Genomic DNA, 69,436 nt, shown 5'->3' on the forward strand with positions numbered 1-69,436 from the left:
ACACCACTGCACCCCTCTGAGCCTCAGTTTCTCCATCTGTAAAATGGGAGCGATCTACCCCCCGCGCCCACAGGTCAGTTGTAGGGATGAACCATGAAAATACTAGAGTCTCTGTTTTTTGACAGGAACTAAAAAACCAGATCTTAAATGTACATTTAAAGGGGGTGTGAGGAGGCAAGCAGTCAGCACAGGACTCCAGAAGGTGGCATTTTCGGGAGCTGGAGACAGCAGGGTCTGGGGTTGCTAAGTTCCTGATGTTACCCACCAGCCTCTTGCTCTGAGCAGCGCTGCCTCCCAGCTTTCTGGAACCTTCTGGAACGCCTGGGGTGCATCAAGTCCCAAGGGCACAGGGAGCAGAAGGGGGGGCTCTGGAAGGAGCAAAATCACACCCAGAGGCTGTAGCTTCTCAGATTTCCTTAAGGGGTGTGTGTGTGTGTGTCTGTGTGTGTGTGTGTGTGTGTCTGTCTGTGTGTGTGTGTCTGTTTTCTCTAAAAGTCTATGGCCAGACTTTGTTTCCCCAGGGTCATATGACTGCTCCTCTCCAACCCACACTGGCCCGGGGCGGGCTGGGCGCGGGCCCCTGCGGGTGTTGCAACGCCCGGCCAGAAAGTGGGCCTCAGCTGTTCCGCCTGGCCCACGTGACCCGCCGAGCATAAATGTGACCGGTCGCGGCTCCGGCACAGTCAGCGCCTGCCTGTTCTCCAGCGTCCTCAGAGCAGCCGCCGCCCCCGCGGAGCCAGCACGAACGAGCCCAGCACCAGCCGGATGGAGCGTCCGCAACCCGACAGGCAAGCGCGGGGCGCGGGGCGCAGGACGGGCGCCTTTCCCTCCCCTCCCAGCTGGCGTCCCAGTTCCACCCGGGACACTGCCACGCAGCGACAGAGCCCGGGAGCCAGAAACTTGGGCTCTGGAGTCAGGAGGCGCGGGGTTCTGATCCTGCCTGTGCCCGTAGGGTAGTTGGAGGGAGGAACGGTGATTTACATGCCTGGCACCTTGGTATGCGGTTGGTGACCAAGATGGCAGTGTCCCTAGAGTATCCAGCCTTTGAGGTAGCCAATTTTTGTTAAATCCAACTTTCGAGGTGTGTTTGGAGTTGCTCTCTGCTGAATCTAGATCTCTGGGGCTTCCCTGTGAGGGAGTCAATTTTGTTTTAATCCAACTTTTGAGGTGTGCTTGGAGCTGCTGTCTGCTGAATCTAGATGCCTGGGGCTCCGCTAGCCTGGGGGAGCATGCTTGGTTCTCTTGGTGGCATCTGTCCCTCACTAGCTATGGAGGACCTGAGCCAGACATCACCCTGGCTACGGTGTTCCGCGTCTGACAGATAAGGATTGCCCAGTTCAGGGAGGCGACATGCCCTAGAGTATTCAGTCAGCAGGTGTTAGAACTGGGTCTTGAACCTTGGTCTGCCCACCTCCAGGTCTCGCTCGTTCCCTTCTTTCAAGAATTTGTTAGTATTTTTTGTTTGTTTGTTTTTTAACTCCTGGGCTCAAGCATCCTCCCACCCCAGCCTCCAGAGTTAGCTGGGACTTAACAGGTGTGAGCCGCTTCGCCCAAGAATTTGACCAGCTGTGTTGTAGAACAGGGGATGATGTTCCGGGAAGCAGGGCAGGAGAAAAGGGAAAAATGACAGTTCTATGGGGAGGCAGGGATATGGACCCATGACAGAAATACTCCCGGAGAGACTTTTTCTTTAACTAAAGCAGAATTTTTCAGGCTTTTTAACCCTGACGTCTTCATGATGAGCATAACATGATGGGGGTGGTGGCGGTCATGAGATTTGCATCTGAAACGTTAACACAATAACTGAATTAAATATTGGGTCTAAAAGCCAATCAAAGCAATTACAAACTTGGAGATGCACGTTCATGGAGCTTCTGCTTTTTCCTGGGTTATGCTGTACCTCCTCCTCCTCTCTACTGTGCTGGGATTACAGGCTTGAGCCACCGCGCCCGGCCTAATTAGTGTTTTAATGACTGAAGAGTGTTTATAAGGCTGCAAGAGTCACTATGCCCAGCCTGAATTTGTTTTTTTGTTGTTGTTGATTCTGGGTTTTTTTTTTTTTTTTTTTTTGCTTTTTTTTTTGAGATGGAGTCTTCCTCTGTTGCCCAGGCTGGAGTGCAGTGGCGCGATCTCGTCTCACTGCAACCTCCACCTCCTGGGTTCAAGCAATTCTCCTGCCTCAGCCTCCCAAGTAATTGGGATTACAGGCACCCACCACCACACCCGGCTAATTTTTTTTTTTTTTTTTGTATTTTTAGTAGAGATAGGGTTTCACCAATGTTGGCCAGGCTGGGCTCAAACTCCTGACCTCAGGTGATCTGCCCGCCTTGGCCTCCCAAAGTGCTAGGATTACAGGTGTGAGCCACCACGCTTGGCCCTTTTTTTTTTTCTTTTTCTTTTTTTTTGAGATGGAGTTTCTCTGTCACCAAGGCTGGAGTGCAGTGGTGTGATCTCAGCTCACTGCAACATTTGCCTCCGGGGTTCAAGCAGTTATAGGCATAATCGCTGGGATTACAGGCACCCGCCACCATGCCCGGCTAATTTTGTATTTTTAGTAGAGATGGGGTTTCACCATGTTTGCCAGGCTGGTCTCGAACTCCTGACCTCAGGTGATCCACCCACCTTGGCCTCCCAAAGTGCTGGGATTACAGGCGTGAGCCACTGCACCCAGCCACAAGGCTGCATCTTAAAGCGATTGGGGATGTGGCCTGAATAAGAATGGGAATCCTTGGAGGCCTGCTTATAGGTGGGTGGCTCCCCGAGCTCAGCAGTTGGGAAGGACCCCACCCCCAGCCAGCTTTGTGTTCACCCATCCCATTTCCTCCTCAGCATGCCCCAGGATTTGTCAGAGGCCCTGAAGGAGGCCACCAAGGAGGTGCACACTCAGGCAGAGAATGCTGAGTTCATGAGGAACTTTCAGAAGGGCCAGGTGACCCGAGAGGGCTTCAAGGTATGTGGCTTGGTGGGACTAGCCCTGGTGGAGGGTTTGGCAGGTGTGGGTGGGCCCAAGGCTCAGGCCAGTGGTTTAAGTGGGGATGCTGAGGGACCAGATGGGCATGTCCAGTGGAATCATCTTACAAATGATGACACTGAGGCTCACAGGAGGGAAGGTGAGTTACCCAAGGTCACACAGCAAATTCAGCCTGCTCTGTAGTGTTGTGGAGGGACTGGGGCAGCAGTGCCATTGACTGAGCACTGGTTCCATGTTGGGCATTTTGTACACTTGGTTTGTAATCTGTGTTTCAACCCTGACGAGAAAGATGAGGACTGGAAGGCTCAGAGAGGTTAAGTGACTAACAGGAAGTCACACAGCCAGTAAATGGAAAAGGCTGAAATCAACCACGACCGATGTTATTTCAGAGCTTATATTCCCGACCTAACTCTAATTTGCCTCTGAAGATGAGGAGTAATACAGGTTGGAGCCTTAACAGAACCCTTTTCTAACAGTGAGACTGAGGGTGCCTCATCTAATCTCCCTAAGCCACCTTTTCCCCATCTGTAAAAGAGGATTTCAACAGCAGGGTTTTCATAAGCACCCACTATATTGCCAGGTACTGATTTTGCTATTTCCCAGCACTGTTGTGAAATTCATGCAAATAGAAGGAAGCACTTGACAAAGAACCGGGAAGATACTAGGTGTTAAAACTTCAGTGTGGGGAACGGCTTGTTCAGGTTGAACAGAGGGTGTGGGAGTGGGGAGTGGGGAGCTATATCCCACCACCTTCACCCCAGTCCCTTTTGCAATCTGTACCCTCTGCCACCCCCTACTTCCAACATGAGACATGCTTTATATTTATTTTATTTTATTTTATTTGAGACAGAGTCTCACTCTGTTGCCCAGGCTGGAGTGCAATGGCAAGATCTCGGTGCCCTGAAACCTCCACCTCCTGGGTGCAAGCGATTCTCCTGCTTCAGCCTCCAGAGTAGCTGGGACAACAGGTGCCCGCCACCACGCCTGGCTAATTTTTGTATTTTTTTTAGTAGAGATGGGGTTTCACCATGTTGGCCAGGCTGGTCTTGTACTCCTGACCTCAGATGATCCATCCGCCCTGGCCTCCCAAAGTGCTGGGATTACAGGTGTGAACCACCGCCCGACTGAGACATACTTTAATTAGGAGAGATTTAACCTGTGGTTCCAGGCTGGGTGGGGCCCTTGGGCCTGTAATAGGTCTTCCTCATCCTCCTCCCCTCTGCCTTAAAAAGATGAGGTACACCCAGTTGCGGCAGTGTGGCTGGAGGCAGTGGGTGCAGGGAGGTGAATGCTGGAATATCCTATCCCCAGCCAGCTTAGACTTTGGATTTTGCCTCTAAGTCACAGGGTTCCAAGGAGGCACCAAGATCCGTGACAGAATCCAGTGCTCGCTTACATTAAGCTAGTGGACGTGGCAGTTTATCACAGCCTTTCTCATGGGAGCGCTAAGTGCCAGGCTGCCCTCTGTGCTGGCCCAGATCCTCTCACTTAATCTTCACACCAGCCCCATCTAGTATGTGGCAGGTGAGGGAGCGGACTAGCACAGTTGGCTAGCACAGTCACACAGACCTCAGACCATCTGCTTTAGGATAGGATAGGAAGCTGGGACCAGAGAGAGCAAGCGGGTCACCCATGGTCACACAGCTAAGGACTGGCAGAGTTGGGTGAGAACCAGGTTGGTCACACTTAAAAACCCAGTCTCTTTTGTACCAGGCTACCTCGCTTTCTGTCCCCTCATGGAATAGAGCTGCTTTGAATGTTTACAGAAATAACTTGGAAACTCCAACCTGAATGTCTTAACTTTGCCCTCCTTCAAATTCAAACGGGCGTATTAATGTGTAACGGGAGTTAGTGCCCCAATCCAAGGTACACTCAGGACCTGTTGCCCAAGCCCAGCATCCAGAGGTGGTGGGGTTCAGAACAGTCCTCTAGGAAGGAGAATTGTGCCCTGTAGTTGGTCACGCAGAGGTCAAAAGCCAGAAGCACATGGCCAATCTCCTTTAACCACTTCCATTTCAGCTATTCCCCTCTCCTGAGACATGGTGGGTCCATAGCAACGCCTGGTCTTCAATCCAGTTTCATTTCTTACTAGCTGTGCAACCTCCACGTGTCATACCCTCTCTGAACCTTAGTTTCCTTTTCTATAAAATGGGCATAGCAATTCCTTTGTTGGATTTTTTTTTTTTTTTTTTTTTGAGACAGGGTCTTACTCACTCTGTTCCCCAAGCTGACGTACAGTGATATGATCACAGCTCACTGCAACCTTGAAATCCTGGGCTCAAGTGATGCCCCTGCCTTGGCCTCTGGAGTAGCTGGGACTACAGGCGCCCGCCACCACACCTGGCTAAGTTTTTTTTTTTTTTTTTTTTTTGAGTCAGAGTCTCGCTCTGTCGCCCAGGCTGGAGTGCAATGGCACGATCTTGACTCACTGCAACCTCTGCCTCCTGGGTTCAAGCCATTCTCCTGACTCAGCCTCCCGAGTAGCTGGGATTATAGGCGTCCACCACCATGCCCGACTAATTTTTGTGTTTTTAGTAGAGATGGGGTTTCACCATATTGCCCAGGCTGGTCTCTTGGCTATGTTGGTCTTGAATTCCTGACCTCGTGATCCCCCAGCCTCAGCCTTCCAAAGTGCTGGGATTATAGGTGTGAGCCACCACACCCAGCTGGCTAGCTTTTTAAATTTTTATATATTTATTTATTTTTATTTTATTTATTTATTTATTTTTTCTGAGACGAGTCTCGCTCTGTCACCCAGGCTGGAGTGCAGTGGCGTGATCTCGGCTCACTGCAAGCTCCGCCTCCCGGGTTCACACCATTCTCCTGCCTCAGCCTCTCAAGTAGTAGCTGGGATTCTAGGCGCCAGCCATCAAGCCCAGCTAATTTTTTTTGTATTTTTAGTAGAGACAGGGCTTCACCGTGTTAGCCAGGATGGTCTCGATCTCCTGACCTCGTGATCCGCCCGCCTTGGCCTCCCAAAGTGCTGGGATTACAGGCGTGAGCCACTGTGCCCGGTTTATTTTTTTATTTTTTTGAGAGGAGTCTCGTTCTGTTGCCCAGGTTGGAATGCAGTAGTGCTATCTCGGCTCACTGCAACCTTCACCTCCCGAGTTCATGCCATTCTCCTGCCTCAGCCTCCCAAGTAGCCGGGACTACAGGCGCCCACCACCATGCCCGGCTAATTTTTTTGTACTTTTAGTGGAGACGTGGTGTCACCAAGTTAACCAGGATGGTCTTGATCTCCTGACCTTGTGATACGCCCGCCTCGGCCTCCCAAAGTGCTGGGATTACAGGCGTGAGCCACCGCGCCCGGCCCCAGCCAGCTAGTTTTTTAAAAGAATTTTTTGTAGAGGTGGGTTTTGGGCTATGTTGCCCAGGCTGGTCTCAGACTTCTGGCTTTAAGCAATCCTCCCACGTTAGCCTCCCAAAGTGCAGGGATTACAGGGGTTTGAGCCACCACGCCAGGCCAGTTTGTTGGATCTTTATATAAGGATTCAGTTAGGTTGCTTGTTTTGCCCAGTGGGGTAAAAGGGTTTTAGGCTGAGAAAGTACATGATCATCTTTTTCTCTTATAAAAATCCCTCTGGCTGCTGCGTGAAGAGGAGTGTAGTGAGGGGTGGCAGAAGGAGTCAGAGCCCAGCTGAGAAGTGATGAGGGCCTTTCCAAAGGCAGTAGTGGAGGGGACGGACAGAGGTGGGGGCCTTCCATGTGGCTGGCGGCCTGACCTGCTCACTCTGCTTTCAGCTGGTGATGGCCTCCCTGCACCACATCTATGTGGCCCTGGAGGAGGAGATTGAGCGCAACAAGGAGAGCCCAGTCTTCGCCCCTGTCTACTTCCCAGAAGAGCTGCACCGCAAGGCCGTCCTGGAGCAGGACCTGGCCTTCTGGTACGGGCCCCGCTGGCAGGAAGTCATCCCCTACACACCAGCAATGCAGCGCTATGTGAAGCGGCTCCACGAGGTGGGGCGCACAGAGCCCGAGCTGCTGGTGGCCCATGCCTACACCCGCTACCTGGGTGACCTGTCTGGGGGCCAGATGCTCAAGAAGATTGCTCAGAAAGCCCTGGACCTGCCCAGCTCTGGCGAGGGCCTGGCCTTCTTCACCTTCCCCAACATTGCCAGTGCCACCAAGTTCAAGCAGCTCTACCGCTCCCGCATGAACTCCCTGGAGATGACTCCCGCGGTCAGGCAGAGGGTGATAGAAGAGGCCAAGATCGCGTTCCTGCTCAACATCCAGGTGAGGGTTGGGCAGCCTGGGGCAGTCTCTGCTTCCCCCTGCTGTTCCTCCAAGGGATCCTTCTCATTGTAGGGAAGGGTGGTATGGGTCATGGTTAACACAGGGAACCAGGGTTCCAGCACTGCCACTTACTAGCTGGGTGATCTTGGGCAAATGCCTTAATCTCTCTGTACCTCAGTTTCCCTATCTGTAAAATAGGGATAATAATGGTACCTACATGTTAGACTTTTAAGGCTTGAGTGAGTTTACAGCAGTAAAGTCCCCACATCAGTGTCTGGCACAAGAGGAAGCCCTCACATTTTCACTACTGTCAAAATGGGACATGAGAATCAGTTGTAGCTCTGCGTGACAACGGTCTGTGGCAACGTATAAGTTGTGTGTGCACTAGTGTGTAGCCAGGTTGGCACTCCCAGGGTTACAGGTGGCCCCTGCCTTCCAGGGACTCTCAGCCTAGCCAAAGAGGTTTACCTCTTTCTACAAGTGTCTCAAATACAGGGGGAAGGTGGGGTCTGGGCAAAGCCTGGAAGGATGAATTCTTGGGCAGAGGTGGAGGGGATCCTTCTAACCAGATGTCATAGAGCCTTCTCTCTCTGCCAGCCCCTGGAGGTGCCATGGGGCCTGGGGCTAGGGCTCATGCCCTCCTGGCTCCCTAATCCCAGCCATGGATTGCAGAAGATTCTGGTCCTGGCCCCTGTTACGGAACAAGGCCTTTCCCGTCCCCCTCACCCCCTCAGAAAATCCAGTCAGTCTTAGAAGAAGAAAATCTGTGTCTTTCAGAGAAGTGTAGTTGAAAGAAAAGGGAGGCCAGGTGCAGTGGCTCACGCCTGTAATCCCAGCTCTTTGGGAAGCCAAGGTGGGTGGACTGCTTGAACTCAGGAGTTTCAGACCAGCCTGAGCAACATGGCAAAACCCTGTCTCTATCAAAAAAAAAAAAAAAATTAAAAAAAATTTTTTTAAAGAAAAGGGATTTGGGGTCAGAACTGGCTCTCAGGCTCGCACCTATAATACCAACATTTTGGGAGGCCAAAGCAGGAAAGTAGCTTGAGCCCAGGAGTTTGAGGCCAGCCCTGGTAACACAGTGAGACCCCATCTCTACACAAAAATGAAAAAAAAATAAAAAGCCAGACATAGTAGTGTGCACCTGTAGTCCCAGCTACTTGGGAGGCTGAGGTGGGAGGATTGCTTGAGCCCTGGAGGTCAAGGCTACAGTAAGCCATGATAGTGCTATTGCACTCCAGCTGGGTAACGGCAGCAAAGCAAGACTCTGTCTCAAAAATAAAAACAAACAAAAAAACGGCTCTTGGTGCCTGACCTCTGGGTCAGTCCTTGGGCAAAGCACTTAACCTGTAGGAGCTATAGTTTCCTCATCTGCAAGGCTAACAAATACCATTCAGCACACCTCACCAAGGCTGAATTTAGCAAATCTAAATTCAAGGGAAGAAAGCAGCCGCAGAAGAGTGCATGTACAAGGATACCACTTAATATTATTTCAAAACAAGCAACACAGCCTTTTGCACGGAGACACAGGCTAAGGACATGGGTGGCCACAGTGATCCAGGATCATTGTTATCAGTTGGGAGGGCAAGAGCAGGCAGGGGAGTCAATTTGGCTTGGAACATCTTATCTCTTAAGGTGGATAAAAGGGACATGAATATTATTTATTTATTTATTTATTTATTTGAGACAGAGTCTCACCTTGTCACCCAGGCTGGAGTACAATGGCGCAATCTCGGCTCACTGCAACCTCTGCCTACCAGGTTCAAGCAATTTTCCTGCCTCAGCCTCCCAAGTAACTGGGATTACAGGCATGCGCCACCACACCCAGCTAATTTTTTGTATCTTTAGTAGAGATGGGGTTTCACTACGTTGGCTAGGCTGGTCTCGAACTCCTGACCTCGTGATGTGCCCGCCTTGGCCTCCCAAAGTGCTGGGATTACAGGCATGAGCCACTGCGCCCGGCCAATATTTTTCTTACCATCTTGTTATTTCCAAAATATTTCCTAACACAACTTAAGGTCTTAAGGTCCTACCTTCAGCTGGGACCTGGCAGCAGCTCTCAGTGAGATAGGCATGTGTGTCTTTTGTCTTTTAGCTCTTTGAGGAGTTGCAGGAGCTGCTGACACATGACACCAAGGACCAGAGCCCCTCACAGGCACCAGGGCTTCGCCAGCGGGCCAGCAACAAATGGCAAGGTGAGAGCATCCAGGGAGGGGCATTTCCTCTGGGCTGCAGATGGAGAGGGACCTGACTGTCTGACTCTAGTATCTCTACTCTTTTTTTTTTTTAATTATTTTTTTATTTTTTTTTGAGATGGAGTCTCGCTCTGTCACCCAGGCTGGAGTGCAGTGGTGTGATCTCGGCTCACTGCAAGCTCCGCCTCCCAGGTTCACGCCATTCTCCTGCCTCAGCCTCCTGAGTAGCTGGCACTACAGGCGCCTGCCACCATACCCGGCTACTTTTTTTTTGTATTTTTAGTAGAGATGGGGTTTCACAGTGTTGCCAGGATGGTCTCCATCTCCTGACCTCGGGATCCACACACCTCGGCCTCCCAGTGTTGGGATTACAGGCGTGAGCCACTGCACCCGGCCTTAGTATACTCTACTCTTCTGTTTTCTGAATGTTTGCTGGTGGTGGCTGTTGTTTCCTGCTGCCTCACCCCACTGCCCCTGTAAGGACGGGTTCCCCCTATGCTGCCCAGGCCAGTCTTGAACACCTGACTTCAAGCGATCCTCCTGCCTCTGCCTCCCCAAGTGCTGCAATTACAGGCGAGAGCCACCATGCCAGCTGGAATGTTTTTTTGGGTGGTGGTGGTTGTTTTTTGAGATAGAGTCTCGCCCAGGCTGGAGTGCAGTGGTGCTATCTCAGCTCACTGCAACCTTCGCCTCCCGGGTTCAAGCAATTCTGCCTCAGCCTCCCGGGTAGCTGGGATTACAGGCACCCACTACCATGCCCAGCTAATTTTTTTCATATGTTTAGCAGAGATGGGGTTGCACCATGTTGGCCAGGCTGGTCTCAAACTCCTGACCTCAGGTGATCCGCCCACCTCGGCCTCCCAAAGTGCTGAGATTACAGACGTGAGCCACTGCGCCCGGCCGCCTGCATGTTTTTGTATGAGAAGTGGAGGGCAGGCAAAAGGACCTGGGGTCAACCTTCAGTGTGTGGCTCTGGGCAAGCCATGAGACTTCTCCCTGCCTTAGTTTCCCCACCTGGAAAATCCAGTGAGGTTCAGCTACTTCTCGTTCACTGGCTCAGAACTGCACAAGAACCCCTCAGAAACCATGGGAAACTCCCGCCCCCTTAATTTAGACTCCTTTTTAGGCCTTTGGTACCCTGATGTGGGCCAGGGAGGTGGGGACCTGTATCCAGCTGTGAACCCACCACAGGGAGATGTCCCTTCCGAGTCTTGTTGTGTGTGAGCCCCTCCCTCATGTGCCTAAGAACGATCGAGGCTGGCTACAGTGAGAACATCTTGGAAACTTCCAAAAAGACCAAAGTGCTCCACAAAATGTACCCTCACTAAGCCTAAAACACTGAGGCAGGGAGTGTGGCTTTGGGATGGGTAGCAATAAAGAGGTAAGGCTTAGCTACCTCCTGGCAGGTTATATTAGGCCTCCCCTCCTGTGCCACCCTCACCTGGCTTGTGGCTTTCTCACTTGTGCCAGACCACACGGACCCCTCTACTGGGGGATTATAACCCCAGAGGGCTTGGCTATCTGGTGGGGTAGGGAGATGTCACCCTAATGCAGCAGTTCTCAAAGTGTGGTGTCCTGCCTGTGGGGGGTGGTAGTCCTAGTATCCCCTCAAGGGGGTCTGTGAGGACAAAGCTATTTTTATAACACTACTATTTTTTTGCTTTTTTTTTTTTTTTAAGACAAGGTCTCGCTCTGTCACCCAGGCTGGAGTGTAGTGGCACAAACACAGCTCACTGCAGCTTCAACTCCCAGGTTCAAGCGATTCTCCCACCTCAGTCTCCTGAGTAACTGGGACTATAGGCACGTGCCACCACACCCAGATTTTTTTTTGTTTTTTTTTTTTTGGCTTTTTAAAAAAACTCTCATTTTCTCATGAGTATGTGTTGGCATTTTCCAAAGGTTATGAGACATGTGATGCTCTCTCATGGATTTGATGGCTCATGGAATGTGTGCCTGTTATGTTCTTTGTTGTTTTTTTTTTTTTTTTTTTGAGACGGAGTCTGGCTCTGTCACCCAGGCTGGAGTGCAGTGGCCGGATCTCAGCTCACTGCAAGCTCCGCCTCCTCGGTTTACACCATTCTCCTGCCTCAGCCTCCGGAGTAGCTGGGACTGCAGGCGCCCGCCACCTCGCCCGGCTAGTTTTTTGTATTTTTAGTAGAGACGGGGTTTCACCGTGTTAGCCAGGAGGGTCTCGATCTCCTGACCTCGTGATCCGCCCGTCTCGGCCTCCCAAAGTGCTGGAATTACAGGCTTGAGCCACCGCGCCCGGCCTGTTATGTTCTTATATGTTAAGATTTCGGCCGGGCGCGGTGGCTCAAGCCTGTAATCCCAGCACTTTGGGAGGCCGAGACGGGCGGATCACGAGGTCAGGAGATCGAGACCATCCTGGCTAACAGGGTGAACCCCGTCTCTACTAAAAATACAAAAACTAGCCGGGCGAGGTGGCGGGCGCCTGTAGTCCCAGCTACTCCGGAGGCTGAGGCAGGAGAATGGCGTAAAACCCGGGAGGCGGAGCTTGCAGTGAGCTGAGATCCGGCCACTGCACTCCAGCCCGGGCGAAAGAGCAAGACTCCGTCTCAAAAAAAAAAAAAAAAAAAAAAAAGAATTTCTCAGTTTTGGCCGGGCACAGTGGCTCATGCCTGTAATCCCAGCACTTTGGGAGACTGAGGCACGGGGATCACTTGAGGTCAGGAGTTTGAGACCAGCTTGGCCAATGTGGTGAGACCCCATCTCTACTAAAATATAAAAATCAGCTGGGCATGATGGTGCACACCTGTAATCCCAGCTACTCGGGAGGCTGAGGCAGGAGACTCTCTTGAGTCTGGGAGGCAGAGGTTGCAGTGAGCTGAGATTGCACCACTGTACTCTAGCTTGGGCAACAGAGCAAGACTCCATCTCAAAAAAAAAAAAAAGAAAAAAAGAAAAAAAATAATTTCTCAGTTTTAATTTCTAATTTTGTAAATAGTGATAGCTATACTCACACAAACAAAAGCTCTTCTGGATCCTTCGTTGCATTTGAGTATAAAGGGGTTTTAGAACCAAAACATTTGAGAACTATACCCCTAATACATCAGAAGGAGCAGGAGCCTTTAATATGAACAACACACATGTAAATGTCACAGTGTACCTGCTTGCTTGTACTTCTGTGACCGCAGCCCTGGGCCACCAGACCTACAGCCCTGTTTTCTCTGGGAAAGCCCCTCTCATAGCCCAGGGCGGGGCTAGGATTCAAACCCAGCTGTTCTGGCTCCAGAGACCTGCCCTGGACTCTGTCCTCCTTCTAAAGACCTAGGAGCACCCTCTCTGTGCCTGAGGAGGAGGCAGGTGGCACATCTACCCAGGTTGCATGGCTGGCTCTGGCCTATCATATTTTAATAACCAGGGATGGGACTGAACTTTGACCTCAGAGCTCCTGTTTTCTAGCTCCTGCTCCTTCATCACCATACTTAGCAAATGTGTGAATCTGAGAGGAAGATTTACAGCTCAGACCTAATCGCTGGCAAAGTTTAAGGAGAGGAAAGGGAGCAGGCAGAAGTCTGAAAACCATGCCTGGGCCCAAGAATGTTTTCACAATGTGGCCTGGCTGCACAGGGAATAACAGACAGCTTGGAAAAGTAGTGAGCTGCCTGTCTTTGAAGGTATCCAAGTAGTGGCTAGAGGGACACCTGTTTGTGGTCTTGCAGAATCCTGGCGCTGAGCAGGGACTGTACCACAGACCCTGAGGCCACTCTGCTTTGCTTTTCTATGACATCAGACACCCTCATGCATGCCCACCTGTTATTGACCTTGCCCCATTTTCTCTTTCAGACTCTGCCCCCGTGGAGACTCCCAGAGGGAAGCCCCTGCTCAACACCCGCTCCCAGGCTCCGCTTCTCCGATGGGTCCTTACGCTCAGCTTTCTGGTGGCGACAGTTGCCGTAGGGCTTTATGCCATGTGAATGCAGGCATGCTGGCTCCCAGGGCCATGAACTTTGTCCAGTGGAAGGCCTTCTTTCTAGAGAGGGAAATCTCTTAGCTGGCTTCCTTATCGTGGGCACTGGAGGCTTTCAGGGCCTCCATCCCTCTCACTGTGTCCCTCTCTCTGGAAAGGAGGAAGGAGCCTATGACATCTTCCCCAATGAAAAGCACATCCAGCCAATGCCTAAACTTCAGAGTGGCCCAAAGGATCCAGCCCTGCCCTTTAGCATCCTCAGTTCCTGCAGCAGAGCCTAGAAGACACCCTAGATGTGGCAGCTATCTCAAACCTCCAGAAGTCCTGAGTTTGAAGTATCCTTGTTGACACGGCCATGACCACTTTCCCCGTGGGCCATGGCAATTTTTACATAAAACTGAAAAGATGTTGTGTCTTGTGTTTTTGTCTTATTTTTGTTGGAGCCACTCTGTTCCTGGCTCAGCCTCAAATGCAGTATTTTTGTTGTGTTCTATTGTTTTTATAGCAGGGTTGGGGTGGTTTTTGAGCCATGCGTGGGTGGGGAGGGAGGTGTTTAACGGCACTGTGGCCTTGGTCTAACTTTTGTGTGAAATAATAAACAACATTGTCTGATAGTAACTTGAAGTATTGTTCATGGGTTTTGTTATTCTTGGGGAGCTGACCTTTTCCTCCCTGGCTTCTTGCGTGCTCGGTAGGAGAGGTAGTGATGGGGGGTTGGCAGGAGCTGGTCTGTTTGAGAATACAGAAGGTGAGCTTTTCTTTTTTTTTTTTTTTTTTTTTTTGAGACGGAGTCTCGCTCTGTCGCCCGGGCTGGAGTACAGTGGCCGGATCTCAGCTCACTGCAAGCTCCGCCTCCCGGGTTTACGCCATTCTCCTGCCTCAGCCTCCCGAGTAGCTGGGACTACAGGCGCCCACCACTTCGCCCGGCTAGTTTTTTGTATTTTTTAGTAGAGACGGGGTTTCACCGTGTTAGCCAGGATGGTCTCGATCTCCTGACCTCGTGATCCGCCCATCTCGGCCTCCCAAAGTGCTGGGATTACAGGCTTGAGCCACCGTGCCCGGCAAGCTTTTCTTTTTATCTTTTCTTTTTCTTTTTTTTTTTTTTTAGAGACGGAGTCTCGCTCTGTTGCCCAGGCTGGAGTACAATGGCGCAATCTTGGTCCACTGCAACCTCTGCCTCCCGGGTTCAATCGATTCTCCTGCCTCAGCCTCCTGAGTAGCTGGGATTACAGCTGTTCCTCACCATGCCCAGCTAATTTTTGTATTTTTAGTAGAGATGGGGTTTCACCATGTTGACCAGGCTAGTCTCGAACTCCCGACCTCAGGTAGTCCACCTGCCTCAGCCTCCCAAGGTGCTGAGATTACAGGCGTGAGCCACTGTGCCTGGCCCAGGACGTGAGCTTTGAGCAGCTGGTGGGCGAATATTTATGTTGAACTCTGCTTGATGCAAGATTTGCCTTCACAGGGGATGGGGTTGCCCGGTTTGGGTGAAATGAGCAGATTCTGGGGCAAAATTTGTATTTTCTGTCCAGTGACTATTAGGGACTGGAGTGAAATTCTTAGGTTCAAATTCCTGCTACACCACTTTGAGGTTAGTCACTTAGCCTCTCTGGGGCTCCATTTTATCAGTGGTGACATGAATACAGTGATACCTAACTCACCTATCTTGTCCTGAGAAGCAAATGAGATGCATGTGAAATGCCAATGCCATACACAGTTAGCTATTATTATGCAAAGAAGGAGACCAGTGTTTTATGATTCTTGTACTGCAGAGTCATCTCATCTATGGCATGCCTATGTTCAGGGGGTGTTACCACTGTCTGACGGTCAGGATGGATTTCACTGAGTTCTGTCCAGCTCTAAAACCTAAGCCCTTCCTATGGCCCTAAATCAAGAAAATACTGAATATGTGGCCTCCCAATCTGGGAAAGCGAAAAACCTTTTGCTGAAGGTGTTCTGGGCAGAGCATGGGACAATTTTTTTTTTTTTTTTTGAGACAGGGTCTGGCTTTGTCATCCACATTGGAGTGCAGTGGTGCGATCTCGGCTCACTGCAACCTCCGCCTCTTGGGCTTAAGCCATCCTCTGGTCTCAGCCTCCTGAGTAGCTGGGACTACAAGTGCACACCACCATGCCCAGCTAATTTTTGTATCTTTTTGTAGAGATGGGGTTTCGCTATGTTGCCCAGGCTGGTCTCAAACTCCTGAACTAAGGTGATCCTCCCACTTTGGCTTCACAAAATGCTGGGATTACAGGTGTGAGTCACTGTGCCTGGCCAAGGTGTTTTTTTCTTCTTTTTTGAGACGGAGTTTCATTCTGGTTTTTTTTTGAGACAGTCTCATTCTGTTGCCCAGGCTGGAGTGCAGTGGCGCGATCTCAGTTCACTGCAACCTCTACCGCCCAGGTTCAAGCAATTCTCCTGCCTCAGCCTCCCAAGTAGCTGGGATTACAGGCGCCTGCCACCGTGCCTGGCCAATTTTTTTAGTTTTAGTAGAGACAAGCTTTCACCATGTTGGCCATGCTGGTCTTGAACTCCCGACCACGTGATCCACCCGCCTCAGCCTCCCAAAGTGCTGGGATTACAGGTGTGAGCCACTGTGCCCAGCCAAGGTGTTTCTTTATAGGACTAGTACCTGAGGACTGGGAGTCAGGAGACCTTTGTCCCTAGTCTGACTATTCCACTTCAAGGCTCCTTTTGTTCACTGGTAAAATGAGAACAATACACATACCTTTCACAGCTGGTGGGAGGATCCTGTGGTGTCCAAACACCAGTCTGCATGGTGGCATCAGAATTACTTGGAGATACTTAACCATGGAATCCAGGGCTCCACACTGAGACATCCTAACTCTGGAGACCTGGGATGGGGCTCTAGAATTGTTTTTTTTTTTTTTTTGAGACAGAGTCTCGTTCTGTTGCCCAGGCTGGAGTGCAGTGGTGCGATCTCGGCTCACTGCAAGCTCCGCCTCCCGGGTTCACGTCATTCTCCTGCCTCAGCCTCCCGAATAGCTGGGACTACAGGCGCCTGCTACCACATCTGGCTAATTTTTTGTATATATGTATGTATGTATGTATGTATGTATTTATTTATTAAAAAAAACTTTTTTTTTGAGACGGAGTCTTGCTCTGTTGCCCAGGCTGGAGTGCAGTGGTGTGATCTTGGCTTACTGCAACCTCCACCTCCTGGGTTGAAGCAATTCTCCTGCCTCAGCCTCCTGAGTAGCTGGGATTACAGGCGCCCGCCACCAGGCCCAGCTGATTTTTGTATTTTTAGTAGAGACGGGGTTTCACCATGTTGTTCAGGCTGGTCTCAAACCCCTGACCTCGTGAACCACCCACATCTACCTCCCAAAGTGCTGGGAATACAGGCATGAGCCACTGCTCCCGGCCCAATTTTTTGTATTTTTAGTGGAGACGGGGTTTCACCGTGTTAGCCAGGATGGTTTCGATCTTCTGACCTCCTGATCTGCCTGCCTTGGCCTCCCAAAGTGCTGGGATTACAGGCATGAGCCACTGTGCCACTGTGCCCGGCCTAGAATCGGTATTTATGAAAAGTACCTTAGGAGATTCCAACGCACACCCAGGTCCAGGAGCACATATGGTCACGTATGCAAAGCATAGGCATTCAAATAGCAGCTGGAGTTGGATGCAGTGGCCCACAACTGTAATCCCAACAATTTTGGGAGGCTGAGACAGGTGGATTCCTTGAGGCCAGGAGTTCGAGACCAGCCTGGCTAACGTGAAAACCTGTCTCTACTAAAACCACAAAATTAGCTGGGAGTGGTGGCGCATGCCTGTAACCCCAGCTACTCGGGAGGCTGAGGCAGGAGAACCACTTGAATCTGGGAGGCTGAAGTTGCAGTGAGCCAAGATCGCAACATTGCACTCCAGCCTTGGCAAGAGAGCAAGACTCGTCTCAAAAAAACAAAACAAAAACCAAATAGCAGCTGTGACTCTCCTGCCCTGGGCCCAGTTTCCTCATCTGTGATAGCGACATAGATATTCATTGTACTGACAAAGAAAGGAAGGGAGAGGGGAGGGGGAGAGAGAGAAACTATCTTGAATTCTACCAATAGGAGAATGGCTGAATATTTTTTTCCTATCAATTGTCGAACAAAGCCAGACAACAGTTAAAGTGGTAAGCACAGATTTTAATCAGTAATGATCTTTTCCTTATTGCAATAGGGAAAAGAGTCCAGTATGAACTGAACTCAGCTTTAATTTGTACAGAGGTATTTTAAAGGGAGGTTGAGGCCGGGCGCAGTGGCTCAAGCCTGTAATCCCAGCACTTTGGGAGGCCGAGACGGGCGGATCACAAGGTCAGGAGATCGAGCCCATCCTGGCTAACACGGTGAAACCCCGTCTCTACTAAAAATACAAAAAACTAGCCAGGCGAGGTGGCGGTGTCTGTAGTCCCAGCTACTCGGGAGGCTGAGGCAGGAGAATGGCGTGAACCCGGGAGGCGGAGCTTGCAGTGAGCTGAGATCTGGCCACTGCACACCAGCCTGGGTGACACAGCGAGACTCTGTCTCAAAAAAAAAAAAAAAAAAAAAAAAGGGAGGTTGACCAGCCTGGGCAATATGGTAAAACCCCATCTCTACAAATGAATAAATAAATTCGCTGGGTGTGGTGGTGAGGTTGAGGTAGGAGGATCACATGAGCCTGGGAGGTCAAGGCTGCAGTGAGCTGTGATCGCACCACTGCACTCTAGCATTGGCAACAGAGACCCTGTCTCCAAAAAAAAAAAAAAAGGAAGATTGAGGGAGGAAGGGGTGGGCAAGTGATTAGCAGAGTCAGTGAAGTGAAAAATTACAAAAGGTTAAGTCAGTGTAAATGCATTGAGGCTAGCTGTGTCTGCCAGTTGGCAATGATTAAAGTTAGAATTTTTGCCTCCCACAGAGACTGGGAGACAGAGGTCACATTCTCAGTTGTTGCCTGGAATAAACGGTAAACATTTATCAGAAGCCCTGAGTTTTCTCAGGCAGGCAGAACTTAGCGGGGGCTGGCTAGAGTCATTTCAGAGGTGTTAGCAGCTGTTAGAAACTGTTAGTGTTTGGCCGGGCGTGGTGGCTCAAGCCTGTAATCCCAGGACTTTGGGAGGCCAAGACGGGCGGATCACGAGGTCAGGAGATTGTAGACCATCCTGGCTAACACGGTGAAACCCCGTCTCTACTAAAAACTACAAAAAAAAAAAAAACTAGCCGGGCGAGGTGGCGGGCGCCTGTAGTCCCAGCTACTCGGGAGGCTGAGGCAGGAGAATGGCATAAACCCGGGAGGCAGAGCTTGCAGTGAGCTGAGATCCGGCCACTGCACTCCAGCCTGGGTGACAGAGTGAGACTCCGTTTCCAAAAAAAAAAAAAAAAAAAAAAAAAAAAAAAAAAAAAAAGAAACTGTTAGTGTTTAAGTCTTTTTTCCTTTTCTTTTTTTTTGAGACTAAGTCTCACTCTTGTCACCCAGACTAGAGTGCAGTGGCATAATCTCGGCTCACTGCAACCTTCGCCTCCCAGATTTAAGCAATTCTCCTGCCTCGGCCTCCCAAGTAGCTGGGATTACAGGCGCCTGCCACCACGCCTGGCTGTTTCGTATTTTTAGTAGAGACGGGGTTTCACCATGTTGGCCAGGCTGGTCTCGAACTCCCACCTCAGCCTCCCAAAATGCTAGGATTACAGGCATGAGCCACCATGCCTGGCCTGTCTTTTTTTCTTTTTAGAGATGAGTCTTGCTCTGTCGCTCCGGCTGAAGTGCAGTGGTGCAATCAAAACTCACTGCGGTCTCAAACTCCTGGGCTCAAGCCATCTTCTCACCTTGGCCTCTTGAGTAGCTAGGACAATAGGTGTGCTCCACCATGCCCAGTTAATTAAAAAAAAATTTCAGGCTGAGCACGGTGGCTCATGCCTGTAATTCCAGCACCTTGGGAGGCCGAGGCGGGTGGATCACCTGAGGTCAGGAGTTTGAGGCTGGCCAACATGGTGAAACCCCGTCTCTACTAAAAATACAAAAAAAAAAAAATTAGCCAGGCGTGGTGGCACACACCTGTAAGCCCAGCTACTTGGGAAGCTGAGGCAGGAGAATTGCTTGAACCAGAGAGGCGGAGGTTGCTGTGAGCCGAGATCGTGCCATTGCACTCCAGTCTGGGCAACAGACTGAGACTCTGTCTCAAACAAAACAAAACAAAACAATAACAAAAAAAGGCCCGGTGTGGCGGCTCACACCTGTAATCCCAGCACTTTAGTATGCCAAGGTGGGTGGATCATGAGGTTAGGAGTTCGAGATCAGCCTGACCAACATGGTAGAACCCCGCATCTAATAAAAATACAAAAATTAGCCGGGCGCGGTAGCTCAAGCCTGTAATCCCAGCACTTTGGGAGGCCGAGATGGGCGGATCACGAGGTCAGGAGATCGAGACCATCCTGACTAATACGGTGAAACCCCGTCTCTACTAAAAAAAAAAAATACAAAAAACTAGCCGGGCGAGGTGGCGGGCGCCTGTAGTCCCAGCTACTCGGGAGGCTGAGGCAGGAGAATGGCGTAAACCCGGGAGGCGGAGCTTGCAGTGAGCTGAGATCCAGCCACTGCACTCCAGCCTGGGCGACAGAGCGAGACTCCGTCTCAAAAAAAAAAAAAAATTAGCCAGGCGTGCTGGTGCCCACCTGTAGTCCCAGCTGCTCCGGAGGCTGAGGCAGGAGAACTGCTTGAACCTGGGAGGTGGAGGTTGCAGTGAGCGGAGATCATGCCACACTGCACTACAGCCTGGGTGACAGAGTGAGGCTCTGTCTCAAAAAAAAAGAAAAAAAAAAAAAATCAACAAATTTCTAGAGAGGCAGGATCTTGCTATGTTGCCCAGGCTGGTCTCAACTCCTGGACTCAAGGGATCCTCTCATCTTGGCCTCCTGAAGTGTTAGGATTACAGGCACGAGCCACAGTGCCTGTAGATCAAGGTTCAGGCTTAGGAGTGAAGGGAGCCCAGAGGAACCTGGCTAGAGTTTGGTTAAGGAGAGTCTTTGTCACTATACTACAAAAAATTAAGCATCTGTTAAACAGAATGAGGTCGGGCTGGGCGCGGTGGCTCACGCCTGTAACTCCAGCACTTTGAGAGGTCAGGGGGAGTGGATCACTTGAGGTCAGGAGTTCGAGACCAGTGTGGACAACATGGTGAAACCCTGTCTCTACTAAAAATACCAAAATCAGCTGGCCGTGGTGCTGGCGTTCGCCTGTAGTCCCAGCTACTTAGGAGGCTGAGGCAGGAGAATCGCTTGAACCGGGGAGGTAGATGATGCAGTGAGCTGAGATTGTGCCACTGCACTCCATCCTGGGCGACAGAGCGAGACTCCGTCTCAATACATAAAGAAACAAATAAAAGCAGTGTGTCAGGCTGCGAGAATCCGGGTCAGGGACGCAGGTGAGTCGCGCGGTAATTGCCGTGTCCCACTACCAGCTAGAGGACAGGGGTTCCTCTGAGCCTCAGGCCCAGAGAACCGTCCTCAAGACGGGCAAGCGAATACTCCTCAGGGCACAGTCTCCCATCGCAAAATGGGCCCCTGTGATTTGTTTTATGCGACCACCAGAGCCGGCGCCAGAGAAAAAGGCAAGTAAGCAAGATACCCTGGACCCAATTATTTCTGAGCTTCTAGTTTATTCTCCCTATGGCTATGAAAGGGGTCATTTTTTTTTCCACAAGATTTTAAAAGAAGGCTTAAGAAAAGCACGCAAGCCCGGCCCGGTAGTTCAGGCCAGTAATCCCAGTGCTTTGGGACGCCAAGGCGGGCAGGTCACTTGAGAGCAGGTGTTCGAGACCTGGGCAAGATGGTGAGTCTCCGTCTTTATGAAATATTTTAAGAAAATCACGTGCGCCTGTGGTCCCAGCTACACAGGAGGCTGAGGCGGAAGAATCGCTTGAGCCCAAAGGTTCAGGCTACAGTGAGCCGTGATCGCGCCATCCTCGGCGATACTCCATCCTCGGCGACAGAGCGACACCATGCCTTAGGAAAAAAAGCTAAGAAAATAAAAAAGAAAGCACATAAAGTTACCCTCCGTGAGCCGGCCCCTCCGCCATCTTTGCGTCCGCCCAGTCCAGCGCCGCTGCTTCCTCCCAGCGAGAAGTTTCGCGCCAAATTGTTCCGCACACAAAATGGAGTCCGGAAGGAGGCGAGGTCAGGCACCTTGCAGCCAATCATCTTCGGCAGCCAGTCCGGGAGGCGGGGCTGGAGGGCTCAGAACCCTCCAATCGCTGGCCGCGGGCCTCCGGCGAACCAATGGGAGCGCAGCGGCTGTGGCTTCCGAACGTTAGCCGCCTCTAGTTTTTCCCGCGAAACTCGGCGGCTGAGCGTGGAGTTTCTTCTCTGCCCTGGTTTGTGAAGTGCAGAAAACCAGAGGTGAGGCCAGTGGGACTGGGACTGGGGGCCAGCAGGCATCAGGGTTTCGGGGCGTAATTGGAGTGGGACAGGGGTTTCTCGGGAACTGTGGTTGGAGTCCGGGAGCGCAGCCGGGGTCCCCCCGGCGCCGGACTCCGGGCAGGGACCCAGGCGTCGGAGGGGAGGAGGTGCCAGGCGTTGTCCCCAGCTTGTTCTGGCCGTTTGTTCCCACGCCAGGCGCAGTGATGTCGGGATTCGACGATCCTGGCATTTTCTACAGCGACAGTTTTGGGGGCGACGCCGCGGCCGACGAGGGGCAGGCCCGCAAATCGCAGCTGCAGAGGCGCTTCAAGGAGTTCCTGCGGCAGTACCGAGTGGGCACCGACCGCACGGGCTTCACCTTCAAATACAGGTGCGGCTCCTGCGGGGTCGGGGCTCGCAGTTGCAGTGTGGCCACACACACGCCTCCACCAGCCTGCTAGAGTCCTGGACAGTCCGAGCACAGATGGATGGGCCCAGACGGGGGGAAGAGCCGGTCCTGGGTCACAGGGCTCATCCCGGCAGCCTCACCCCTTGGTATAAGGCTTTGTGTATTTTACTTTATTATTTATTTATTTATTTACATTTATTTATTTATTTACTTAGAGACAGAGCCTGGTTTTTTCGCCAGGCTAGAGTGCAGTGGCGCGATACCGGCTCACTGCTCCCGGTTCACTGCAACCTCTGCTTCCCGGGTTCAAGCACTTCTCGTGTCTCAGCCTCCGGAGTAGCTGGGACTACAGGCGCCCGCCACCACCACGCTCGGATAATTTTTTGTAATTTTAGTAGAGACGGAGTTTAGCTATGTTGGCCATTCTGGTCTCGAACTCCTGACCTCAAGTGAGCCATCCGCCTTTGTCTCCCAAAGTGCTGGGATTACAGGCGTGAGCCAGCGTACCGGGCCTGCTTTGTGTATTTTTTTTTTTTTTTTTTGAGACGGAGTCTTGCTCTGCCGCCCAGGCTGGAGTGCAGTGGCCGGCTCTCAGCTCACTGCAAGCTCCGCCTCCTGGGTTCAGGCCATTCTCCTGTCTCAGCCTCCCGAGTAGCTGGGACTACAGGCGCCCGCCTCGTCGCCCGGCTAGTTTTTTGTATTTTTTAGTAGAGACGGGGTTTCACCGTATTAGCCAGGATGGTCTCGATCTCCTGACCTCGTGATCCGCCCGTCTCGGCCTCCCAAAGTGCTGGGATTACAGGCTTGAGCCACCGCGCCTGGCCTGCTTTGTGTATTTTATCTATACCTGGAGTTAACTTCTGGGTGAGTCGCCTGTTGAGTGGGCCACCAGCAACTAGCTAGTGCCACTTGGACCATGTGGTTCTTTATCCAGATCTTGTTCCTGTTCATCTGCTTCCTATCATCCTTCCATGTCACGTCTGAGACTTTACAAACTCAAGTTCCCTGTAGGTGTCAAAGGTAAAGATGGCAGTTAGGATTCACTTCACTTCACTCATTCATTTATTTATACCAGTCTTGCACCTTCATTGTTCGAGACCCTACTTCCTGCCAGATACTGTTCTGGGTGCTGGGCTGCAGCACTGAAACTGGACCTGGCTCCTGCTTCTAGTTGATTGTACGACCTGTGACATTATGAGAATCCTCACAGGCCCAACCTCTATCCCTGAGACATTAAAATGCAGAGAACATGCGGTTGCAGGCTCAGCATTGGGCCGTTATTAGCTGAGTGACTTCCAGGTGTCAGTGTCTCTAGGCCTTACCAGGCCAGAAATGGGCAAAGCCATTCCTGCCTTCACTTATTCATGCAGCAGCTGATACCGCCCACCTGTGTGTCAGGCACTGAAATACAAAGATGAAAAGACATGCTTCTTGTCCTAGAGAAGCTCGTAAGTCAGGGGAGTGAGTCGTGAAGACCATCAGATGAATTCCACGGTGGTCATTTCCTCCACAGAGGAAGGTGAAAGGACTTAGGGAAGTTTTCCGGGGGCGCTGAAGTTTGAGGTGACCTGTGAGCTAAGAGCAGAGTTGCAGGTGTAGAAAGCATTCTGTCTAGGTAGGAGCAATTGCTTATATAGAGGTCTGGGGTGTCCTCACAGCAAGCGGCTTTCAGTGCCAGTGTGGCTATTTTACTGGCTCCTGGACATAAGGGAGACGGGGCTCAGGCCTGTGATACTGCGAGGCTGGGGAGCAGCCTGTGCGTTGGTCGGTGGTCCCCAAATGTGTTCTTGCAACAGTAGTCTTATGGGATGCTCTGCTAAGCATCTGGGTCGGACACAGTGGCTCTTGCTTGTAATCACAACACTTTGGGAGGCCGAGGCCAGTGGATCATTTGAGCCCAGGAGTTCAAGATCTGGCTAGGTAACATAGTGAAACCCAGTCTCTGTTTAAAAAAAACCAAAAAACAGAGTCTGACTAGACGTTGATAAGGCAGATGTGTTTTCTGCTGAGTTGGCGCCTCCAGTTTTTTTTATTGTTTTGGGTTTTTTTTTTTGAGATAGAGTCCCGCTCTGTCACCCAGGCTTGAGTGCAGTGACATGATCTTGGCTCACTGCAACCTTTGCCCTCCTGGGTTCAAGTGATTCTCCTGCCTAAGTCCCTTGAGTAGCTGGGATTTCAGGCTCCCACCACCACACCCAGCTAGTTTTTTAAAAGTATTTTTACGGTGGCTCAAGCCCGTAATCTCAGCACTTTGGGAGGCTGATACGGGCGGATCACGAGGTCAGGAGATCGAGACCATCCTGGCTAACATGGTGAAACCCCGGCTCAACTAAAAAAAATACAAAAAAACTAGCCAGGTGAGGTGGCGGGCACCTGTAGTCCCAGCTACTTGGGAGGCTGAGGCAGGAGAATGGCATGAACCCGGGAGGCGGAGCCTGCAGTGAGCTGAGATCACACCACTGCACTCCAGCCTGGGCAACAAAGCGAGACTCCGTCTCAAAAAGAAAAAAAAAAAGTATTTTTAGTGGACTTGGGGTTTCTCCATGTTGGCGAGGCTGGCGCCTTTTTGATTTTTTTTTTTTTTTTTTTTTTTTTTTGAGTCAGAGTCTCAGTCTGTCACCCAGGCTGGAGTGCCCTGGCAAGATCTCTGGTCACTGCAGCCTCCACCTCGGGTTCAGGCGATTCTCATGTGTCAGTAACTGGGACTACAGGCTTACGCTACCATGCCCGGCTAATCTTTGTATTTTTAGTAGAGACTGGGTTTTGCCATGTTGCCCAGTCTGGTGTTGAATTCCTGGCCTCAAGTAATCCACCCTCCTCAGCCTCCCAAAGTGTTGGGATTACAGGCGTGAGCCACTGCCCCGGGCCTCAAGTTTGAGGTGTGTGCATTGTCAGTCTCCAAGAGTAAGTTAAAAGCTCCGCGGAGTCCTTCAGTGACAGAACTGGTTTGTTTTGTGCATGCTGGCCTGAGTGTTGAAACATCCTTTGACTATCTTGTGGACCCCTTCCATGGAGCTTTCTTTAGGGCATGCCTGTGCCAGCAGTCAGTAGCCTCTGCAGGGTTAAATAATGGATCTGGAATTAGATGTGTGTTTGGGAAGAGGAATGGTGAGGTCATGCTGGCTGTGGTGTGGGCAGATTCAGGAGTGCAGGCACACCTCAACCAGTGTTGGTTTCCTCTTCTTTGCACCCTTCCTGCCCCACCCTGCTACGTGCCCACTCCAGGGATGAACTCAAGCGGCATTACAATCTGGGGGAGTACTGGATTGAGGTGGAGATGGAGGATCTGGCCAGCTTTGATGAGGACCTGGCCGACTACTTGTACAAGCAGCCAGCCGAGCACCTGCAGCTGGTGAGTGGGAACCCATCCCTGAGCTCCCCAGGGCTGCTCTGCCCCAGTTACTAACAACCTGTGCTCTTCCCTTTCTCCAGCTTGAGGAAGCTGCCAAGGAGGTAGCTGATGAGGTGACCCGGCCCCGGCCTTCAGGGGAGGAGGTGCTCCAGGACATCCAGGTCATGCTCAAGTCGGATGCCAGCCCTTCCAGCATTCGTAGCCTGAAGGTGGGTCGGGGGGCAGTGGCTGCTGCGTGGTGCAGAGGGCTTTGGATGCAGGCAGACCAGAGTGCTAGCTGTGTGACCTTTTGCGAGGCACTTGACCTTTCTGAACCTGTCTCCTCCTGGAGACAAAAGGAACTTTTCTTGTTTTTTTTGTGTGTGTTTTTCATTATGAAAAATTACACACCCAAAAGCAGAGAGTAGTATAATGAACCCCATATAGCTTCACCTAGATTTAATAATTAATATTTTGCGTTGTTTCCTATTTTGTCCTTTTTATTTTTTGCTAAAGAATTTTAAAGTAAAGTCATGCACGGTGGCTCATGCCTCTAATCTTAGCACTTTGGGAGGCCGAGGGAGGAAGATTGCTTGATACCAGGAGTTTGAGACCCTGGCTCTCCAAAAAAAACCAAAAAGCAACAAAGCTAGGTATGGAGGCATATGCCTATAGTCCAAGCCACTTGGGAGGCTGAAGTGGGAGGATCAAGGGGCCCAGGAGTTTGAGGTTACAGTGAGCTCTGATTGTGCCTCTCGGCACTTCAGCCTGCGTGACAGAGCAAGACCCTGTCTCTAAAAATAAAAAATAAATTACAGACATGATGCTTTATCCTGAAAAAAAAAAAAGCTTTCATACTCTCAATACCATCATCAGCACCTCAGCTGAAACATCAAAGATCACTTAGTATCATTGAATATGCGGTCTAGGTTCAGATTGATCTAATTACCTCACATACCTCTTACAGCTCGTGTGTCTCAGCCAGGACCAGGCATTGTATTGGATTGTTGTTTAAGTCTCTTTTAATCCAGAACAGCTTCCTTTACTCTGGGTGTAAGTTCTTTCACAGATACATTATTGATTTGCTGAAGAAGCAGGGGCCATTATCCTGTAGAATGTGCTGCCTTTTGGATTTATCTGAAAGCCTCCTTGGGGTGGTTAAAACATGCCCCTTCCCCCTCTATGATTTTTGGAACCTGGAAGTTAGATGCAAAGGCCTAACTGTTTTGATTTCACATACTGGGCAAGAATGCTTGTGGGTGATACTGGATCCCTCATTGCATCCCACCATCCACTATGCTGAGACTGACAAGGTGCTAGGTTGAGGTGGTGATGGCCACTTCACTGTAATGATGCCTGGCACTGGGTGGATGCTCTGGGAGCAGTTTTTGAGCTGAACAGAAAAGCTGTGGCCCTCCCTGCAGCTCTGTGCCCACCTCCTTCAGGCCCCTGCCCAGGACATTTACCGGCATATCTCAGGTGTGTCCTGGCTCCCCTTAACCAACAAGCCTCCTGATGGCTTTGTTACAGTCGGACATGATGTCACACCTGGTGAAGATCCCCGGCATCGTCATCGCGGCGTCTGCAGTCCGTGCCAAGGCCACCCACATCTCTATCCAGTGCCGCAGCTGCCGCAACACCCTCACCAACATTGCCATGCGTCCTGGCCTGGAGGGCTATGCCCTGCCCAGGAAGTGCAACACGTGAGTGTGTGGCCGAAAAGGACTGTGGGAGGTGACCTGAGTGAAGATCAGAAAGGATGAGAACACATAGCAAGCACTACCTGTAGCTGCTTCTAGAGACCCACTGGGATGGGCTGGGCAGGGGTGTGCCCTTGGGATTGGCACAGATCTGATGCCCTGCAGCTCTGAGACACTCTGAACAGTGTCCCTCTACATTGATGAGTTCTGTCTCACCGGGATACCCAGACAGCCTTGTAGGGCGCCCAGGGTTGGGAGGGAAAAGCAGCCCAGGGGAATGAGTCTACTTGGAATCTTCTGAAGCAAACTATGGTTTGCTCACTAGGCCAGGTCTAGTCTGCTAGTCTCTGTTCCTATGGCCCAGGAACATGATCGTTCATTCAAGTATTGCCCACAGCTCTTCGCACTACAAAGGCAGAGTGTGTGGCCTCTTGGCTTGCAGAACCTGGAATACACACCTGCGTATTCCTGTCCACCTGCGGCAGAGCTGCCTCAATCCATGCTGTTGGCATCTCTCACCTGGAGTGGCACGGCACCTCCTCCCGGATTCCCTGCATCCACCCTCTGCCCCCTCAGTCTGTTTTCCACCCAGCAGCCAGGTATTCCTTAACACTGTGGGTGGTCCAGTCATGTACTTTTTTTTTTTTTTTGAGACGGAGTCTCGCTCTGTCACCCAGGCTGGAGTGCTGTGGCCAGATCTCAGCTCACTGCAAGCTCCGCCTCCCGGGTTCACGCCATTCTCCTGTCTCAGCCTCCCGGGTAGCTGGGACTACAGGCGCCGCCACGTCGCCCGGCTAGTTTTTTGTATTTTTTTTTTTAGTAGAGACGGGGTTTCACCGTGTTAGCCAGGATGGTCTCGATCTCCTGACCTTGTGATCCGCCCATCTCGGCCTCCCAAAGTGCTGGGATTACAGGCTTGAGCCACCGCGCCCGGCCTCAGTCATGTACTTTTTAGTCAAGTCCTCCATGGCCCCCCACGGTCTGCTCCCAGCTCCCCCAGGCCTCACTGCCCCCCTCTCTCCAGACCCGGCTGCACTGCCTCCTTCCTGTTCCCGGAATACACTGACCACCCCCAGTCTCACTGCCTTTGACCTTGCTGTTTCTTCCACTGGGACTGCTGTTCCCTCCACTGGGAGTGCTCTTCTTCAGGCCGCCATAGTCTGGGTCCTCACTTCTTCAGGCTCCTCTTCACATGTCCCCTCACCAGGGGCATCTTGCCCGACCCTTTGTTGTCAGTTTGGTGCACATGCACCTGGTCTCTCCCATACCTGCCTCCTTTTTTTTACTTTTCTTCACAGCATGTAGCTGTCACTCTGTTAGGTGGTTATTTGCTTGTATGTCTTTTCAGCCTCCCTTGATAGGAACTTAGGCTTCATAGGAGCAGGGACGTTTTGTTCACTGCTGTGCCCCCTGCACCTGGAATAGTGCCAGACACATAGTAGGTTTTGCTGTGATGTTTGCTTCTTTATATTGCTGTAATATTTATTGAATAATGACATAATTACCTAGGGATACATAGAGGCTTAAACCCTCAGAATGGTCTAGAAGTGCCTGGAATCTCACTGGAAAAGATCTTGGGATTTGAGTGGGGCTTTAGTAAGAAATTGATGAACTAGCTCTTCTTCACCCATGAGGACACCAAGACCCTGCAAGAAGACTGAGCATGACGTGTCTGCCTCCTCAGCAAGTTAATGGAAGAACCCTGCCTCAGGCAGTTCCCTTGACTCTTAGTCCAGTGCTGAGTCCGCCAGCGTTGCCTTCCTTTAGGGCTTTTCTCCAGCTTATCCTGGAGACCCCATAAATTGCTGCTGGCAACATCTGGCTGGCTCCTGGGATGAATGAGCCCTGCCTTTGGATTCTGTGGGTAGCTCTGATGACTCTTTTCCCTTCCCCTGTACAGAGATCAGGCTGGGCGCCCCAAGTGCCCACTGGACCCGTACTTCATCATGCCTGACAAATGCAAATGCGTGGACTTCCAGACCCTGAAGCTGCAGGAGCTGCCTGATGCAGTCCCCCACGGGGAGATGCCCAGACACATGCAGCTCTACTGCGACAGGTGAGGCAGACAGGGGCTGGGAGGTGGGCATCTACGAGGGTGGATATCCCAGCCGTGGCCCTAACCCGAGTGTTGGGAGTGGGTCATCTGGAGCAGGGTGAGTGGGGTGGAAGAAGGTGGCCAGTTGCAGAGCACGTGCTCTATGCCTAATGCTTCCATAAGTTCCTCTCATCTCGTCTTTCCATAATCTGCAGGGGCATGTCAACCCCATTTTGCAGATGAGGAAATGTAACTTGGAGAGGTTAAATGACTTCCTGTGTGGAGGAGAGCCAGGATTTCAGCCTGTGTCTATTGCTTTCCAAAGTCTGTGTTCTTCCTAGGATGACAGGCCCAGGATTCACAGCTAGATAACCAATAGCTGGGAAAGCCCCTTCCCAGCCTGACACCCCACCTCCTACCCCAGGCTTTCTGTTAAGATTCTGCTGAACAGCCATGGTGGCTCATGCCTGTAATCCCAGCACTTGGAGAGGTTGAGACAGGAGGATTGCTTGAAGCCAGGAGTTCAAGACCAGCCTGGGCAACATAGTGAGACCCTGTATCTTAAAAAAAAATGTTATTAGTTGGGTATTGGGGCAGACACCTATAATCCCAGCTCTTTGGGAGGCTGAGGTGGGAGAATCACTTGAGCCCAGGAGGTTGAGGTTGTGTGAGCTGTGATTACACCACTCCAGTCTAGCCTGGGCAACAGAATGAGACTCTGTCTCAAAAAGGAAACAAAAAAAGATTCTACTGAGGAGGAGAGGATGCTGAGCCTGGGCCCCCCATAGTAACCTGGGTGGAAGGTTTTGAGATCTTTGATTAGGGCTCTAACCTGGGCTTGCATATCCTGAAATTGCAGGCAGATGTTCTGAGGAGAGCGGAGCCATAGCTTCTATTAACTTCATTAGTGGCAACAGAGTGTGTAGGAGTCAGGCTCTTGCTCTCTTGGGCATTATGTGACTTTGTCAAGCTTCAGTTGCCTCATCAGTAAAATGGGGATAAGGACAGTCCTTAATCTCTCAGAGGGCTGCTTGAAAATGCATGTCGGCCGAGCGCGGTGGCTCAGGCCTGTAATCCCAGCACTTTGGGAGGCCGAGACGGGCGGATCACGAGGTCAGGAGATCGAGACCATCCTGGCTAACATGGTGAAACCCCATCTCTACTAAAAAATGCAAAAAACTAGCCGGGCGCGGTGGCGACGTCTGTAGTCCCAGCTACTCGGGAGGCTGAGGCAGGAGAATGGCGGGAACCCGGGAGGCGGAGCTTGCAGTGGGCTGAGATCCGGCCACTGCACTCCAGCCTGGGAGACAGAGCGAGACTCCGTCTCAAAAAAAAGAAAAAAAAAAAAGAAAATGCATGTCAAGTGTTTAGCACAATTCCTTCATGCAGATTACGTCCTCAGGATGTGTGATTTTCCAAGCAGTTCATGAATCCTGAAAACTTACGAAGTGGGTATGGGAAGAGGGGAGTTGAGGCTCATGGAATGACGGTGTCTTTTCTGGAGCTGTGACGCCTGATGATATAAAACACTTCTATGTCTGCTGCCTCACCTGACTCTACAACATCAGAGGCAGGTCACTTGATCACCCCCCTAGGCTCAGAGAGGTACAGTAACTTCTTTGAGGTCACACAGCTACTAAGGGTCCCTCCACACCACACTGGCTCTGACTAGGGGCCTTCGAGACTTCCCTGTTTCAACATCTCACTTTTGAAAGAGGAAATGAAAACCCAGAGGCAAAATGAGTTCACAGAGCCGTGAAGAGGCAAAAAGGGCAAGTGGCTCCTCAAGGAGGCTGGAGGGCATGAAGAGGAAGTCTTGCCCTGAGGCTAAAGGGCGCCACACAGCTAGCTGACAGCAGACACGTGGAGATAGGGCTTTTGGAGGGCCCTGTGGGCTGGCACTAAGCCTCCTAAACCAGCGTACAAATGAGTTAGCAAGTTCAGCGAGAGTCAGGCCACCACCTGCCTTTCTGTTTGACTGTCACCGTTGGCAACACCATCCTCCAAGCAGCTGAGCATGGGCTGGGGAGTGATGAGGGGAGAGAGGCCATTCTCTGGGCTCCGTGGGGATGGAGCCAGCTCAGCGTGTGCCTGTGGCGTAAACACTGAGGTGGACCCTGAGTGTCCTGGGGATGGGTGGAGTCAGAGACTTGCTCTCCAAGTCAGAATCTCACCTTTTCTCCTTTCTCCTCTCCCCTCCTCTCAGATACCTGTGTGACAAGGTCGTTCCTGGGAACAGGGTTACCATCATGGGCATCTACTCCATCAAGAAGTTTGGCCTGACCTCCAGCAGGGGCCGTGACAGGGTGGGTGTGGGTATCCGAAGCTCCTACATCCGTGTCCTGGGCATCCAGGTGGACACAGATGGCTCTGGTGAGTTGGCTTTGGGGTCCTGGCTTAGCCCTGCCAAAAGGCTGTGCTTGCATACTTCTGGTGACAGGCAGCCCGCTACTTCATGAGGTAGCCCAGGATATCCTTGTGTTGCTCATATTATTAGAACGTTCATTTTTATATTGAGTGATCCCCGGAACTTCCACATGTTGGTCCTACCTGTGGCTCCTGGGCTGAGGGTGTTTGCCTACTTGCAGGATTAAGGCAGAAGGACTCAGGTCAAATCACTGGGGAATTACTGAATGCCCCGTCTTCACTTCTGTGACAGGAGATGCAAGAGAAGTGAAATGTAGGGTTCCAGGCGGGCAGGCACTTAGCGTCTAGTTGGAGAAATAAGAAAACAGTGAGACCCCTGGGGACATGTGGGTAAAGTGGCAGCAGATGTGGATCATGCGGTTCCAAGGAGGTGCTAAAGGAGAAGGAGGAGGTGGGGGCTGAGCCTTGGGGAACGTTTTCTGGAAGGAGGTTAATCTGAGCTGGGCTTTGAAGAGTGGTGGGTGTGGAAGAACTTCCAGGCGGGAGGGGATGGCAGGAGCAGGTGAAGACCCCAGCCTGGGCAAGGTATTGAGTAGCTGGAGGGCGGAGTGGGAGTCCAGGGGATGAGGGGCCAGGCGGTATAAGAGGCCTTGAGTGCCCAGATAGGGACCTCCTGCTTACATCCAAGGGCAGCAGGGGCCACTTTGCGGGTTTTCAGGTTTGTTTCAGTCCTCTGGCTGCAGTGAGTTGATTTGGAGGAGTGGCTTCCCCAGGGCTCAGTCCATGGCCCACCCCACATTTACACAAACTACCTAGATTATTACCGCTTTAAAACCACTGATAGGCAAGTAGCTCTCACATTTCCATTTCTAGCCTGGCCTTCTCCCCATGTCCCAGACTAATAACCAACTGCTGATTTGACATGTTCACTTAGCTATCTGAAAGGCGTCTTGAACTTTCCGTGGCTGAAGCTAAGCTGCCCTTTCCCCACCCTCAGACTGGCTCCTCTCAGTCTTCCCATCTCCACCCTTTCAGTTGCTCAGACAAAAATCCCCAAGACAGCCTTGGTGCTCTTTTCTCTCATGCCCAACACACATCTAATCACTCAGGAACTCTGGCCGGCTCCACCTTTAAAACATGTCCAGGATCTGACCACTTCACCACCTGCTCTGAGCCTTTGTCAGTCCTCCCTGGATCACCGTTAATCCTCCCCAGTGTCCATCTCCACCTTGCCCCTACCTTCTGTGTTCTGCAGCAGCCAGTGAGCGATGCTGTCATGACCAAGACACTATATCACTCCTCAGCTGAAAGGGGAGACTTTCCAGTGGTTTCCAAGGTCCTATGCCATCTGGCCCTCTGTTTCCTCAGAACCCCCTGCCCACTTGCCCTCACCTTTTGGACCCTGGAACACACCAGGCCCACTCTTGAGGGCTTGAGAGCTGGGATCTCTATTTACTCAGACAGGTTGTGCTGTCCTGGCCCTAAGGGCTCTGCCCTCTGGGAGGTCCCTGAGCTGGTGCCAGGATGGGCAGGGGGCTGGAAGCTCCCTTGTACTCACTCAAGCGCCTGCTTTGCCTACCCAGGCCGCAGCTTTGCTGGGGCCGTGAGCCCACAGGAGGAGGAGGAGTTCCGTCGCCTGGCCGCCCTCCCCAATGTCTATGAGGTCATCTCCAAGAGCATCGCCCCCTCCATCTTTGGGGGCACGGACATGAAGAAGGCCATTGCCTGCCTGCTCTTCGGGGGCTCCCGAAAGAGGTAGGGGGCTTGAGTTCCCTTGGGTTTGGGGAGGCAGCTGGTGACGGGGCTCAGGGTAGGATCATTACTGGAAAATCAGGACTGGACACTCTTGTGTTTCCTGGGCCCCTCAGTCTGCCAGGCACCTTTGCCAGCCCCCAAGCTTGCCATCAGCTGGCTAGTGGTTGATCTGCGCACCTGTCTCTGCGATGCCCTGACCCTGGCAAGGGGGAGGACTGGGGACCTGGCAAATGTAGTGGGAGAGCACTGAGCTTGGGGTCATGCAGGTACCAGGTCTTAAATCTCACCACTGAGCTTGGGGTCATGCAGGTACCAGAACTTAAATCTCAGCACTGAACTTGAGGTCATGCAGGTACCAGGACTTAAATCTCAGCAGTGAGCTTGAGGTCATATAGGTACCAGGTCTTAAATCTCAACCCTGAGCTTGGGGTCATGCAGGTGCCAGGTCTTAAATCTCAACCCTGAACTTGGGGTCATGCAGGTACCAGGTCTTAAATCTCAACCCTGAGCTTGGGGTCGTGCAGGTACCAGGTCTTAAATCTCAGCATCAAGCTTGGGGTCATGCAGGTACCTGGAGTGAGAGTCACTTTTTTTTGAACCCAGGTTTCCAATGAATGGAACAGGTGAGAAAACTGACTCTTTTTTTTTTTTTTTTTTGAGACGGAGTCTCGTTCTGTCACCCAGGCTGGAGTGCAGTGGCCGGATCTCAGCTCACTGCAAGCTCCGCCTCCCGGGTTCCCGCCATTCTCCTGCCTCAGCCTCCCGAGTAGCTGGGACTACAGGCGCCCACCACCTCACCCGGCTCATTTTTTGTATTTTTAGTAGAGATGGGGTTTCACCGTGTTAGCCAGGATTGTCTCGATCTCCTGACCTCGTGATCCGCCCATCTCGGCCTCCCAAAGTGCTGGGATTACAGGCTTGAGCCACCGCGCCCGGCGAGAAAACTGACTCTTAAAGAACATTATGTATCCTTTGGAAACTATAAAATCAGAGTTATGGACAGTAGCAGGGATAGTATTAGCAGCTGCCATTTACTGTATTCCTCCTATGCACAGGCATTCTTCTACATGCTTTATGGGTCTGCAGCCCAGTCGGTCCTCACAGTAACCTGTTGAGAATGCAGCTGTTGTGCCCATTTTGTGGATGAGGGAACTGAGGCATAGAGAGCTAAAGGGACTTGCTTCTCAGCACATGCAGGGGAACCAGGAGCCTGCTGTCATGGTGCTTGTTCTGCCGTACCGTGCACAGCCCACACGCAGCTCCCTGTCCTTTTCTTTCCAGCTGGGAGGAACGTTACTCAGATGCTGGGTGTATCCAACCACAGCCTTAAGAGCCATTTCCTTTAACCCTCCTATTCTGGGAGGTAAGCTCTGTCCTCATTGCTAGGCAAGACCTAGCATGGTTTGGGAGCTACAGAGCTGGATAGGAACATGGATCTCAGGCCACAGCCCCTACCTTGCTGCCAACTCTGAGGCCCATGATAGTTGGGGTGACACTGCCAGCCCACCAGTCTGGTGACTGCATGTCACATGCGATGCCCTCATGGATTCTCACCTTGTCCATCTACCCTTCCTCCCCCAGGCTCCCTGATGGACTTACTCGCCGAGGAGACATCAACCTGCTGATGCTAGGGGACCCTGGGACAGCCAAGTCCCAGCTTCTGAAGTTTGTGGAGAAGTGTTCTCCCATTGGGGTGAGTGGTCTGGGATACCTTCTCCACCTTGGTTTGCAGGGAGGAAGGCTGCAGGGCAGGGCCTCTGGGCCCCCAGGACACCTATGGTGGGCTGCTTACCCAGAATCTCTTCCTCATTTCTCTTGGCTGTGGTCAGGATGGCTGAGGAGATGGGAGGAAGAAAGGAGCCAACAGGTGTGTGTAGGTTTGGGGCAGAGGGTGAGTACACTGGGCTGAGAGTCAGGATGGGGTTTGGGTCTCACCCTGGCCAGTGATTGGCTGTGGGCTTTGAGTAAGTCACCCAGTCTCCCTGAGCGCCAGTTCATCCATTTGCTAAATAATGATATTGTTACCAGTAATAGCTAAAATCTGGCTGCACATGGTGGTTCATGCCTGTAATACCAGCACTTTGGGAGGCTAAGGTAGGCAGATTGCTTGAGCTCAGGAGTTTGAAACCAGCCTGGACAACATGGTGAAACTCCGTTTCTTCCAAAAATACAAAATAACTAGCCAGGCATGGTATGCACCTGCGGTCCCAGCTGCTTGGGAGGCTGAGGTGGGAGGATCACTTAAGTCCAGGATGGGGAGATTGCAGTGAGCCAAGATTGTGCCACTGCACTCCAATCTGGGTGATAGAGTGAGACCATGTTTCAAAAATAATAATAATAATAGCTAAAATGAAGAGCCAGGCACTGCTAGCTAAAATGAAGGGCCAGGCACTGCTTGAAATACTTTGCATATATTTACTTAGTCTTCATGTCAGCTGTGGTAGGTACTATTACCCCTGTCTTATGGGTGAGAAAACTCAGGTGCAGAATGGGTAAGTGTCTTGCCCCAGGTCTCACTGCTGGTAGCACTAGCACAGGATGTGATTGAACCCGTGTCTGATGAGCTGGGTCCTCAGCTGTACTGTTGAATGGGACTGTGGGGATCAGAGCCAGAGAGGGTCTGACGGTCATGATCTGAGTGGCGGGGTTGTATAGGGCAAGATGGTGGTCTTTGGATAGAGAGGAAGTGTGCCAGATTGGCCACACTGGCACTGTCCAGTAGAAATACGTGAACTGCAAATGCGGCCCATGTATGTCTTCTCAAATTGTCTAGTAGCCACATTAAAAAGTAGCTGGGTGCAGTGGTGTGCATGCCTGCAGTTCCAGCTACTTGGGAGGCTGAGGTGGGAGGATCACTTGAGCCCAGGAGTTTGAGACTAGCTTGGGCAACATAGCAAGACCCCTTTTCAATTTAAAAGGAAGAAGGGGAAAGAGGAAAGGAAAAACAGGTGAAGTTACTCTGTTTAACTTGCTGTATCTAAAATCTCATTTCAACATGTTTGATATGTAGATTATTGAGATACTTTACATTCTTAAGAGCTCTGAGTCTTAAACCGTGAGTATTTTGCACTTAAGGACAACTCAGGACTTTCCCAATTTCAGGGGCTCTATGGCAGTATGTGGCATGTAGGTCTCTATAGAGACGACAAGGGACTCATGATGGGGGCAGCCTTTTCCTGGGAGTCAGGAGTCCTCATCCTAGCCCTGAGGCTAACCCCTCTTCTCTGGGCCTCAGTTTGCTCATCTGTGAGCCGGGCCCCACAAGACTGTGTCACAGGGCTGTGGTGAGGCTCAGGTGAACCATGGATGTGATGCCCTCAGCGGGGAGAACATCTGGGCACACCGAGGCCCAGGGCAGCCTCCCCTTCCAGAGGGAGACGCACTGAGTTGGAGCCTTGAGTCCTATTCTGTACTCTGCAGCCAGCTTTGATGTGTGACCTTAGGCAAATAACAACCTCAGTGGGTCTTTTTGACTTACTGGGGTCAAAGCATGGAGTTGTTATTGGGCCCTGACACCTCCCCCCTGCCCCAGGTATACACGTCTGGGAAAGGCAGCAGTGCAGCCGGACTGACAGCCTCAGTGATGAGGGACCCTTCGTCTCGGAATTTCATCATGGAGGGTGGAGCCATGGTCCTGGCTGATGGTGGGGTCGTCTGTATTGACGAGTTTGACAAGGTGAGTCTAATGAGATGGGTAGTAGCCAAATGGTGGGTGGCACAGGGTATGTGACCTCCTGTGCTCAGCCAGCAGAAATCACCTCTGACTTGAGAGACATGTTTTCAATCCCTGGGCCTCTCACTCTAGGGTAACTGTGGGAAGTTGCTTAACCTCTCCAAGCCTCAATTCCCATATCTGGAGAGTGGGGAGAAGAAAGGCAAGCCCATACAGTTGTTCCTGTGATCAGAGGTGACCTGGTTGCTGCCATTGGCCTTGCATGGAGCTGGCATTCAGGAGTAGGGGCTGCCTTTAGTTTTCCTGTTGCCACTGCTCCCTGCTCCCTCACTTGAGTAGGTCTGATGACATTTCTCTCTTCCACTTAGATGCGAGAAGATGACCGTGTGGCAATCCACGAAGCCATGGAGCAGCAGACCATCTCTATCGCCAAGGTAAGTGGCCCTCCATGGAGAGCCCAGCCTGCAGCAGCCCAGCCTGGCCCAACTGTCCTCAGGCTGCGCTGATTGGCTGGGACCAAGTTCTCTTTGCCCAGGCCTGGAATTGTGTGTGTGTGTGTGTGTGTGTGTGTGTGTGTGTGTGTAAGCATGTATGTAAGAAGGCATCTTTGCCATCTCCTCCCCCTTCTCGTCGTCTATTACCTCTCAGGCCGGGATCACCACCACCCTGAACTCGCGCTGCTCCGTCCTGGCTGCTGCCAACTCAGTGTTCGGCCGCTGGGATGAGACGAAGGGGGAGGACAACATTGACTTCATGCCCACCATCTTGTCGCGTTTCGATATGATCTTCATTGTCAAGGATGAGCACAATGAGGAGAGGGATGTGGTGCGTCCAGGGGCAGGGCTGGTGGCCATGGGGCCTGCCTCCAAGCAGGCTTGTGATTGTGTGGGAAGGAGAATGGAGAACAAGGGCCTTGGTTGGTGAAGTCCTGACTGTCAGGCTGTGAAATTGGGGAGCACATGAGAGGGCGGTTTTTGTGGACTGCAGAGGATTGAAGTAGGGGTCTGGAGTCCTGTGGCCTGGCTCTGCCTCTGTTGTGAGTGGTAAGCTGTGTGATTTGGGCTAAATCAGTTTCTCCCTGGGCCTCAGTCCCTTATATGTGAAACAGAGGAGTTGACATTGGGTTATGAGTAATAGAACCTCAGTTCTGGTTAGTAAATTTTTCAAAGAAAAGGACATAGTGGTTTATAGAATTGATAAGTCCAGCGGCTTAAGGCCCAGGTAGATCTGGATTCTCAAACAACTGTCTCTGCCTTTCTGCTCTGCTTCCCTTGGTGGAATCTTTGTACTTGGGCAGCTGTTCCTCTTGTGGTGGCAAAGACAAAATAAGATTTTGTCCTATTAGCTTATAACTTAACAGCCCCCAGGAAAGAGGAGGCCCCCTCTTTTCCAGTACTTCTAGCAAAAGTCCCAGGGTAGACTCCCATTGGTATGGGTAGATCAAGTATCCATCCTTGAAGCAGATACATGCCCCAGGTTGGAGTGGACAAGCTGTACCCACCCCTTTATGGACCAGGACACAGAAGGAAGGAGTATTAACTTCTCTCTAAAGGAGAATCCAGATGCGCCCATCAGAATTCTGGCTCCTTGATGCCAGGGCCCCATCAACTCTTTCTGGCTGTTCCACCTCAGTGTTGGGACTCAGGCTTGGGAGGGCCTGTGGGATGGTTCAGTATCCCCTTTGCTCCCCAGATGCTGGCCAAGCATGTCATCACTCTGCACGTGAGCGCACTGACACAGACACAGGCTGTGGAGGGCGAGATCGACCTGGCCAAGCTGAAGAAGTTTATTGCCTACTGCCGAGCGTGAGTCCTGGACGCGGGCCCACGGGGCTGAGGTTGCCCAGCTTCCCTGGGTGGGAGAACCCATTCCCCTGTCCAGCTCCTCCTCATGAACAGCCCAGATGTTGCTGTTCTGAGGTCCTCAGCTCTACTGAATCTGCTCTGCTCCCTTCTCACCTTGCACAGCTCACTGGCTCTTGGCTTCAGTTTTCCCATCTCCACACCAAGCAGGTGGGATGTAGATGGTCTCGAAGACCTCCTCGAGTCTGACCTGCAGGGAGGCAGTGAAGTGTAGACATGGTAGACATGGGCTCCGGGTCATACCCGCCTTCACTGTGTGACTTTGGGCAAGTTGGTTGGCCTCTCTGAGCCTTGATTTCCTCAGGCCGATGTTTGCTAATAAGTGCTTGGCATAGTCCTGCCCTGGGTAAATACTCAGTGAGTGGCAGCTGCAACTTGATTGTTCTCACAGATTTTCAATAATAATAATTATATACATAGTACCGGCCAGTTGCAGTGACTCATGCTGTACTCCCAGCACTTTGGGAGGCCAAGGCAGGTGGATCACTTGAGGTCAGGAGTGCGAGACCAGCCTGGCCAACATGGCGAAACCCCGTGTCTACTAAACATAGAAAAATTAGCCGGGTGTGGTGGTATACACCTATAGTCCTAACTACTCGGGAGGCTGAGGCAAGAGAACTGCTTGAACCCAGGAGGCAGAGGTTGCAGTGAGCTGAGATCATGCCATTGCGTTTCAGCCTGGGCACAGAGTGAGATTCTGTCTCAAAAATATATATATATATATGTGTGTGTGTACACACACACACACACACACACTACTTTCTTTGTGCCAGGCATTCTGAACTATTATTCATTACTTTCTATATGAATAAATTATAACCCTCCCCCAAAACCTACCTGGTTAGGTGTGCTATTATTCCCTTCCCTTTGTGGATGGGGAAGCTGAGGCAAAGGAAGTTAAGTAACTTGTCCAAGGTCACATGCCAGAGGTCGTGGAGCCAGGATGTGAACCCAGGATGTGAACCCAGCTGCTGGCCTCCAGAGGCTGTGCTCTTGACCACAGTGCTTAGATTCTTGGCGTACAGCGCTTTGGTGATCTTTTGAAGAAGCTAAAACCCAGGGGTCGAGGGCTCTTTGAGTGCACTGCCAGTGGGAGCCTGGTGGGTCCCTGATTCAGCACCTCTGACACAGTGAGTGGACAGTTCCTGGGTCTTCATCCAAGTCTGAGCTCTGTGTGGCCCAGTCTTGAGAGGCTTGTGCCCACAGCTGTGAGTCAGGGAGCCCTGGATGCTAATCTTCCCTCTGCACTAAGTCCCCAGGTAGCCTTGGGGAGTTCCCTGCTTCCCTCTGGGCCTCAAGTCTCCACGTCCTTAGGATGGTCAAGCTAAGGCTTTCCCTGTATCAGTGATTGTCATTTGGCCTGGGGGCTAGAGGGGAGGGGATGGGGTAGGGTAGAAGCTGATCAGACTTCCCCACACCTACCCTCCCAGGAAAGTCCGAGGTGCTCCCAGCCCCTGGACTGCAGTCACTGCCAAGCCTCCTGTGGGTGTCATCAGGTGTGGTCGTGTCTTCAGATGTGTTGGGTGGAGGAGTTTGAGACTGCTGCAAAGCCCACCACTTAGTGGGCCTCCATGCCGCTGTGATTGTGCCATTGTTAATTACATGTATGGGGGACCTTGTGGCAAGACACCACACAACGTCTAACAATGGGGAAGAGGTGGTTTTCACCCTGCACACGTGCCTGGCTTTTCTTCACCTGTTTTCTGAGAGAGGCACCCATATTTCTCCTCAGTGTTGATCTTTGTGGCAGCTGCCCACAGCCAGATTTCACTTAGATCTCTTCCAATTGTTGTCCCCCAGCCCATGTGAGTGGGCAGTTGTGGTGTGGTGGGAAGGTGCATGTCTGGAAGCCGGCAGAGGGCTGGGGGAAAGGGTAGGTGCCCTAAGAGTCCCTGCTGGCCTCAGAGCAGCCTCTCCCCTCCGTCCTGCAGGAGGTGTGGCCCCCGGCTGTCAGCAGAGGCTGCAGAGAAACTAAAGAACCGCTACATCGTCATGCGCAGTGGGGCCCGTCAGCATGAGAGGGACAGTGACCGCCGCTCCAGCATCCCCATCACTGTGCGGTGAGCAGGCGGGCAGGGCGGGGCCGGGGCAGATGGGGCTTGCTTTACACAGCAGGGTGTGCCTGGCAACCAGGGGCAGTGGTCCAGGCTTTTCACTTGGCATAGGCCCACAGTAGCTCTGGGCAGGAAGAGTCCCTTTGGAGCATAAGCTATGGCCTCCTTGATCTCATTGATGATCTTGATTTAAGGCTGGGCAAACCTGGATCCCTCTTGTCTGAATGTGGCCTGGCTTTTCTCCCATTGTAGGAGGCCTGAAGGGAGGGAAGGACCCAGGCCTAGGAGTCAAGAGTCTTGGGTCGCAGCCTCTAGCCCACTGTGTGACTGTAGGGAAATCACATTGCTTCTCTGACCCTCAGTGCTTTTAGCTCCTAACTCTGTTCATTCTTGTGACTTTGTAGACAGTACAGTGGGTAAGAGTTGGGATTTACCTGGTTTGAATCCTGTCTCCAGCACTGACTGGTTGGAAATGGATTTGGCTATAAGTAATGGTAAATCCAAATAAAGTAGCTTAAAGAAATAGGAAGGTGATTTCTCTCTTCTGTAGCACTGTCTGGAGGAAGATGGTATGGGACTAGTGTGAGGACTCCTCAAGTTCCCCCTTACTGTTAGTCCAAGTTGGCTGCTGGAACTTTAGCCATCACTTCCAGGCAGCAGGAGAGGAAGGAAAGAGAGGTTCCCTTTTTAAGGGCACTTCATGAATTCGCACACAATGCTTGGGCTTACAACTTATTGGCCATAGTATGGTCACACGAATACAACCTGGTACAAAAGATGTCTAGATGTGTCTTAGTGGATTTCTGTGTGCCAGTCTAAAAACTGGGTTCCAAGCTAGGTGCAATGGCCTACATTGTGATCCTAGCACTTTGGGAGGCTGAGGCAGGAGGATTGCTTGAGGCCAGGAGTTTGAGACCAGCCTGGGCAACATAGCAAGATTCCCGTTTCTACAACAAATAAAAAATTAGCCAGGCATTGTGGTGTGTGCCTGTAGACCCAGCTACTCAGGTGGCTGAGGCAGAAGGATCACTGGATCCTAGGAGTTCAAGGCTGCAGTGAGCTATGATCATGCCACTACACTCCAGCCTAGACAACAGAGCGAGACCCTGTCTCAAAAAAAAAATTGCAGTGCTATGACTAAGATCAAAAGGGAGATGGATTATAGGGACACCTACCAGTCTCCACCACAGTCTTAACACTTTGGGCAAGCACCTCCCTGGTAACAGGGTGGCTGGGGAGGAAGGGAATAGCGGACCAAGGCTACCCTGAACACACTGTTGCCCCCACAGGCAGCTGGAGGCCATTGTGCGCATCGCGGAATCCCTCAGCAAGATGAAGCTGCAGCCCTTCACCACGGAGGCAGATGTGGAGGAGGCCCTGCGTCTCTTCCAAGTGTCCACGTTGGATGCTGCCTTGTCCGGTACCCTGTCAGGTGAGCAGATGCAGGGGACATGGTCTCAGTTGATCTGGGTTCCCTGGCTCGGAGCTCTGTGGGCAGAGCTCTGGCATGCTGGAGGCCTCCAGTGTGTGTCTTGCTTCTCTGAGTTTCTTTTTGCGATAAGACCCCTCTCTTTTCTCCCCACTGCTGTTTCCCCCAAGATGGGAAGAAGCAGCTTCTCTCCAGATCCTTGAACACAATCCTCTTGACCCAGGTCGTTGATGATAATGACCCTTCTCCCTGGCTAAGAACAACAGTTGACGCTCTGCTTCCTTGGGCTTGTCAGCATTTTCAGTGCTTCCAGAGCTATTTCTTGCATTTTTCCTTACAGCTGCCTCCTGGAAGTGAGGTGAACAGTCAGTCCTTCCCATGTTAGAAATGAGACAGCTGACACTGAAAGGGGCCTTTACCTGGTGCCCAAGATCACAGTCGCTTGGCTAGAATGCAAGTCTCCTGACCCCTAGGCCAGCGCTTTCCACACCATAAGCCATACTGTCTGGTTTAGGTCAGCCTTTCCACAGACTGCCCCAGGCACCAATGATGAGCCAGGCCATGCTGGGGAAAATCTGTTCCTTCACCCAGCAGAGACTTCATTAGCGTTACTGTTTGCCAGACACTGTTGTAGGTGTTAGGAGTATAAGAGCAGTCAATCACAAGGTCCCCACCCTCCTGGGCTCTCATTCTCATTCTAGCTGGGGAGAGATAGTAGGGAAACCAGTGCCAGTGTAGGTAGTGAAAAGGGCAGTGAGGGAGATGATGGCAGGGCCAGGTGTGTTGGAAAAGGAGGGCGTCCTCTCCTTTCCCACGGAGTGAGTGGGCATGGCCTCTGCAAGGAGGTGATGCCAGGCAGGGAGCTGCATGAAGTGGACAGGGTGGCTCCTTGTGGGAAGAGCTGCTCAGGTGGAGGCAGCGCTAAGTGTCAGTTTCCTGAGGAGGGAGCAGGTTTGGTGCATTTGAGTGGGGAGGCACTGAGTGAAGAATGGGGTGGGTGGGGTCTGTTCCTCCTGTCCCCCTTGGTGAAGACTCAGCCTCTGCCCTGGAGACACTTCCTGTCACGAGACATTTGCTCATGGAGGCCTCTGGGATGCTGCAGGCACAGAGGGCAGGAGTGATATGGAGTGGTGATCATTTGAGTTGGGTCTTGCGGGCTATGTAGGAGTTTGCCTCACAGACTCCGCTGTCAATGACTTCTTGACCATGAGCCCACCATCTCCTTAGCTGAAATACCAAGGCCTCTGCAGCAGTAATTGGAAGTCACGAGCCTCCTGGTTGCTGAGGGCTCCTCAGAGCACCTCGTAGGTGTGTCCAGGGCAGCCTGGCTTCCCTCCTGGGTCACTGATGGGCCCCTTCCAACTCTCTCTCTAACCTGCTCCAGCAACAAAAGGAGTCCTGTTGTGACCTCCAAGGGCCCGCAAGACTTGGTCCCTAGTGACACTCTGGCCATGTCTCTGCTGCACTGGGCCCCAGGCTGCTTTTTTTTTTTTTTGAGACGGAGTCTGGCTCTGTCGCCCGGGCTGGAGTGCAGTGGTGCATCTCTGCTCACTGCAAGCTCCGCCTCCCGGGTTCACGCCATTCTCCTGCCTCAGCCTCCTGCGTAGCTGGGACTATAGGTGCCCGCCACCATGCCCAGCTAATTTTTTGTATTTTTTTAGTAGAGATGGGGTTTCACCGTGTTAGCCAGGATGGTCTTGATCTCCTGACCTCGTGATCCACCCGCCTTAGCCTCCCAAAGTGCTGGGATTACAGGTGTGAGCCACCGCGCCTGGCCACTGGGCTGTTTTTTGAATGAGACAGGTGTGTTCCTGCCTCTGTGCCTTTGTGCTCGGCAGGAGTGTCCCCACATGTGTGCCGTGTCCTGTCAGTCAGGCCTGCACCACCCTGGCACACTTGGTGCCCTTTTCTGATACATTCTTCGAGGCCTGGCTCAGGCTATTCTTCCTTGGGCTAGAGGTTGTCTCTCTCCAAGAACTCCCACTGTCCCAGCCCCTCTGACCCCGGCTGCTTCACTTCTCAACGCCTGCAGGGGTGGAGGGCTTCACCAGCCAGGAGGACCAGGAGATGCTGAGCCGCATCGAGAAGCAGCTCAAGCGCCGCTTTGCCATTGGCTCCCAGGTGTCTGAGCACAGCATCATCAAGGACTTCACCAAGCAGGTGAGCCTACCTTGGAGTGGGGGTGTAGGGCTTCTGCTGGTTCCCACCCACTCAGCACTGGTGTCTTACTCAGCATACAGGCCCTGAATGGGGGTAGGATGGACAACTGTCCCTTTCTCAGATCTTTTCTAGTCATCATTCCTTCCCTAGGAACATCTTCATCAGGAGCAGGAGTAGGGGTATTTTTTCTATCCCATGAAGGGGAGGGGAGAGGAGAGAGGGTTGGATTCTGGTGAAACCCCATACAAGTTCCCCGCAGCCCTTCCTGTCTGTTCCTTTCCCTGTTGGCTGGCGTTTCATGGAGTGGGAAGGGGCAGAGCCATGAGGGTGAGCTTTCTAGCCCACCGAGGAGGGTGCTGTTGGCCCCATAGAGAGAAGATGGGATTTTCCAGATGCTCTGGAGAAGCTGTCACCTTTAAAATCCCAGGAGCAATCCTAGTTTCCGGTCTCTGCTCCTTGACATCATCTGACTTTGATTGAGGGCAGTTACATGTAATGGGTGGTACTGGGCTTTTCTATAGGTGAGCAGACTGAGGCTTAGAGAAAGGCTTAGAGCTTCAGTTCTAGAGTCAGATGGACTTAAGTCCCAGCTCTACCACTTAATTGCTGTAACCTTGAGCAAGTAGCTTAGCGTCTGTGGGCCTCAGTGTCTGGTATACAGTAGGCACTCAGGAAGTGGGGGCCCTTCTTTAGTTCAAAGGAGCCTGAGTACAAAGTTCCCAGTGAGCCTGGGGATGTCTGGACTCTGATGGGGTCCCCTCGGGCAGCACGCGCCTTCAGCCAGCCATGTGCTCCCACAGAAATACCCGGAGCACGCCATCCACAAGGTGCTGCAGCTCATGCTGCGGCGCGGCGAGATCCAGCATCGCATGCAGCGCAAGGTTCTCTACCGCCTCAAGTGAGTCGTGCCGCCTCCCTGGACTCATGGACTCGCCCACGCCTCTCACCTCTCCTGCCGCTGCCTGCCATTGAGAATGTTGCTGGGACCTCTACCTCCCCACTGCAGTCCTCGAACTTCCCAGGCACCCTCCTTTCTGCCCCAGAGGAAGGAGCTGTAGTGTCCTGCTGCCTCTGGGCGACCACCTTTAGCGCAGTTCTGGCAAGTGTGCTTTTGGCATCTGTTAATAATAAAGCCACGGTGTGTTCGGGTATCTGTGGGTTTGTGCACTCGGTGACCTGTCACCTCCATCGGGCCCTCATGGCAGGGTAAATATGGGGGAACAGAGCCAGACAGACCTGGGTGTCTGACTTGGATCTGCCACTCAGACTTCCGGGCAAGTCACGTGACTTTAGTGCTCCGGTTTCTTCATCTGTTTAAGGGGGCTCCTAAAGCCACTCCCTTGATGCTGGGATTCCAGTGAGACCAGGGAGTGGGGATGTGCTTCTCAAAGCATGTGAGTCTGATCCGCCTTACCTGTTCCCTTTGCAACTTACTGGGGGACTGTGAGCCGTGGTGCTGCGGTCAGACTGCTTGGATTCATTGACTCTCTCCGTGCCTTAGTTTCCTCATCTGTAAGCAGGCTGACACTAGAACTGGCCTAGAGAAGGTGCAGAGCTTCAGTTCTAGAGTCAGATGGGCTTAAGTCTGTGTGCTGCCCAAAGGGACCCCAGCAGAGCCCAGACATCCCCAGGCTCACTGGGAACTTTGTACTCAGGGTTGTGCTTAGGGTCAGTGAGCAGCTGTTAGTGAGGGGAGTGTAGTGGCCCACCAGGCAGGAACTAGGACTCCAGCCAGTTCTTTCCTGGTGGGCCACGTGTAACTGTATGGCCTTGGGTGAGACATTTCACTTTTCTGTGCCTGAATTTCTCAGTGAACTGGAGATAGGGGGATTCCTCACCCTGAGTTGTGAGGATTGAATGACAGAAAGCACTAGTGACAGCGATGTTGGAGGAAGGAGTGTTGCCAAGTGCCTTGGTCGCTTTGCCTAATTTCAGAAAGTCACTCTGACTTAGTATGTTTTGTTTTTTTTAAAAAAGCTAGGATTCATAAAATTAAATAGAAATCAGTGAAGTAAAATATTTGATATTTAAAATACATTTAGAAATATAAAGTGTCAAGCAAAACATGAATTCGGAAATCTGTGAAACTTTCTAATTACTAGATAAGGTATTTAAAAGTAATTGGCATGTAAAAATGACACGAACTTGAAGAAAGATTATTTGATTTTTCTAAAAATACAAGAAAGCTTGGTGCATCCGCATGGTCATTGTTGAATCACAAGTGTATTTTTGTGCAGAAGATTCCTGCAGCTCAAAGCCCTTTCTGACTCCATAGTGTTCTGGGAAATGGAGAGATGAGAGCAACTAAATCAGCTTTCCTCTGACTCACTCGTGTTCAAAGCCCGTTTCTTTTTGGATAATGTTTAGAGTGTCTGGAACAGCTTTTGTTTTCTTGGCGGGGTGGCAACCTTACTGGATGCGCTGTAGGTTTTGCGTCCAAGGCTGCATCTCCGGTTCCTGCCAGCCTTTCATCTTGCTCAGGTGGGAACTTGTGTGCATCTCAGGCCCAAGGTCCTCCTGTCCTGGTTGTTCGTGGAGTGTGGGACTCGCATGAGATACACCCTGCAGCGGCAACTTTGCTGATGGCCTTTTCTCCCCCCCTGTGGTGGGTGGTGCTGCTGTGGTCACCTCTGTTTTACAGGTGGAGAAACTGAGGCTCAGAGAGGCAGGTGTCACAGTGAGGGAGTGTAGCGTCAGGCTTCACACCTGGTGGCTCTGAGCCCCACTCATGTCATCTTTTCTGCCACATTCTCTGGGCAGTCCCTGACCCCGGTCTGAGTGGGACGCTGGGCAGAGACAGTCCTGGCCTGGGGGAGGCAGGTGCCTGTTAGGTGGGGGAGGCTGACCCTGGGGTAGGTTCCCAGGGGTAGGTGGCCTGACTGGCAGGCACAGGACTGAGAGGCCAAAGGGGACCCGACTGGCTTTGCCGTGGTGGGTGGGGGGTTCCTAGGAGGAGCAGTTGTGCTCAGAACATGCCAGTCTCCTTCCAGATTGGGGCAGCAGCATGAAGAGAGGTCTGGGGCCAGGGAAAGTCCTGCTCATTCGGGGAAGCAAAGGCTGAGGGGAGAGCCTGAAGGGAGACCAGCAGAGCCAGCCTCTTGCAAGGGTTGGGAGGCCCGGAGAGGGGAGCACTCAGGCTGTGAGTAGTAGTGGGGGCTGGACTTAGTGGACTCTCCAGGCAGGCCTCAGTGACATCTCGGGAGGCGGGGAGTGCCAGGGGAACTGGATTCCCGAGCTGCTGCTGCCACTCAGGGTGGCTGAGCTCTTCCCTCGCCTGTGACCTGGCTCCCCTAGGCCTCTCTTCTCAGATCTGTCCCTACCCTCATCAGCTACAGGCTGCAGCCCAGCGGACATTTCTGTCTGCCGGGCACAGCACTTCACCCCTCAGCCTCCTGTCATCTGTAGAAAGGGCACAGCAGTACAGTAGCCCTTCCATCCTGAGGTGACTGAGAGGGTAGACATCAGAGCAGCCGGATCTGGCCCCCGAGAGGTGCTCCCAGGAAGGTCTGGGTGCCTGTGGTTTTCCCTGCCTCAGCCTCTGCCATCTCAGGTTTCACCTTTTCATGCCTTCGTGTGCGCAGAGGCAGAGCCTCCCCTGCCTTCCCTGCCCCACTCTGCTCCTGGCTGCCTGTCCTTAGTCACATATGACTTAATTTACACCCATTGTGGGCCCCTGGTGTCAGGCAGGAAGCCTAAGCAGCTATCACTGAGGAGGAAGCACATGCCAACCACATGATCTCCACCAGACCTGTGAGCTTCCAGCCACCAGATCTGAAGTCACAGAGCACAGGGACTTACAAACCCAGTGTTAGAGAACTTCGCAAAGATTCTATCCAATTTAGGTTTCTCTTTATTGGAAATAAAGATGGCCCACACTTCAATTATGTAATTTAGAGAATGCTTATAAAGAGCAGCCTAAAACCCCATTATCTTGCCTATAAGCGACAAAATCACAAAAATGTTGAATTTTAAAAATGCAGAAGTTAAGCATTCCAAACACCAGCTCATGGAAGAAGGTTTTATGTTTTTGGGTGTTGGACTTATTTTTCATACGTATTTAAACATGAATAAGTCTGTTTGGTGTTTAACAAATGTTTAATTAGGAGTGTCAAGTCTGGATTTTAACACATTATGGTATGACCGAAGAGTACATTAAGATGGTTTTCTTTTCTTTTTTTTTTTTTTTGAGGCGGAGTCTCGCTCTGTCGCCCAGGCTGGAGTGCAGTGGCCAGATCTCAGCTCACTGCAAGCTCCGCCTCCCGGGTTTACGCCATTCTCCTGCCTCAGCCTCCCGAGTAGCTGGGACTACAGGCGCCCGCCACGTCGCCCGGCTAGTTTTTGTATTTTTAGTAGAGACGGGGTTTCACCAATGTGACTCTGGTAATATGTAGATCAAAAACAAGCATTTTTTACTAAAAATATGAGGCAATAAAGCACAGCAGTTAAGAACATGGACTTGGGGCCAAGTGTGGTAGCTCATGCCTGTTATCCCAACACGTTAGGAGGCTGAGGCAGGAGAATCGCTTGAGGCCAGGAGTTCGAGACTAGCCTGGGCAACATAGTACGACCCCCATCTCTTTTTTTTTTTTTTTTTTTTTTGAGACAAAGTCTTACTCTGTCGCCCAGGCTGGAGTGCATTGGCGCGATCTCACTGCAACCTCCGCCTCCCAGGATCAAGCAATTCTGCCTAAGCATCCTGAGTAGCTGGGATTATAGGCATCCGCCACCACACCTGACTAATTTCTTTGTATTTTTAGTAGAGATGGGATTTCACCATGTTGGCTAGGCTGGTTTTGAACTCCTGACCTCAAGTGATCTGCCTGTTTCGGCCTCCCAAAGTGCTGGGATGACAGGCGTGAGCCACTGCTACCAGCTGAGACCCCTATTTCTACAAAAGGTAAAAAAAAAAAAATTAGCCAGGTGTGGTGGTGTGCCTGTAGTCCTAGCTACTCAGGAGGATGACGTGGGACGATCGCTTGAGCCCAGTAGTTTGAGGTTGCAATGAATTGTGATTGCACTACTGCACTCCAGCCTGGGTGACAGCGAGACCGTCTCTCAAAAAAGAACATGGACTTGGAGCCAGATGGTCTGAGTTTGAATCCCAGCCCTGCCACTTGAGCCTTAATTTCCTTACCTGTAAACTGAGGCAAATACTAGCGCCTATCTCCTGAAGAGGAGAAGAGAGCAGGGCCACTGGGTGTTGCAGGCTGTTCCTCAGACCAGTTGATCAGTTAGTTACCTCCACTGAGTAATTAAGACATCCTAGCACAATGTTGGTGAAGAAAGTTATTTGGAAACTGAATTCTTTGCAAGAGGCAGTTGATTTTTTTTGACCACCCCTTTTAGTGGATGGTCAGAGAATTGGCTGTGAGTAGTAGATTGATAACTAGCACCTTCTCCCAGAATTCTGCAAAAGGCCAATTTGGAGGAGTTTGTGCTATACCCTTTGGATTTAGAGGGTGCTAGTGATGGCAGGTGTGTATTAGTCTGCTAGGGCAGCCACAACAAAATACCACAAACCAGGCAGCTTCAACAACAGAAATTTTTTGTCTCGCTGTTCTGGAGGCTGGAAGTCCAAAATCAAGTAGCCAACAAAGTGGGTTTCTTCTAAGGCCTCTCCGTGGCTGTAGATGGCCGCCTTCTCCATATTCTCACTTAGTTGTCCCTCTGCGCATGTCTGTATCCTAATGTCGTCTTAGGACACCAGCCATTGGATGAGGGCCCACCCTTATGACCCCATTTTAATATACATTACCTCTTAAAAAGTCCTGTATTCAAATATTCACACATTCAGAGGTGCTGGGGGCTAGGGCTTCAAAATACTGATTTTGAGGGTCACAGCTCAGCCTCTAGCAGAGGGGTTAGGGCAGAACGGATTGGAGGGACCAGTGACAGTGAGGGAAAGCAAAGCAAGTCCCCTTTGCCCACAGAGTGAGTTTTCATGGATGCAAGGCAGGAAAATGCCAGCTAAGTATATCTTAGGTGGTCCCAGCCTTCATCTGTCATCAGGGGCGGAGGAAGAAGGAGAGGCATTTGAGACAGAGGGAACAGCAAAGGCTCAGAAGTCAGAAATGTGTGCCAGCTCAGTCAAGAGAACCAAGGCCCCTCGCTGTGGCATAGGGCACATGTAGGGGATTCGGGAGCGAGCCTGGAGGGGTTGCTGGGGATAGGTTTGATTTTGGAGGCCAGGGGTATCTGGGTCTTCCCTTTGCCCTGGGCCGCTCCCTGACAGCCCATGTGTAGGTTGTCGATTTCCCTAAAACAATGCTTGTCGAATGAATGAAGGAAGGAGTGAATGGTAACAATAGCTCATAGTTATTGACACTCCCTATGTGCCGAGCACTGTGCTGAGCACCCTGATTCCATCCTCCCCACGACCCTGTGAGTTAGTGGCTTATGACTCCTGTTACAGATGAGGAAACAGCCCAGAAGGGGTGGGATAACCCCCAAAGTCACACGGTGGGATCAAACCGAGGGCTCTGCCTCTCATCATGAGCAAATAAGCTGCCTGAAAGAGGTGTAGGTATAAATGGTATCACAGTGAAGAAAAGACTGCAGGACAAGGATCTGATGTGTCCACCCTGTGTTACGCCATCACTGGGACCTGAAGATCCCTGGAGCCTTTGCCGGGGTCTCTTCTCAAGCTCCTGCCACTCCCAGGGAGGACTTTGCAGATATCAAGTAGGAGTGTTCAGCCTTATCCTGACACACAGTTGGCCTGGGAGGCCTCTGGGCCTAGGAGGGGCCTCGGAAGGTGAAGGAATGTCTCCTGGTCAATGTGGGGAGTGTGGTGGGGGCTGGCGGGTAATGGTGGCGGATTCATCGCTGGAAGGGGTAGGGTACTCAGAACCTCCCTTCTCAGGGAGCCCTGGTGGCAGGTTGATCCTGCCAGTGGACTGGGCCGGGGGAGGGGCAGGGCTGGGAGCCAATGAAGTATTCCTTTGAGGAAGCACATCAGTAATTGAGAGGACCAGGCTCTCTCAAGGGTGGGTGAGCCTTGACTCAGGTAGGACAGGCAGAGGGAGAAAGGGAGGGTGCCTCATTATAAATCAGTCAGAAGTCTCTCCTGTGCTGGCACAGAAAACTCCAGTCCAACCCCCTGCCCACATGCTGAGGATTAAAGGAGTTATTTTTTTATAATAATATAAAACATACTATTTTTGGAGATGCAGTCTTGCTCTGTTGCCCGGTCTGGAGTACAGTGGTGCGATCTTGGCTCACCGCAACCTCTGTCTCTCAGGTTCAAACCATTCTGCTTCAGCCTAAACCTCCAGAGTAGCTGGGATTACAGGCTCAAACCATCACACCTGGCTAATTTTTGTATTTTTAGTAGAGACAGGGTTTCACCATGATGGCCAGGCTGGTCACGGACCTCTGACCTCAGGTGATCCGCCTGCCTTGGCCTCCCAAAGTGCTGGGATTACAGGCATGAGCCACCTCGCCTGGCCTATTTTATTATTTTTTTAGAGACAGGGGTCTCACTATGTTGCCCAGGCTGGTCTCAAAGTCCTGGGCTCAAGCTATCCTCCTGCCTCGGCCTCCCAAAGTTCTTAGATTACAGGGGTGAGCCACTGCACCAGCCAGGATTAAAGGAGTTAATAGCGCCAAAGCACTCAGAACACCGCCTGGCCCAAGGTAAAGGCTTTTTCAGTGTTCTGTATGTAAACTATCTACATATGTACATAGTGTTTTACATATGTTAAACAAATTTACATATATAAACCTGCATGCGTTGGCTTGCTCTCACGGAAAGGCTGTGTTGTGAGGTAGTAAGCTCCTGTTTCTGCGCGTAGTCAAGTAGAGGCAACCCAGCATCTGTTGGTGGACTTGGTCTTCCAGGTCAGGGGGTGGAGACGTCTCCCCGACTCCTACTCAGGGCTCACCACCACCTATTTCATACGTATGATCTTTTATTTTCTAGTTGTTTTAGAGACAGGGTCTCTCTGTATTGCCTGGACTGGAATCCTCCAGCTCTGGGTATTCAGAGTCATAGTGCACTACAGCCTTGAACTCCTGACCTCAAGCGATCCTACCGCCTCGACCTCCCAAGTAGCTGGGACTACAGGTGCATGCCTGTGTTCCCAGCTCTCTTCTTTGACTTTATTTTTTATTGTTTTGTTTTTTGAGACGGAGTTTTGCTCTGTTGCTGGGGCTGGAGTGTAGAATCATGATCTCAGCTCCTTGCAACCTCTGCATCCCAGGTTCAAGCAATTCTCCTGTCTCAGCCTCCCGAGTAGCTGGGATTTCAGGCATCTGCCACCACACCTGGCTAATTTTTATATTTTTAGTAGAGACAGGGTTTCACCACGTTGGCCAGGCTGGTCTCCATCTCCTGACCTCAGGTGATCCACCTGCCTCGGCCTCCCAAAGTTCTGGGATGACAGGCGTGAGCCACCGCGCCCGGCCAAGTCTTTTCTGTGAAATGCTGGGTCCTAAGGTTGTTATCTCCAAATTACAGATGAGAAATTGAGGCGACAAGACTTTAAGGAGATGACTCTGTCTCAGAGCCAGAAGTGAAGGATCTGGGGGAGCAACCAAGGGTGGTCTTCTCAGGAGATATTATTGCCTTCAAGATGTCAAGATTGATTGTTTCGGGCCCTGAGATTCTAGGATTCTCTCTTGCCATTCCTCCTCACCCCTCCCGCCCTTGTTTTTTATTCTTCCTTTTTTTGTTTGTTTGTTTTTTTGAGATGTAGTCTCGCTCTGTCACCCAGGCTGGAGTGCAGTGGCTTAGTGGCTTGCTCTCGGCTCACTGCAACCTCCACCTCCTGGTTCAACCAGTTCTCCTGCCTCAGCCTCCCAAGTAGCTGGGACTACGGGCGCGTGCCACTGCAGCCAGCTAATTTTTGTATTTTTAGTAGAAATGGGGTTTCACCATGTTGGCCAGGCTGGTGTCAAACTGGCCTCAGGTGATGCGCCCGCCTCAGCCTCAAAAAGTGCAGGCCTGTGCCACCGCACCCGGCCATTTTTTGTTCGTCGTTAGAGAACCAGCTCAGCCCAGTGCTTCTCAGCCAGTAGGTCTCATTCTGGAGCAAGATTTCTGGGCTCCATGCTTCATAGCTGTGGAATGTATTACCCTCTCCAAATCTTAGTTTCTATGTCTGTAAAATGGGTCGGGCTTTTCTGATGTTAACACTGAAAGTCTTGCATCCCAGGAACGCCCTCAGCCCTAGGCACACCCGTTGGTCACCCTAAACATGGGGGAAATGAAAGTCCATCTGGAAGAGTTGTGGTCAGGTTGAGATGAACAGTGTGCACTGGTACTGAACATGGTACCTTTCAGGGGCCTGCAGAGAATGGGAGAGAAAATTACTGCTCCTTACACAGAGTGATGGAGTCCATGGCCTGAGTGTGATGCCTAATGCCACCGCTGCCAGCTGTGTGCCCTGAGTTCAGTTTATCTTCCTGGGTCTGTTACCCCAGATGTTAAGAGGATGATAATAGTGTGGGCTGAGAGAATATAGGAAGGGTACAGTGAAATAACAGGTCAAGAGCTTCACCAGGAAGTGATCACCTGGTGCCTGCTGGGCAGGAGTGCCTGTGGTTAATCATTGTGTGGCTCGAAAGGTGTCAAAAGCTTCTGAACACTTAATGCTGTATTTTGGGCCTAGAGCCCCCAAACCAGCCAGTGGGGACTTTTTTTTTTTTTCTTTTTTGAGACGGAGTCTTGCTGTCACCCAGGCTGGAGTGCAGTGGTGCGATCTCGGCACACTGCAACCTCTGCCTGCCAGGTTCAAGCAGTTCTCCTGCCTCAGCCTCCCAAGTAGCTGGGACTACAGGCATGTGCCACCATGACTGGCTAAGTGTGTGTGTGTGTGTGTGTTTTTTTACTAGAGATGGGGTTTCACCATGCTGGCCAGGCTGGTCTCGAACTCCTGACCTCCTGATCTGCCCACCTCGACCTCCCAAAGTCCTGGGATTACAGGCCCTTTTTTTTTTTTTTTTAAGTCGTATTTCCATGCAGGACACAGAAGGACCAGTGGGGACTCTTGTCCTTTTAAAAAAAGTAACCCCGAATAATCAGGAGATTTTTTTGATGAAAGAGGGCACTCCTCTCCAACTCTCCCAGGGGTGTGAGGAGGACAGTGTCCATGAGGGGGCGCCAGAGCACCAGGCCCAGGCCCGCAGCCTCCCGCACCCGCCTGGCCTGGCCTGGCCTGCCCTGCAAGGCCAGCTCTCCAGGCGCTCCCAGGGACCTCCTGGCCTCTTACCCTGGGAATCTGGAAACTCCCTGGCTCAGATTCAGCAGCCCAGACACTGCGTGGAGGATCCTCTGGCTCTGGGCATTCACCACTGGCTTTGTTTGGACAAAGGCTCTGCTGCGTGCCAGACCCTGGGGGAGGCCTGAGTTATTGTTACCATGCTCCAGGGGAAGTGGATATCCTCATCCTGGGTTACACACCAGGAAACTGAGGCACAGAAATGGATGGAGCTGGGGTTCAAACCCAGGGGCGCCCAACCCCGAATCTTTGCCAGCAGTCTCTGAGAATCAGTCTGGATCTCAGAATGATTGTAATAATCTTGGAAGCCTAGAAGCCTAGACTCTTAGAAATATTCAGTTCAAATATACGTGTGTATTATTTTTTGCATGGGTAGCGCATGGGTGAAAAGACAAAAGTAAAACAGTCCCCCTTCTCTCTGACCATCCCTAGCCACTCTGGAGGTGACCACAGTGATAGTTTCTTGGGTCTCGTCTCCTCCTGATATAGGACTCATCAAATCTTAGAATTAGATGGGATTTCTGGGTGACTTGGTCTCTGGGATCCATCAGCTTCTAGCACCCAGCCCTCAGGTTCCCACTGACATCCCTGTCAAAGTCAAGCTCACTGGTGAGTTTGAGGATCTTGGCTCCTAGAGCCCCCCAGCTTCAGGCCCAGCTACTCTTTTAGAAGGGTTTGGTGGTGTTTAAGGGGCTCTTCTCTACAACGACCCAGACTTCAGTTCCCTCTGTGCCTCTCCTCCTGCAGGGGACCCTCTTCCAGAAACACCCCACCTGTTCCTGGTGGTATAATAGAGGACACTCAGCATGGCACCCTCTCACTTTATGCCTGGTGATGAGCCTGATCTCTCGGGTCAGTGCCTACAGAAAGAACATGGTGGCGTTTGTTCTTTCATCCATTTGTGTCATGGAGAGAATGACCATACCTACAATAAAGGGTGAGGTGAGCATTAAATGCGTGAATGTACATATAGCTCTTAGACTAGTGCCTGTTACATTCTCTATGGGTTTCTATTATTATTGATACTTTTAGTTCATTCAACTAAATTTACCAAACATTCACAGGTTTCCGGGACACCGGGAATACAGAGAGCAAAGCATGTTTCTTCCTGTTTGGGGGAGAAAGATCCAGAAAGAATGTCAGTGCCAGCATGGAGAGCCTTATGAGAAACAACAAGTGCTCTGTGATATTTCAAGAGACGGGATCCCATGGAGGCCTGGTGTGTGGGTACCGGGGTGGCCTTGTGCTTTGAGATGAAGTCAGAGGGGCTAGCTGGGATTGCAGGTGGCAGGCAGGCATCAGTCACATAAGCCCCTCAGCCTGGGAGCCCAAGGAGTGTGTGACGGTTCTGTTCACAGCCCGCACACAGAACGTGCTCCTTGTCAGTAGAGCAGAGCAAGGAGGAGAAGCACCAGAGAGCTGCTGCATGGAGTCTGGAAGTATCTCCTCCAACTTCCTTCGGGAGGAAGACAAGGGCCCAGACTCTAACACCAGCCCCTGGAGTGAGGTGAATAATTCCCAGTCGCTATCTAGTCCCTGGCCCTGGCCATCTGCTCAGCCCCTTCCACAAGTCCAGCCTGGTCCAGCCTCATCTGGCTCTGTGTCAGGGTGGGAGGCTGGAGGAGAGTGGAGGGGGCAGGGATTGGGGCCAGGCAGCACTGTGTGAGGCTAGAGATGGGAGGTCCTAGAGGGAGACCAGGAAATCAGGCACTCAGGAGAGCTGGGAGGGTGAGGGTTGCTGGGGCCAAGTGTCTCTGGGGGCAGATGATGGACCCCAGGTGAACCCCCTAGGTTGTCTCTATCCCATCATCCTTGATCCTCTTTGTTTTTTGAGACAGGGTCTCACAATGTTGCTCAGGCTGGAGTGTAGTAGTGTGATCATGGCCCACTGTACCCTCAACCCAATGGGCTCAAGGGATCCTCTCACCTCAGCTCCTAGAGTAGCTGGGACTACAGGCATGCACCACCATGCCTAGCTTATTTCTTAAATTTCTTGTAGAGACAGGGTCTTACTCTATTGCCCAGGATGGCCTCAAACTCGAGGGCTCAAAGAGATCTTCCTGCCTCCACCTCCCAAGTGTTGAGACTATAGGTGTGAGCCACTGGGCGTGGCCCCTTGATTCCCTTTGCATGATAGAACTTCAGCCCTTGGAGCCCGAGAGGATCCAGGCAGTATCAAGTCACCATCTGTATTATAGATGAGACCATGTATAACATCACCATCTATAACACCACCATCCAGCCTTCAGATGAGATCACAGCCCTGACTGCAACCTCTCTGACCACAGCCCAGAGAGGGCATGTGGCATGCTCACAAACAGCCTGTTAGGGGCTTCCCCTGGGTCAGAACCCAGACCCCTTGGCTCTTAGTCCAGTGCTCCTCTCCTAACCCAGGCTGCCTTTGGGGACCTTGGGGGTCTCTCATTTCATTGGGAATGCCTAATGGCATTGGTTGTTACGTGTTGCCATTGTTGGTGTATGTAAGTTGCTCTTCTGTCCTCATATCCCCACTCTGTCCTCTGCCCCTTCTTGGGGGTGGATCCTGCAGTAGAGGGGGAAGCAGCCAAGCAAGGCTTCATTTCTACTTTTCCATCTGCAGGACCCAGGACTGAGCACATTTGGTGCCACAGGCTGGGAATATTCTCCCCTACCCCACCCTCCCCATCCCTTTTCTTAGAGGCAGTGGGCCGGGGACTGGAGCCTGTGGTGAGGTCCTTCCCCTCAAGCCCTGTGGGCGGCAGCCACTAAATGGCCCCAAGGTCCCTTGGGCTCAAGGGATCCCATGTGGCATCCCTTCCTGTGCTGCAGAGGCTGGGAAACTTAACCACATTTCCAGACCGTCTTGCAGCTAGTGCTTCTGATGGCATGGAAATCCTGCCATTGAAGGCACACGCACAAGACTAGAATTTGGAACTGAGTTTCGTGGGGAGAGAGGCAGGGCACAGAGCATCCGAGCATCCATTTTGCTGTATGGTTGGTAGCAGAATGCTGGCATAATTCTGGAGCTGGCAGTTGTAATGGTGGCTTCCCAATTCCACAGCTTCCCAGTGAAGGCAGGAGCCCTGGCATCTTAGCCCAATTCTGCAGGGTTTTGGGTGGCTTTCCTGGATGCTCAGGCACTTAGTAATAATATGCTTTAAAAAAAAAATCTCCTTTTTTTTCCTACTAGCTGGAATGGATTCCGTTGTCTGTCACTGAACCCTGATGATACATCTTCTACATAGTATGTGGGTCAAGGCCCCATGGAAGTCCCAAGTCAGCAACTTGAACTCCCCACCCTCTCTGCCAAGAGAGCAAGAGCTTTTTTCTCTCAGTATCCGTTTATCGGTCCCAGGGGAGCTCTCTGATTGGCTGTGCTTGGGCCAGTCATTACCTCCTGGACCAATCACAGTTGCCAGAGAGATGAGATGCCAAGGTCAATTGGTGAGGTCCAGATCATCTCCTACTTTTGTGACCAGGCGGGACAGGGCCCGTCCCCAGAAGTGGGATGAGAAAGCTTGGGCATTCACTACCACAGCCTGTCTGACACCACCTATACCCCACAGGGAGGAACTGTTAGTGAATGCCATGCGGGACACTGCTGTAATGAAACCCTGAGGGCAGGAGAATATGACAAGAGTCCCACAGTTCCTGCTCATGGGTGATCATGCCTGTTCACCACTAATAGCCTGGGAAGGATGCACAACTGTCCCCATCCCTACCCTGACAATGCTTTGGGTGGGAGGGGGAAACTGAGTCCCAGAAGGAACGAGGAGGCAGGGCGCAGTGGCTCACACCTGTAATCCCAGCACTTTGAGAGGCCGAGGTGGGTGGATCGCTTGAGGTCAGGAGTTCGAGACCAGCCTGAGCAACATGGCAAAACCGTGTCTCTACTAAAATACAAAAATTCACTGGGCATGGTGGCAGGTGCCTGTAGTCCCAGTTACTCAGGAGGCTGAGGTAGGATAATTGCTTTGCTTGAACCCGGGAGGTGGAGGTTGCAGTGAGCTGGGATAGCACCATTACAGTCCAGCCTGGGCGACAGAGCAAGACTCCATCTCAAAAAAAAAAAAAAAAAAAAAAGGAATGAGGAAGAGGTTGGGAGGCAGGGAAGCTAGGAAACTGGGAGGCTGGGAGGCAGGGAGGCTGGCAGGCAGCGAGGCTGGGAGGCTGGGAGGCAGGGAGGCAGGGAGGCTGGCAGGCAGCGAGGCTGGGAAGCTGGGAGGCAGGGAAGCTGGGAGGCAGGGAGGCTGGGAGGCTGGGAGGCAGGGAGGCTGGCAGGCAGGGAGGCTGGGAGGCTGGCAGGCAGGGAGGCTGGGAGGCTGGCAGGCAGGGAGGCTGGCAGGCAGGGAGGCTGGGAAGCTGGGAGGCTGGCAGGCAGGGAGGCTGGGAGGCAGGGAGGCTGGCAGGCAGGGAGGCTGGGAGGCAGGGAGGCTGGCAGGCAGGGAGGCTGGGAGGCAGGGAGGCTGGCAGGCAGGGAGGGAGATGGGAGTTTGAATCCAGGCCTCCCAACTTGCTGTGCATTGCTGGACCTGGAGGCAGACAGACCTGAGCTGTGTGTGACCCTGGTGAGGACCCCTGTCTCAGAGACCCAGGGGTCCAGTGTGTAGAGTGACGATGACCATGGCTATCTCTCAGGGCCGCGGTGGGGCCGCGGTGGGACAGCATGTGCATGTGTGAAGACGCCCACCCTGGGGGCTGGCCCTGGTAGGAGGCTCCTCCTGGTGCTGGTGGGACTTGATTTCTCGGGGAGGGGAAGAAGAAGGCAGTGGCCATTGGGCCTTTCAGTGAGGACGCTTCTGCAGAACACCTTGCACGTTGCCATGGTGACCAGACTCTCGGGGAGTCAGGCTTATTTTTGAACTTGGTCCACCCAGCAGCAGCTTTGTTCCTGGGTCCTCCTGCTGCAGCCTTCGTCCTGTGGGCCTGTCCCCTGAAGCCTTGGAAGAGTGGGTCTGAGTGTGACACAACCCTGGCCAGGAGGGGCAGGCAGAGGGAGGAGGAGACCCAGTGGGCGGCCCCTGCCAGCCTCCCTAACTTGGCCTTGGAGGCGGAAGTCTGGGTTCTAGTCCTGCCTCTGCTGCAGGCCTGCTGGGTGACTTCTCGGGCTTGTCTGCTTGAGAGGGAAAAGGAGAGGGTATTTTTTGCTGTGCTTCCCACAGTTGAATGAAAATGGAAGGAAATGGCCGGGCACGGTGGCTCACTCCTGTAATCCCAGCACTTTGGGAGGCCGAGGGGGACGGATCACCTGAGGTCGGGAGTTCGAGACCAGTCTGACCAACATGGAGAAACTTCATCTCTACTAAAAATATAAAAATTAGCTGGGCATGGTGGCGCATGCCTGTAATCCCACCTATTTGGGAGACTGAGGCAGGAGAATCACTGGAATCTGGGAAGCGGAGGTTGCGGTGAGCCGAGGTTGCGCCACTGCACTCCAGCCTGGGCAACAAGAGCAAAACTCCATCTCAAAAAAAAAAAAAATTGGAGGGAAAATGACTAGCCCCTATGGGTCCCAGATGGTGTCTGGGACCCCTGCCCTCCCCGGCCTGGATCCAGCTCTTTTTTTTTTTTTTTGAGACGGAGTCTTGCTCTGTCGCCCAGGCTGGAGTGCAGTGGCACAATCTCAGCTCACTGCAAGCTCCGCCTCCTGGGTTCACACCATTCTCCCGCCTCAGCCTCCCAAGCAGCTGGGATTACAGGTGCCCACCACACGCCCGGCTAATTTTTTGTATTTTTAGTAGAGACGGGGTTTCACCGTGTTAGCCAGGATGGTCCCGATCTCCTGACCTCATGATCTGCCCGCCTCGGCCTCCCCAAAGTGCTGGGATTATAGGCGTGAGCCACCGCGCCCGGCGGATCCAGCTCTTAACAGCCTCCCCACCCGCAGACCACGTGGCCCCGAAGGCTTCAGGCTCCTGCTTCCCTGGCCTGCAGCTTCCAGGCCTTGCCACTACCTCCACACGCTGTCTGTCATATGTGACAGCATCCAGACTCGGAGTTCAGCCCCTTCCTCGGTTTCCACCAAAGCCCTCTCTTAACATGCAAGGCTTTATTGAAAGCTGGGCAGAAGGGGCACCTGGGGGCTTCACGTTTTCTATGAGGGGACCCTGCTGTTTCTACTCGTTTGCCAACGGCCACTGCACCCTGCACATCTCATGGGCTGGGGCTCCTGGCCTTTTTCCATCTCCCTGGCTTCGTGCCCCCTCCTCCTCAATTCTCCCCTTTACTCTTGTGCAGAGCTGCTCAGCTCTCCCCAGCCCTGGCTCTCTGTCCCTGCATCACCTTCCCATGTCCAAACCCAGTGGGGCAGGGCCACAGGCCATTCTGGGTCAGGACCCTGTCCTAGGAAGGCAGCCTGGCTGTAATCCCTACCCGAGTTTCCTCGCCTTTCCCAGCTTCCAGAGGCTGCCACAGTCCTTAGCTCAGGGCCTCTAAGCCCATCTTCAAAGCCAGCAGCCTATCCCATTCCACGCTCCTCCGATTCTCCCTCCCACCCTCTGGACCCGTCACCATCTCTCCTTTCTCTGGCTCTGCCTCCTGCCTCCTCCTTTAATGACTGTGATTGTATTGGGCTCATCCTGATAATCCCCAAATAATCTCGCCATCTTTTTTTTTTTTTTTTTTTTTTTTGAGACGGAGTCTCGCTCTGTCGCCCAGGCTGGAGTGCTGTGGCCGGATCTCGGCTCACTGCAAGCTCCGCCTCCCGGGTTCACGCCATTCTCCTGCCTCAGCCTCCCGAGCAGCTGGGACTACAGGTGCCCACCACCTCGCCCGGCTAGTTTTTTGTATTTTTTAGTAGAGACGGGGTTTCACCGTGTTAGCCAGGATGGTCTCGATCTCCTGACCTCGTGATCCACCCGACTCGGCCTCCCAAAGTGCTGGGATTACAGGCTTGAGCCACCGCGCCCGGCCAATCTCGCCGTCTTAATTGGATCTCATCTGCACCTCTGCCATGGAAGGCGCCATGTTCACAGGTTTCAGGGATTTGTCCAAGAACATCTTTCGGGGCCACTACTCTGCCCCCGACAGGAGGCATCAGTGGGCTCTGTTTGTTTTCCATTGGGTTTGCCATGGGAACATTGGAGATTGGACAGTGGCAGGAGGGTGAGGTGAGGGTACGTGTCCTTGGTCCCCCTTCTCACGGGGTCCTAGCTCCTGCCCTGGCCTTTGGGCCCCACTTTCACAGCTCTGGAAACTGCACCCTCCTCTGGGCAGCCATGGAGGTGGCTTTTGCTTTCCAGCCTGGGAACCACACCCTCCCTCTCAGCACTCCTCAGCCCAGCCCTGCACCTTCCTCGCCATGCCTCATTAAACTGCCACTCGTTCGATTGCCACATGAGGGTGAGGCGAGCAAGGCGCCCAAGGTGCAAAAAAAAAAATCTGTCACCCAGGCTGGAGTGCAGTGGCATGATCTCAGCTCACTGCAACTTCTGCCTCCCAGGTTCAAGCGATTCTCCTACCTCACCCTCCCCAGTAGCTGGGGTTACAGATGTGCACCACCACGCCTGGCTAATTTTTTAAAAATGTTTAGTAGAGACAGCGTTTTGCCATGTTGGCTAGACTGGTCTCAAACTCCTGGCCTCAAGCGATCCTCCCACCTCGGCCTCCTAAAGTGCTGGGATTACAGACATGAGCCACCGTGTCTGGCCCCAACGTGCAAAATTTGTGCTCAGGGCCACACCAATGCTGTGCCTACCTCACCCTGGTCTGGCCTGTGAATCTTTTCCTGCCCGAACCTGCTCACATCCTCGAGCTGTGCCTTCTGCCTGGACTTCTTCCTCACCTTTCCACCTCTCCAAATGCAGCCTGCTCGGACCACCTTCTGGTAACAGCTCCTCTGCTTCCAGCCCTGAGCCGCCTGCACAGTGGGGGCCCACAGGGGATGCTCTTGTCTGTCCAGTCTGCCAGGTCCTTGCACTTGTTCATGGCTCTGCCTCCCCTACTGCTTGTGAATTCCTCCTTCAGGATGGCGCCCCTTGAGCCCAGTGCAGGCCTTGGAGGAAGCCATGGGCCGTAGAGTTGGAGGGTAAGGAGCCAGAACACGTGGTTTGAACCCCTGCTCTGCCGTTACTGGGTCTGTGATCTTGGGCAATTTACTTAGCCTCTCTATGCCTCAGTTTCCTCATCTGTGAAATGGGAGCCGGGATAGTTCCTGCCTCTTGTCATGGCTTTGCTGATTAAATGAGATGATGCTACAAAGGAAGAGTCTGGTGCCTGGCAGACGGTAAAGCCTCAATCCATGTTAGCATCGGTGCTGTGGTCGAGAGAGAGAGAGAAAGAGAGAGAGAGAGAGGAGGAAACAGAGAAGGGAGAGAAGAGAAAACAGAAGAGAGAGAAGAAAGGGGAGGAGGGAGAGAGGCAATGGGGAGGAATTGATGAGTAGGAGAGGTGGGGAGAGGGGGCATGAGGCTGGGGAGTGAAGGCTGCCAGGTAACTCAAGGGGGAAGCAGAGAGAGAGAGAGAGAGAGCAGAGGGCATCGAGTGAGATCTGCTCTGTCACCAGGTGCTGTCTGCAGCCAACTGCTCTCAAAGCAGCTGCCCCTGCTGGAACTGGGGCTGATGGAGGGGCAGGGCTGGGAACCCCATCTGGGCCCATCCTGGATCCTTCCTGGGCTGTCGTGGCCCAGAGCTTAGCGAGGAGCCCCCATGGCCTGTGACTTGTGGTTGAGTTGGGGATTTGGGGATCCTTCCTGTGGGGTCTGTGTGCGTGGTGGGTAGGGGTAGGGGAAGCTGCCCTGCTGGCCCGGGTCTGGGAGTATGCTGGAGACAGGCAGGTAATGGCCATCATAATAATGATGATGTTTATGGCAGTGTTGAGCATCATCATCCAAAATGAGGCAGAGGCTGGGCACAGAGGCTCACGCCTATAATCCCAGCGCTTTGGGAGGAGGAAGTGGGAGGATTGCTTGAGGCCAGGCATTTGAGATCAGCCTGGACAATGTAGCAAGACCCTGTCTATACAAAAAAATTAGAAAATGAGGCAGATGCAGCAAAGTTGCCCACCCATGTCCCCCTTTCCTTCTTCCTGTCTAAATGAAGAGTGCCAGTTATGTCCATGCAGCCCAGTGAACACACTCACCTCCCAGACTCCTCTGCGGCCAGAGTGACCCCGTGACCTGCTTCTGGCCAATGAGATGGAGGTGGAAGCTTACCAGGTGGACATTCTATTTGGAAACCAAGAGCTGGGCTGTCTGGAAAGAGCATAGACTGTGGGGTCACACCAGCCTGGGTTTGCTCCCCAGCTCTGCCATTTCCTAGCCGTGGGAACTTCCTGAGTCTCAGTTGTCTCACCTGTGAAATTGGAATAAGTGTGACCTCACAGGTGGATACACCTGAGGGCAGCTGCACCTGACATGGACCCTGGCATGTTTCAGAGTCCTAGTGGGCTTTCTGGGCCATTAAGGGAAAGTATAACCTGTGTTAGATGCATTTGACTGTGGTTTTTTTTCTTTTACTTTTTTTTTGAGATGGAGTCTCATTCTGTTGCCCAGAATGGAGTGCAGTGGCTCGATCTCGGCTCACTACAACCTCTACCTCCCAGGTTCAAGTGATTCTCCTGTCTCAGCCTCCCGAGTAGCCGGAATTATAGGCATGCACCACCACACCCAGCTAATTTTTCTTTTTTTTTTTTGAGACAGAGTCTCACTTTGTCACCCAGGCTGCAGTGCAGTGGCGCGATCTCAGCTCACTGCAAGCTCTGCCTCCTGGGTTCACGCCATTCTCGTGCCTCAGCCTCCCAAGTAGCTGGGACTACAGGCACCCACCACCACGCCCAGCTAATTTTTTGTATTTTTAGTAGAGACAGGGTTTCGCCATGGTGGCCAGGATGGTCTTGATCTCCTGACCTCAGGTGATCGGCCCTCCTTGGCCTCCCAAAGTGTTGGGATTACAGGCGTGAGCCACCACATTCAGCCCTACATTTGACTATGCTTTGAGGATGTTTTAGCATTTGGTCCAATTCAGTTGAGTAGATAACTTTTACTGATACCCGATACTCAGAAAATTGGAGTGACCTCCCAGATGGCACTTCTCAGTCGGGTCATACTGCAACCTGTGCTCTTTGAGGTCAGCAATACTGCATCTGGTTTATCTCCACATCTTCCTGCTTAGCCCAGTGCTTGACAGATAGTGGGCATTTGCACCCGTATTTACAGAGTGAGTGGACTGGTCTGTATCTGTTTAGCAAATGCTTCTCTGTGCCAGGCTCTGTACTGAGCGCTGGAACAAATCATCCCGATAAAAAACTCAGCATCATGATGGATGAGGCTCTGTGCGTTCTCCTCTGGTGGGTATATCCGAATTTAACAGGAAGCAACGTCTTAAGCAAAAGGAACAGAGCAGCCCTAATAAGGGTATGTCAGGGTGCTGCCGGGAGAAGTGTCCCTGCCATGATCCCATGAAAGTGGGTCATTAGAACAAGGCCCCGGCTGGAACATTCTAGCACTGGGATTCCCCACAGAGAAAGCCAAGTGTCCAGGTGTAAATGAAAGGGAAGCCCTGTCTCTTGACTCTAGCAGTGTGTCTCACACCAGCCATACATAAGACTTTGTCTAGTACCCCTTTTGCTGTACCTCCAGCACCCAGAGCTGCTGGGCAGCCTGGAAGTGAGTGAGCGAGTGGATGAGCAGATGACTCAGAGGCCAGCTCACAGTCTTGTGGGTGAGGCAGACAAGAAACGAGCAAGCAGAATGCCTCCAGTGAGCACGACGGCATGTGGAGAGGAACGCCCAGGGCGCCTGCAGGAGGGAGTAGCTACCCATCTGCAGTGGGAGGGAGGAGTGAGGAATGGAAGCCTCCCTGAACTCTGGCCGCAGAATTTTCCAGATTGGCTTCTCCTCTAGTCCTGGCCTTACCGCAACCCCCTACCTTCATATTTCTCTCACCTCGGTTCCCTGAGCATCCTCATCACCCAAATCCTTTCTGAGAGTCTTTTCTGAAGGTGGGGTTTGTTCTAGAGATTCTAGTTCCTTCCGCAGAGACAAGTCCTCTGGTCACCAGTGTCCTGCCCCAACTCCCTAGGTGGGTCATGAGGCCCCTGCATGAGCCAAGCCCTCCGGGAGCCTCAGCACCACCCGTACCATAAGGCATCAGCCTGCTCTGCCCCCCAACTCAGGGCCGTGGTCCGCGCTTCACTAGGAGGACAGGACCAGCTCAGGGATGGCAGCTAGAAGACCAGGGGTTCAGCCCCAAGGCTGGTCCTTCCTGGCTGCGGGTGTGCAGCATCAGCCTTGCGCTTCCTGGCTCTGGGTGGGAAACCCGGGTCCCTCTCTGTGTTGCTGTGAGGATTCGACATGAAGTTGTGTGGGAAAGTGCTTTGTAAACTGCCAAGGGTGGAACAGATGGGAGTGTTACTCTCCGCACTCCTTCCCCGGCGGGTTTGGGGGTTCCCAGCCCGCATGAGTGTTTTGCTGCCTGCACAAGAGCCCCTTGTTGCTCCTGGGTTTGAGCGACACATGGCTTAGCGATGCCTGAGATTCTGTCTATAAGGAGCCCTGTCATTCCTGGGAGAAGGGTGTGGGCGGCTTCTACATGGGCTCGTGAACTCTTTTTTGGTTGTTGTTATTTTATTTATTTATTTATTTATTTATTTATTTATTTATTATTTATTTTTGAGATAGAGTCGTATTCTGCCCAGGCTGGAGTGCAGCGGCAAAGTCTTGGCTCACTGCGGCCTCTGCCTCCAGGGTGCAAGGGATTCTCCTGCCTCAGCCTCCCGAGTAGCTGGAACTACGCGCACACATCACCATGCCCATGCTCTATTTTTAGTAGAGACGGGGTGTCACCATGTTGGCCAGGTTGGTGTCGGACTCCTGACCTCAAGTGATCGGCCTGTCTCAGCCTCCCGAAGTGCTGCGATTACAGGTGTGAGCCACTGCACCCGGCCAGCTCATTAACCCTTAAGGAGGAAACGATGCACAGCCTTCAGGCTGGGGCAAGCAAGGAGAGGGACTGGGAGAGACCGGGTAGCACTGTGCTCTTGCGAAGCCCCCTTATACCCTTAGCCCCCTCAGTCTTCACAGATCCTGCCTCCCCCAGTCCACCCGGGGAAATGGGACCCCTGGGGCCTGGCATTGTGCACAAAAAAATCCAGGGGAATGACCCAGCAGGTTTGATCAAACTACAGGAAGCAACAGTGCCCTTTCCCCGGTTTCTCCCCGGTGGGGAACTGTCCCCTCCTCCCACACATGCAGTGTCTCATGTCTGCTGATGTTTACTCTGCAAATGAGACTGGAAACAAGGGCTTGGGGGAGGAGTCAGCTTGAGGACCCCAGGGCCAGACTCTCTATGCCTCAGTTTCCTCTTCTAGAAAATAAGAACGATCAAAGCGCCTGCTTCATACAGTGGTCGTGCGGATCAAATGAAGAGAGGCTATGCGGAGAGCCTGGCCTATGTGGCCCCTCTGTCCCAGCTGTGGCCTCTCTGCCCAGCCGTGGCTTCTCTGTCCCTATCATAGCCTCTCTGTCCCAACCGTGGCCTCTTTGTCCCAGCTGTGGCCCCTCTGTCCCAGCTGTGGCCTCTCTGCCCAGCCGTGGCTTCTCTGTCCCAACCGTGGCCTCTGTGCCCCTGCCCATGCTGACACGTAGCAGTTCTCCGGCACCTTGCTCTGTCCTGTTACTGGCTTTGGCTGTGCTCTATGCTCTGCCTGGAAAACCCTTCCTCTTTCTTGGGCCAAATCCTACTCATCCTAAGATTTGTATTTTTATTCTTATTTTTTTTTAGAGACAGGGTCTTACTCTCTCCCAGGCTGGAGTTCGGTGACACAATCACTGTTCACTGCAGCCTCAACCTCTTGGGCTCAAGTGATCCTCCTGCCTCAGCCTCCCACAGTACTGGGATGGTTGGGCCTTGGGCTGAGAAGGAGACAGGGAAGGGGCTGTAGGAGCTGTGTGATCCTAGGTGAGCTGTCTGACCTCTCAGATTTGTTCTTCTCATCAACAGAATGGAGATAATGGAATCCACCTCCTGGGACTGTCACGAGAATTAGATGAGGGATTCTGGAAAGAACATGGCCCACGGTTGAGTTCCGGAGAGGCTGCTTCCTCTCTGGGCAACCTTATTCCACCTCTCTGAACTTGAGTTTCCCAATCTGCAGAACAGGGGGAAGGAAAACTGTCTCCTGGGATTGCTGGGATTAAATGAGATCGTGCCTAGAAAGCCCTTGCAGGAAGACCCCTCCAGGGTCACACACCTCTCTCTTTCCCTCCCCTGTTCCTTTCCCTCTCCCCTCCTGGGACAGACTCCAGGGGAGGAAGCGCTGTCTCTAAGTGGGTGAAGACTTGCCCAGACTCTCCCGCCTGACTCCGCCTGGTTTCCACGTTGCCACCCTCTCGCCACCGAATGACCACCCTTGGGGTTGGCCCTTTCACCCCCACTGGAGAATCCAACCGGAGCCGCAGTCACTGACCAGGCACTTCTGAAGACAGGAGGAGCATCGAATGAGAAGATCCAGCCAACAACCCGGTCCCCACGGCAACATGTTGACACTGGTCCTCTCCACCCGAGGCCTCTTCTGGGGCTCCCCACATCTTCAGAAATGGTTCTACTTTTATGCCCCATTTGTCAATGAGGAAGGATTTAGGAATCCGGATAAAAACCCGGGTCAATCTGACTCCAAAACCAGGCTTTTCCATGTCAGAGGGCTGTGTGTGTTGAGGAGGGGTCTATCCACCCCTCCATCCCCTAAGCCTTCAGGAAATAGAGTCCAACACATAACAAGTGCTGAAGTGGTTGTAGATGAGCAAGGGAATGAATGATGGACAAGCAAGTGAATGAATGAATGCACTTGTGGAGGTCTGCTGTCCTCTCTTTCCTGGAAACTCCCTCTCCGTCTTTCCCCCTCCATGCTCTACCCACCATTGCCCCACCCCTCCTCCCCTCTCTGCAGCCACCTTGGGCCCACTTGCAACCTCAGGATGCTTTGATGGAGTTGCCTTGGCAACTGTCAGTTTCCAATTGAAGCAAAAAGTTCCTACCAGGGTTTTCGATGAAGAATGACAGGGGAGAACCAGCGGAGAAGGTTGCCCAGGCAACGGGAACATTTAAGTCAAACTTTGCGGGTCTCAGTGTGGGGAGATTATCCTCAGCAAGGTGCAGAGATTGGCCCCCTTGCCAGGCGGCTCTGCCAACGCAAACTGCATGTTCATGGAGACGGGGGAGGCCCCCGGCCTAACCCCAGCTGGCCAATTGTTTCTGACAATTCTTGATCTGCCATCCCCAGAGTTTTCTGACTCATGACAAGCCCCAGACAGGCCTCGAGCTTGGCAGCGTCTCCAGGTTGACCAGGTGACTCGAGAGGGCGCTTTGTGTCCTCGTTTATGTCTGTGCTGGACCCAGGGGTTGGATTTGCTCTCAGTTACTGCCTCATTTTGCCCCTGTCCTTGTGAACTCATCTGTCCTTTGTCCCCCTGCAGAAGCAGACGAGGGCCCTCAGCATATGATGTCGGTGGCTCTGGCACCGGCTTTGTCAGCAGCAGTTCCTGAGTGGGTAAAAAGGATGAGCCCCTCTCTCTAGAGAGAAGGAAGGCAGGATGAGAGGCGGGGAAGCCCTGAGGCCCGCGGGTGGTAAGGAGAGCAGATGGGATCTGACCTGTCCATAGACAAGGCCGCTTCCAGGGAATCCAGGCCCTTTGGCTTCCACAGGGGACTGAGACTCCCTGGGGCAAGATCCCCTTTCAGGTGCCTGATCCTGCAGGGTGATGGGGTGGGAGGGGCTTAGATGCACCTGGGCCCCCACCTGCCCTGTTCTGTCTCAGCCCCTGGCTT

General features: G+C 52.3%; 2 protein-coding genes across 2 annotated transcripts; both read left to right on the top strand.

Moving 5' to 3' along the window:
• Positions 1–209: 209 nt before the first annotated feature.
• HMOX1 (heme oxygenase 1) lies at positions 210–13,954 on the top strand. Its single transcript, XM_033232766.1, has 5 exons — positions 210–788; positions 2,830–2,950; positions 6,716–7,207; positions 9,300–9,399; positions 13,207–13,954. Exons 1-5 carry the CDS (start codon positions 766–768, stop codon positions 13,335–13,337), a joined length of 867 nt encoding a protein of 288 aa, XP_033088657.1. The 5' UTR covers positions 210–765; the 3' UTR covers positions 13,338–13,954.
• Positions 13,955–21,541: 7,587 nt separating this feature from the next.
• MCM5 (minichromosome maintenance complex component 5) lies at positions 21,542–45,625 on the top strand. Its single transcript, XM_033232767.1, has 17 exons — positions 21,542–21,699; positions 21,916–22,090; positions 25,334–25,460; positions 25,541–25,669; positions 26,970–27,142; positions 29,040–29,195; positions 31,381–31,547; positions 33,125–33,296; positions 34,878–34,989; positions 36,829–36,972; positions 37,338–37,403; positions 37,618–37,794; positions 38,662–38,774; positions 40,763–40,891; positions 42,175–42,317; positions 44,347–44,474; positions 45,275–45,625. The coding sequence occupies exons 2-17, from the start codon at positions 21,924–21,926 to the stop codon at positions 45,374–45,376; spliced, it is 2,205 nt and encodes a 734-aa protein (XP_033088658.1). The 5' UTR covers positions 21,542–21,699; positions 21,916–21,923; the 3' UTR covers positions 45,377–45,625.
• The last annotated feature ends 23,811 nt before the right edge of the window (positions 45,626–69,436 follow it).

Source organism: Trachypithecus francoisi, unplaced genomic scaffold, assembly GCF_009764315.1.
Source record: "Trachypithecus francoisi isolate TF-2019V2 unplaced genomic scaffold, Tfra_2.0 Lachesis_group14, whole genome shotgun sequence".
Classification (NCBI taxonomy): domain Eukaryota; kingdom Metazoa; phylum Chordata; class Mammalia; order Primates; family Cercopithecidae; genus Trachypithecus; species Trachypithecus francoisi.

Coding starts and splice junctions, on each gene's coding strand:
- HMOX1 (XM_033232766.1), top strand. CDS start 766: ATGGAGCGTCCGCAACCCGACAG. Junction 789..2,829: donor GAGCGTCCGCAACCCGACAG/GCAAGCGCGGGG, acceptor TTTCCTCCTCAG/CATGCCCCAGGATTTGTCAG. Junction 9,400..13,206: donor GGCCAGCAACAAATGGCAAG/GTGAGAGCATCC, acceptor TTTCTCTTTCAG/ACTCTGCCCCCGTGGAGACT.
- MCM5 (XM_033232767.1), top strand. CDS start 21,924: ATGTCGGGATTCGACGATCCTGGCATTTTCTACAGCGACAGTTTTGGG. Junction 25,461..25,540: donor CAGCCGAGCACCTGCAGCTG/GTGAGTGGGAAC, acceptor CCCTTTCTCCAG/CTTGAGGAAGCTGCCAAGGA. Junction 44,475..45,274: donor TCAAGGACTTCACCAAGCAG/GTGAGCCTACCT, acceptor GTGCTCCCACAG/AAATACCCGGAGCACGCCAT.